Source organism: Orbicella franksi, chromosome 3 (assembly GCF_964199315.1).
Source record: "Orbicella franksi chromosome 3, jaOrbFran1.1, whole genome shotgun sequence".
NCBI lineage: Eukaryota > Metazoa > Cnidaria > Anthozoa > Scleractinia > Merulinidae > Orbicella > Orbicella franksi.
The window spans coordinates 6,327,460-6,384,649 of NC_138147.1; the positions used below are offsets into that span (position 1 = coordinate 6,327,460).

The window sequence follows — 57,190 nt, forward strand, 5'->3', positions numbered from 1 at the left end:
GAGACATAAATCCCCTTGTAAGGTAGACCACCTCAAAGAAAAAGAAAAAAAAAAACACTAAACAAAACAGGAAACACTCGAAGCCTGACGAACTGACAGTGGTAACACATCCCACTTGTCAACAATCCTATAAAAAAGCTAAACTTAAAAGTATTGGTCCTAAATTATAAATTGCGAATTAACATAAAAGACCGCAATTATTTTTGAATTTTCGGATTCCCGATCGACTGGAAATTCTGTTTAGAGTTATGATGCATTACTGATGAAGGTGCCAGTATCCCACGTATATAATGGCGCTTTCCATGCATCCATAAGGTACCTGATAATTCAGTGAACTCGTTCTTACTGTCCCCCGATCCAGAACTGAGTTGTAGAATCTGGACTGGAAGTACAACGAAAGTTTGGATTAAAATTACCATAATTACCAAAGTTATCTTCGTTGTCGACCACATCACCTTTGTTTCCATTGAATTGGCAAACATTTCTGCTACTGTCCGTGTGCAGGGAAGCTCTACTTTTCTTATTCCACAGTGGCACAGTGCATGAGACACATTCGTAACCCCGAATGTTTATAATCTCGAATTGATAGCACTTGGCTGAGATCGGTACTGGAATGTTCATGATGTCGAAATTTGCCAGCGAAGTTCTCATGTAATCTCGGTACGCAGCACCGTCTGTGTCGTAGCGGCAAGTTGCTCGCCAGTGGGTTGACTGTTTTGCAAGCCATTGAAGATAAGTTGGACGGATTAAGTACGCCTTCCAGTTGAGCATCTCACCACTGACAGCATTTGAATCAGTGTAGTCCGAAAAGACAATACCCTGGAACGGAAAAAACAATCGAAATCGTGAGTAGGGACTGATGATTTTAAGATATTATTTCGCCGCTTGGAAGATCCTGTGCTTTCTCTATTCAAGCTTTCCTTGTGTTTTGACGTTACCATCTTCTTTTCTCCCCTCTTCACTTGTTTTAGGGGTGTCGAATGGTCCCATTCAATTTAAAAGTGCTCGCAAAATTGGGCCTTTGCTCGAATTGCTCGCAAAAATTAGATGAGTGCTCGCTTGGTCATGCTCGCAAAATTTTTGCAACTGCTCACATGCTCGGATTCTGAAGTCTGGTAGCATTTAGCTTCCTCTCGCGGATAGAAACTGGCTTTAGATCGCCTTGAGCGTCCATCCACTGACTCACATGAAGCTAAGTGACGTAATTTGGCATCAAACAAGGCATACTGGCTGTTAGCGTATAGCGAAGTAAGCGGCTGAGATTGGTTGAGCGGCAATAAGATCCTAACATGTTGCTTCTAACTTTGTGCCTATCATGTCCTGTTTTGGAAGTGTCAGCCAGATTACTTGGCACAAAACAACTTTTCCATCTAATTGAAAAGAGAGATTCCAGCTAGCGGAAAATTTGCGAAGTGCTCGCTGCTCGCCATCTGCATTTTCTGAAGTTCTCGCTGCTCGCAAGACAAATTTGATCACTGCTCGTGTTTGCAAAAATATACGCACTGCTCGCATGCTCGCAAATGCTCGCATGCTTGCAAATGCTCTCAAAGACCATTCGATACCCCTTGTTTTCTTACTCAGAATCCCGGGGTGAGGAAACTCCCTTATAGAAAGGACGGGGCGCTCATCGGAAATTTTGAAAAGAATGCCTAAAAGCGGCCGGGCCAGAAGCAAGATCCTCTTTTTGGGCGTGGCTTGAATTTTTTTCACCCCTATTACCGTGACAGAGTTACCGGAGTAAATGAGACAAATTAACTCAAAAATCAGTTGACTGTCAAATATCTCCTGTCTTATTTTTTTTTGGCCGTGACAGGTACCGCAAAAGTTCCCGCCGTGGACCTTTTGAGGCTGAACACCCTAAGAGACACCAAAGCTGCTTAATTTACGTTAAGTTAATTTTAAAAGTAGCTTATAAGGCAGAAGTGAGGAAGGCTATGACAAAGTACAGCACCACACTACTACACCACACACTACCAATTTCGTTATTGCAAGTTACCTTCATTAGGTCCTTGTTGGAAAAGCTAAATGACTGGATCAAATTCCAGGCGAACCCAGGCTCTGAATCAAAATCACAGAATACTTGGAAAGTTTCATTGTCGTCATCGATAATTTTGTACAATCCAGACACGCTGACCCCAGCTGCTTTGTAGCCTTGGCAACTCTTTCTCAGCTGAATCTCGCAGTGTCTTCCAACAAACTGTACCGGACAAGAACAATTGTACCGAACGCTGGTGGGCTCACAGATTTCATTGCAGGTTCCTTCATTTAGACACGGATTGTTCCTGCAGCAACCATTGGTGCACGTGACTTTATCAAGACATGACGCTTCGCTTCTGTGAATCTGATGAAGAAGGTCATATTCATCAGCTTTTAATATTGCGATTATTTCAAGGCTCTCTAGAACGCCAATTAGAGCTTTAGGATTGCATAAATTTAACCAAAAACTTTGCCTTTTTTGAGAGGAAGTTATGGGATTTTTCAGAAATTCACGAAATTTTTGCCAACAATGTATAGCTTTACTGCTAAAGATAATTTTCAATCCGTATTGCGCAGTCCCAGCACCCTCATGTTTATAAACATAAAAAAATCTCACTCGATGGAAAGCGAATCGATGTTCATTATTCGTTACGAACCACATACCTTACTTTTGAGACCTTTCAAATTATTTTCCAGCTGCTTCAGCTGCGAAGTTGTTTTGTCAAGTGATATCACGAGAAAGAACGAAACATAAACTGTTCGCGTCCAAAATGGCGGTTGACATGAAATTTTGAATTCAGCTCATGTAAGTAGTTGCAAAATGTTCACATTTTGTGATGTCATACATGCAACAAAACGAAAAACGTAAACAAACTTTCGAGAGTGTGCAGTACGGACTGGAAATCAGCTTTAAGTTTAAAAAAAGGGAGCTTAAGCAACGACGACGACGACGCCGAGAACGACGCCGAGAACGACGCCTGGTAAAAAATGAATTTATATTTTACAAGCGAAGATCGCGATTGTCTAGATCTGTTCGGTACGCCGATGGCTCTAAAAACGTGTTTAAGCTAAATATGCAACGACGGCGTTCAATTCCAAATCGAGATACGAAAAATTAGCCGTCGTCGTCCACGTTCCGTAGACGACTCAGAGCTTGGTCATTTCACGTTGTTGTCTTCAAGACGACGGCAAAGAAATGTACAAAGATTTATAACGCACGTGCACAGCTATTGTTTTGCTCATTAAGCCTTTTGTTTGGTGACGTTCTCGTTGCCGTCGTCGTCGTGGTTTGCTTAAGCTCCCTAAAACCGTAACCAGAACTTAACACGATAGTGGTATCTGTCGTCGAGTTATTTGGGTTTAAAGTAGTCTTCAGTGAACAACACGTGTTTACTTCCAGACGCCATCTTTAATGACCAACATCCATCTCGCACTTCACTAACTTGAACACTATCCCATGCAAGCTAACACAACATCTCCCCTGTACTGTTCAAAAGTATAAAATGTAGGGAAACGAACAGAGTGTGAGAAGACTGACAAAAGATCTATGGATCGCACTTGCTCCGGGATCCCACTTAATTTTGTAGTCTTCTGCACAGCTGCTACTTACTTTGGCTACATCTCAGGTTGTTGCTTTCCGTGGCAAGAACTTTTAATTTGCTTGAATCCACTGAGTGTAACGTAAGATGTCCCTTGACTCAAGTTTCTAATAAACGAAAGTTTCTCGAACATATTCTTTGCCACATTGTGCAGAGCAGGAGAACACAGTTTGGCTTGACTTGATTGTATTAATGCCTGTCTTTAAATGAGTTCTTGGCCTAGGCCTTTCCACCATAGGCAAGTCTGTTATTCTGCTCCGAAAATATTAACCACTTACAACTTCAGACATTTCTCACGACAAGATTTTGCATGGTAATACACATAGATAGGTGGTTACCATATGGTTAGTGGCTTTCACAAACTACTTACTGTTGGGTTTCCCATGTTTACGAAGTGTCGGCAAATTCTCTCCACACAATATTCGGTTGTCAAGAGATGATGTTGCCCAATAAAAAATATCAAAAAACGTCGCCTTTCAGTAATTTTTATTCACAGCATCTTTCACTACCTTGGTGATCCTCGAGCTTTGTTCTCGAAGAACTGCTCGATCACTTCCCGAGCATATTTTTGCGCCAAATAGAGGCTATTATTTATTTCTCCTCATAATGGTGCATTGGAAAACATTGTGAAAATACACACTCAATGTCAGATGTGTTTGCACTAAAGGCTCATAAAGGCCTATTTACACCACAGAAAATTCTCTGCGTCGTTTCCGCCGTAACGAGCCACAACTTCACCCACTGTTTGAAAATTCTTTGAAATTGCACTCGCCTGAACGGTCCGTACAATTTTAAGACAACTTCCAAATTGCCAAAGCAAACACAGGTGAAATTTTGGCTCAGCACTGATGAGGAAATGTCATTCACACAACAAAATGTATCCACGCCGAGCTACTAGTATTATTTTTGCCTACGCGCACCATTCACGGCACCGAGCCAAAAATTTTTTGGCGTCAATTGGCTTTTTTGATCTGAAAGAAAAGTGACAAAAGCAGAAAAGTTAAACAACAGATTAGGATTTATCATTACCTTCCTCCGAAGGATGTAATAACTTGACCCGTGAGACTGTTTGAGAGAACTTTTGTTGGTAAAGTGACTTCCTTCATTCAGCTCGCAGTATTTTTGTTCGGTGTTTTCCTTGTAGTTCAGAGACAAACATCGACAGTCCTGTATGCATTTCATGTAGCACTGAATTGGATTTAACGTGACAGAATTGTGAAATACATGGCCAACAAACTCTGAGTCTTGCACGGCATCCTGGTACACGTCGAGGGAAATCGTTTGACAGCTTCCTGTCAGGCAGTCTCCTTTAACTTGCAGAAACGCAATGAAAAACGAAAACAACTTTGGAAAAATCATGTTTTGGGAGCTATCAGTTGGACGCTTTTGATGAAATTCGACAGGTGATAGGGTGCCGAAAAATAATGTATGCAAACTGGTTTGGTCACTGAAAATGAAAGCCGATCGAGGAGCCCTGGGGTGTTTGGTTGGAAGAGAGTTGCAATGGCAAGGAGAGATATCCTACACAACTCGTCCAATATCTCCTAAACCGAAAAAAAATCAATCAAAGAATCCCTGTCTTTTCTTTAAGACGCCCTGCTTTCTTACTTTTCGTACTTGTACATTGTAGTCGTCCCACTTTTTTACACCTGTCCTACTTAACTTTTTGCAATTTGTAAACAAAAGGTAAATAGCTGCCGCACTTTGTAATAAATTAAGCTGTTGCACTTTGTAAAAACTGGCGTCAGACTTTGTAATAAACTTCTCTAGAGTAATTTTTTGGATACGTTGTGGACAAACCACGGACGTACCTTCTTCTAAGACGGGGGAGGGGTGAAGATGGCACTCGATCGAGAGCGGGGAAATATATCCTATTTGAAATCTACATGGGGCTAATTAAAGATTTCATTTGGAACATTTGAAGGCATGCGTGCGAATGAATTTCTGTTGAACATAAAATCGCTGCAAAAGATTTTGTATTCATTATCTATTCAGCTTGACTGTATAGTCAAATCTTTAAGGTTGGCATGGCTAAAACTACTATTTAAGTTTTCAAATGCAACATGACCGGACGTATTTTATTATCTCACATGTTAGAGCCCGTAGGAGGTCTGTTCTTTCTAAATTGTAATTATGATGTTTCTAATTATGCCACAAACTGTTGTTATACAAGTGAATATATGAGAGCTCATATAACTGCGATGATAATGCAATCATGTCTTCAGAACTTTTGTTATGGTGGTCTGAGTTCCGTGAAATTTTTTCGCTACAGAAAGTGATGGTAAAAATATTATTTGGAATAATAAAGAAATTCCGAATAGACAAAATGCTCTCATAAATGCTGACGACGTCTGACTCTTGCGCTCGACCTCGTTATATTAAAGATCTCTGCCGCGCTGTTGATCCCGAAATGCAGCCTTTTGAAGCGTTTGAGCCCTCTATGCGTGTAAAATGCAGTGATTTTCCTGCTTTCCTCGGCCAGCTCTAGCTGCATGTAGCCGTCGTTTATGTCTTTAAGTGGGAGAAATACTTGGCCCCATTGATTCCTGTCTCCAGCTCTCTTAAAGCGGGAATGGCATGTCTGATTCTTTTTATGTGCTTGTTGGCATCTGTCATGAGGCTTACCCTGATGTTTTCTCTGTCTTTCTTTGGGATAAGTACAAGGTTGTTACACCACTCCGTTGGTTTTTCCCCTACACCTTCAATGTTTATCCATTTCCACCCATTTATCGAACATTTCATCAAATTTGTCTTTGAGCCCTAGAGATATTCTTCTCTGTTTCTGCACAACGTATTTTGTGTCTTGATCCAAGTGTAGTTTCACCTCGACTCCTTTCAACTTTCCTAAGCCTGAGAACACATCGTTGAACTCCTCAACTAAGTCGACTGTCACTTGCCGACCTTCCCCCATAACTGGCAGAGGCGCGCTTGAGGTCAGGTCCAGGTCCTACGAGACCCATCCGTTCGGCAGCCCCTCGGCTTAGTAGTGCGGTGTCACCTTGACCTTTAACTACATAAACAGGTTCTGCTATCTCCTCACTCCTCGAGTGAGTGTCACTGTGAATTTTTCCAGCAGGGGTAGCGCTAATCTCCTCCGCAGCCGTTTTTTGGGATGTTACGCAACGCTCCCCCCCAAAAAAACGGCTGCGGAGGAGACTACTAGGGTAGCGCCGGCCCCTTCTCTTCTCCGGAGCAGCTTCTGATCGCTATACTATTGGGCTATAGGGGACAGTTCCCGGCCTCAAGAGTCCTCATGGGCCTGATGAGGATAAGTGAGTGATAGGGGACAGTTCGCTTGAAGCTTCCCATAGTGCTTTTCAGTAACCACCGTGACGTCAGCCTGCGTGTCCAGGTGTAGGCTGATGGGAATGTAGTTGATGTGAACACAGGCGTCCCGAGCTCACGTCTCGAGAAGAGCGAAAAATAAATTACTCTCCGACACGTACGTATTTTTTCATGAAAGCGTCACGTGCGCTTTGTGTGAGTCGCGGGCGAAAAGACCCCTAGTGGGTCTGTACTGACGCGGTGTTAAGTTACGCGAGGAGCCGTCGAGAATTTGAACGATTTATAACAAATTGTATGGGGAACGAAATACGGTCAATTTAGAACGCTAAATATTCCGAAATATGAACATTTTTCATGTAAGATTAATAAAACTTACTCATTTCTTGTGTGTCAGTCTGTTGTGATTTTTGGCTATCTCTGCCGCTTCGGGCCTTCTCTGCCATCACTGATATTCCCTGAGCGGTATTTCGTTTTCAATTGTTGCAGCACAAACGTAAGCATTAGCGCAAGCACAAGAAAAAGAAAAAAATTGATCCTTGTGCTTATGCCTGCGTCAAGGCCGTTTTCACGGTGAAATAAAAATTGTGTTTGCGCTTGTGCTTGCACTTGTGCTTCCGTCGCTAGTGAAAACCAGGCTTTTACAAGATAGAATCGTCAATCAAGATCTTCCATCACGCATCGTAATCAAATATTTACTGTCAATAGGAGGCAACGCCTATTTGATCAACGAAACAGGTTAGTCTGAATTTCAGTCGTCTCTTCCCTTTACCCCTTTGGGGTAAAGGGAAGAGACGACTGAAATTCAGACTACGAAGCAGGTATGCGGATACCATACACTGCTCGTGCATTCAAGATGGGGTCTTACTAATGAGCCAGTAATGAGAGTTTTTCTTAAATGTGTTTAGGCAACGATGCAAGTTCCTTCTGATAAATCCGAGGATAAAAGAAAGTATAGTAAAACTTTATCTAGCTGCTTAGCCTTGGCTATAATGCTGGTAACAAGACGAGTATTCCACTTGAGGTCCTTAGAGAGTTCCACTCCTACTAAATATTTATGGTGTTTATTCATGGTGCATTTCTCCTTTGTGCGGGACCTCCCCCGATTTCTTTTCATTGCACTTTGCACTTTGGGCCCCGTCCACACGACGCCGGAGCAATTTAAAAACGCAACAATCACCGGTCATCTTGGATTTTTGTTTGAGGAAAGCTCGGTCAGGCAAATCACGTGGTTCTCCTCAGTGACGCCATCGTTTTCGAAAAGATCCATTTTAAAATGTTTTCCGTCCACACGAAAACGCAAGGCTGGCGTTTTCAAATCCCTCCGGTTGGAGGAGCGTTTTCGAAAAGCTCCGTTTTCGTGACGGATTACTCTGGACCGTAGGCCTAACCGTAGAAATATTATAAAGCTGTAGGCGTTTTTAAATTTCTTCGGCGTAGTGTGAACGGAGCCTGGAACAAACCGCGATGACAATGGGCACCACCAAACAAAAGGTTTAATGAGCAAAACAATAGCTGTACAAGTGTGTTCAGTAAACCTTTATATATTTCATAGCCGTCCTCTGCAAAAATAATAACGCAAAATGATCGCGTTCTGCGTAGGCCGGAGAACGCGAACGACGAATCGAACTGCTAATATTTCGTATTTCCAATCGGAACTGAACGCTGTCATTACATATTTAGCCAGAGAGAGGTTTCAAGCCATAGGCCACCAGGACAAATCCCAAAAAATTGCAAAAATCGTAGGTAATAAAAATTCAGCGTCGCCGTCGTCATTGTTAAGCTTCCTTTTTGCATGTCGGCTGCGAAGGTCGATAGACTTGTTTAACTTGAGGTCTCTTATATAAGAGGCTGCTTTGTGCTTTGCTCATGCTTTATCCCAAGACCAATCGATCGCCGGCACATCAGAGTATCGTGTAAACACCGTAAACAATCACATAAATTGCAGCTGTTTGTCAAGGTTCTAAGTCAACGATAAAGTCAATTGTCAAACGTTTCGGGAAAGATTTCCGTATAACCCCATACATTTATTATGCATGCAGAATTATTAATTATGTATGCGCTCTATTGTTTTTGAAGACAATAGGAATTCCCGAGGGTATTGAATATATACATTGATAATTACTACTTACTGTATGAATAAAAGAGGATTTCATTGCGCGCTTTTGCGCGCTGTCTTTTCGCTGATTCTCTTCTTCCCCTAGCTCCATTCTTCTCTCTTCTTCTTCTCCATATTCGCCAGGCTCCTTGCGCATTTTTTTTCCTTTTTTTACCTTGTACCCCTGCAGGTCTCGAACCACTTACCTTTCGCATACCTCTTGCTTACCAGTCTCTCTTCCACACCACTACACTACGAGGTTCAGTTGAGAATTTGCACTCGAAAAATCATTTTTATTTTACTTCACTCGTTCACATTGCCAAAAATTTACGTTACAATTGAATTATTCCTCTGTTTAAAGCATGTTTCACGCTGCACGAAAACACGCATCGCATGTTTTTATCACTAGCTCCCTGGTGAATATAAAGGGGATGATTTATTTCTTTCTCCCTGTTGCCTCTACTCTCTTGTCATTTACAGTTCACCGTTTTTATAAGAATGTCTACTCTAAACTTTTTTAAATTGTGCAAAATTTTGGCGGATCACGATCAGTGCATACAGTGGTGCAAGGAACACAACCTGCTCGCGTCGTCAGTTATGTGTCCACGGGAAAATTGTAGCAATACATTGACGTGGACACGACGAGCTTCATCGCGAGATGGGTTCGAATGGCGGTGTTCGAGAAGAAAATGCAATGGCATGGCATCAATGCGCCAGAACTCATGGTTTTCTGGAAGCAGGCTGTCCATTGAAAAAGTATTAGCCCTAACGTACGCTTGGGCGCACAAATTTACTATTACTCAAGCAGTGCACGAGACCTCACTAGATGACGAAACCACGTCAACAGAAACGGTGATAGATTGGTATAGCTATTGCCGAGAGGCTTGTGCCGACAGAATCATGAATCATCATGCGGGGCAAATAGGCGGACCAGGTAAGACTGTGGAGATTGACGAGTCCAAGTTTGGCAAAACGAAGTACAACCGCGGTCGCTACATCGAAGGACAGTGGGTCTTTGGCGGCATCTGCCGCGAGACCAAGGCTTGCTTTCTTGTTCCGGTAGCACAAAGGGATAAAGACACACTCTTACTCATCATACGCGCCCACATATTGCCGGGGACACGCGTGATGAGCGACATGTGGAAAGCTTACGATTGCCTAAAAGACGAGGGCTATAGTCATCTCACAGTTAACCACAGCCTAAACTTCGCAGACCCAGACACAGGTGCGCACACCCAGCGCATTGAAAATACATGGTGGGGAGTCAAACGAAGTATGCCTCGTACAGGAACATCCAAAGATCTCTTTGAAAGCTACCTACAGGAATGGATGTGGCGTAAGCACTATGGAGATGATCCTTTTGGAAACATTATCAAGCATATCGCCGACTTGTACGAAGTGCGCAAAGATGCGTAAATTGTTCCTTGTAACACTGTATGCACTGTTCGTGATCTGATCGCCACTTCATGGAGGAAAGAAACAAAATACACAGCTTCATCGCATGGGTCTGAACTTGAGGAAGGAAATCAAGGGGAAAAAAACGCCGAGAGACGCGACAGGTAAGCTATAATTTTTATTTCACTTTGTTTACATTTACAAAATTAGTATAATAGTGGCTAACCCGCTCAACAGATTATCGCTAACCGCAAGCAGCCGGTTTTGCTTAGGCCTAAAGCAGTATTTTTAAGCTTTTTTAAACTAGCGAACAGGTCTAAATCGCTATTATTTTAAGCAGTTTTAAGCCTGCGTTCAGTTTAAAAATACGGTAAATGCGGCCCAAATTATGATATTTCGCATCTGATGTCCGTAATTTAGACCTAAAACTCGAGAAATTATTCTAAGTCTCAAAGAAATCGTTCCATTTTTGCGTATTTTAGATAGAAAACTGGAAAAAAACATCCAAAAGTATGCGACACTTAGAAAAAAAATGGTAAAATTTAGAGTTATTCAAATCAAATAAGTCTCAAAGGAGCGCTATTGTTTACTCTATTGTTTAGTTAAACAAAGAACTGTATGCATAATAAATGTATGGGGTTATACGGAAATCTTGCCACGTTTCGTTAAATACGAAGTTTTTCCCTCTTGCTGCAGTACCTTTTTATCTTTATACCCATAACTACTCGCCAATTGTTTGCATCTTCTTCTTCTTCAGTATAGCTGAAGGCTTTGAACATTTAAAGGCCATCGTCATCAATAACGTCCTTGAACATGGCGAGTTGATACTCGGGGCTTTCAAGCTCCAAACCAAGTAATTATGACAGTATTTCTCTTTCCATAGCTTCCAGTTCTCGGGGATCTCGCTCGTAATTGACCTCAAATCCTAATGTTGCGGAGACAATGATATCTGGTGGAATAACACTGTAGATTGCGATGCTTTCGGCAGCGAGGCACTGGAAGTTTTTTTCGCTAGTAGGCATTCGTAGGCGGTATACGTTGACGACGAAGTTGAACTACCCTTTCGCTGCAGCATGTGATATTAGATGGCAGAGAGAACCTTTCAACGAACCTCATCAATCAAAGCTTGATCCGGTTACTGTAACTCAAGATACAAAAGGTGAACGCGCATATTATATTAGTATATAGCATAAATTACATAGCCGCTACAGAACATAAGCGTGCAGAGAAAGAATGTTTTGCAAATTAACATATTGTAAGTAACCTGTGTCCGCCATGTGTCCGGTTTCGCCATGACATCAGTGCTTTCTCATTGGCTCACAGACAAGCCTTTTGTTCTTTCGCTATATGAGTGGGACACCACCCGGATGGTTGGGCGGCTAGTTAATTCCACCGCAATGTACATATCTCAGTTAAACTTCCTGGATGTATAATAAAGTATATGTCTTTAACCCCCCTACATATACCTACAAAACCTACATTTGATCAATCCCCCACATATACCTACACAGCCTGCATCTCATTAATCCCCCACATATACCTACACAGCCTACATCTCATTACTCCCCTACATATACCTACACAACCTACATCTCATTAATCCCCAACATATACCTACAGAGCCTACATCTCATTAATTCCCAACATATACCTACAGAACGTACATCTCATTAATCCCCCACATACATATACAACCTACATCTCATTAATCCCCACATATACCTATACAACCTACATCTCATTAATCCCCTACTTATACCTACACAGCCTGCATCTCATTAATCACTCACATATACCTACACAGCCTACATGTCATTAATCCCCTATATATAGTTAATTCCACCGCAATGTACATATCTCAGTTAAACTTCCTGGATGTATAATAAAGTATCTATATTTTTTAACCCCCCTACATATATCTACAAAACCTACACCTCATTAATCCCCCACATATACCTACACAGCCTGCATCTCATTAATCCCCCACATATACCTACACAGCCTACATCTCATTACTCCCCTACATATACCTACACAACCTACATCTCATTAATCCCCAACATATACCTACAGAGCCTACATCTCATTAATTCCCAACATATACCTACAGAACGTACATCTCATTAATCCCCCACATACATATACAACCTACATCTCATTAATCCCCACATATACCTATACAACCTACATCTCATTAATCCCCTACTTATACCTACACAGCCTGCATCTCATTAATCACTCACATATACCTACACAGCCTACATGTCATTAATCCCCTATATATAGTTAATTCCACCGCAATGTACATATCTCAGTTAAACTTCCTGGATGTATAATAAAGTATCTATATTTTTTAACCCCCCTACATATATCTACAAAACCTACACCTCATTAATCCCCCACATATACCTACACAGCCTACATCTCATTAATCCCCTACATATACCTACACAACCTACATCTCATTAATCCCCCACATATACCCACAGAACGTACATCTCATTAATCCCCCACAAATACCTACACAGCTTACATCTCATTACTCCCCTACATATACCTACACAACCTACATCTCATTAATCACCCACATATACCTACACAGCCTACATGTCATTAATCCCCTCTATATACCTACGCAGCAGTACATCTCATTAATCCCCTACATATACTTACACAGCCTACATGTCATTAATCCCCTACATTTACTACACAGCAACACATCTCACTAATCACCTACATATACCTACACAGCCTACATGTCATTAATCCCCTATATATACCTACGCAGCAGTACATCTCATTAATCCCCTACATATACTTACACAGCCTACATGTCATTAATCCCCTACATTTACTACACAGCAACACATCTCACTAATCACCTACATATACCTACACAGCCTACATGTCATTAATCCCTTACATATACCTACACAGCAATACATCTCATTAATCCCCCACATATACCCACAGAACGTACATCTCATTAATCCCCCACAAATACCTACACAGCTTACATCTCATTACTCCCCTACATATACCTACACAACCTACATCTCATTAATCACCCACATATACCTACACAGCCTACATGTCATTAATCCCCTATATATACCTACGCAGCAGTACATCTCATTAATCCCCTACATATACTTACACAGCCTACATGTCATTAATCCCCTACATTTACTACACAGCAACACATCTCACTAATCACCTACATATACCTACACAGCCTACATGTCATTAATCCCTTACATATACCTACACAGCAATACATCTCATTAATCCCCTACATATACCTACACAGGCTACATGTCATTAATAGGCCCTTAACTTTGCACGATCCGGTCACACGGTATAAAATCACACATGCTGGTGAGCAAGTTGCGCAGTGGGACCTCCAAAACAAAGGTTTTGGAAGTCCCACTGTACAACTTGCGCCCCAGCATGTGTGATTTTGTGCCATGTGACCGGATCGTGCAAAGGGCCTATCCCCCACATAAACCTAGACAGCCGGATGCCGGTTTAAAATGGAAAATCTAGGCCGCAGTAAATATCTATTCCAGCCAAACAGATTCGTGAATGCGGTGGTTCCTAGTCCTTTTAAGTTAAAATAAAATAATAATTTCCCATCTGGATCTAGATCTGCAAAAATTTAAGCGGCCATATTTTTGTATTTGGTCTATGCGGCTCGTTCGCCGCACTAAACTGTACACACAAGCAGCTGACAACTGTGTCAGTAATGTTTAATGTAATTCAACAAGAATCTTTGTCCACCTGATGTGCGTCATTTTCTGTCCCTCAGTTTTAATTAAAACTGAATGTCATTTTTCTTGCATCGAATGATTGTGTCACTCGCTTGAAACAACACAACAAGGGGAAATAGTTTTTCCTTCCTCTAATTAAAACGATGTTTTTTCTTTCTCCCTCTGCATATGATACCTTTTTGCTTTCAGAAAAAACGTCTATTTCTCTATTTTGTTGGAATACCTATCCCTCGCCTAAACATGATTTTCCACTGGTTTTGCATCAAGAAAATCAAAACAAAACAAGAAAGAAAGGGAAGTTAAGATCATACTGAGAAGATAAGAACCTTTATTTAAGTGTCAAGGTATTTAGCCCTAGCGGACAGTAAACAAGAATGAACCTGCAGTACTAAAATACTAAAGATGAATATTTACAATACTAAAATAATTAAAATTAAAATACTAAAATTATAAGAATTATTTACAACGAATCTATTCAGTTCAAAGTTTACAGTAATAACTAACCTGTATACACGTACATTGTAATACATATTTACGCCCTTATCACCTACACGCAAAGTAAATGGTAGGAGTTAACTTTTCCATATTTAAACTATTCCGGTTATGCCTTTAAATTATTTATAACGGCATACATAAAGGAAAATAGACAGAAACATCAGTAGCGAGAGATGCCGTCGAGTGACCTTGAACTGCAAAAAACGCCTAATATACGGAAACACGAATAGTCATGCGATCTACCAAAACGAAAACAATACTAACTGTGAATACCGAATATGTGAAATAGAACTACAACAAGAGTGCATTTCAAAACGCGGGAAAATACATAAGTACTAAAAACCGAACTAAAAAAAAGGTTTTCGTACCCCAACAGAAATGGCCAAATACCGATTGGACGCTCCAGCCCGTGTAAACCAGGAGACCCCAGGTGAAATCGGTCGCCAACTCATTTGTTATTTATGCCCTGGCATAGCTGAAAAGAAGCTCAACAACGTAAAAATGATACTTGTTCAAATAATTTTTTAAAGTGGAATGGGTTATAAGACCCTCAGGGGCGAGATGGGACTAAAAAGCATGCTGCTTTAAGCCCCTGCCGCTGAAGGACCTTTATCCTTCGCTGAATCTCGCAATGGTTTCAACGTAATATCATGGCTGAAAGATTAATCCTAATTTATGCGCTAGATTTCATTTATAATTTTACGTGCTAAATTACAGAGCCACGTTTGCAATGGCAACGTTTGGCGCGACGTTTTTATAACTATCGGCGTATAAACAAACAATGACATAACGTGATGTATCAAGCTAGAGACGCGATAAATGAAGTTATAAAGCCCAGTGCCACTGTTGTGAGACAGGAGCCCGTGACTGTAAGAAATAATGCAAAACGCAACAGTAAGAGAATACTTAAGGAGATGTGACTGTTGAAAACATTCATGATGTCATCCTAGTCCGAAACTAACGCCAGGGAGACGTTACCACGTAGAAAGTACCGCTTCTATATGATCCCAAGGCTAACTTAGCTAATAAGTTAGTACTGGACACGTCATCTGTCTAACAAATGATAAAATCAGCTAAAATCCTTGTGAAACTTGTACTACTTGCGTAAAAACGGGACGTACAAGTTAATTATCAATTCGTACAAGTTAATTATTACTATCACACTTGTAACACAATTTGCGTCACTTACGCAGACTTCAAAAGATGAAATGCAAACATATATAATAAATTTCTGTTGTTCAGACGTTCTGTTCCTTAAAACTCAGAGAAATAATCAAATACAAGTTTTTCTTTTTCCGTTTCTCCTTTGCATAAGCCCTTTCTTACTATCCAGACGTATTTTAAGTTTAAGCTACTCACTCGGTGAAGAATTCGTTTCATCTCTACGCCGAACATGATAACTTGAACTTCGCTGCGACATGCGAAAACCTTATACATTGGTCAGCGGATTAAAAAAATGTCTAACAGCAAGGGAAGGAGCAAGGGAAGAATTGAGTGAATCTCCCATCCATACCCAAACTCGGATTTTCCAAGTTAAAAAACGACTACCTTGCAGGTTTCCAGTAACAAATTACCAAGTGTGCAAATTACGCTCATGCAAATAGCTTTCATTCAAGGTTATTATGACTCCGCCGGACAACTTGCAAAGAAAGTGAAAAGGGGAACGCGAGTTACGGCCGCGTAACATTCGACACGAAAAGGTATTTGACACCGTCATTCAATTAAACTGCGGCTTAACTTAATCATACCGTGTTCATTTATTGACGAATGAAGGAAAAAAAACTTCTCTACTCTGCGGTAGTGAAGTCAGTCATTTGCTCCCAAACCAAAACTGAGTGGTTGCCTCTGAGCTTGAAGTACAACGGAATTTCGAATTTACAACTTGGTAAAATCCAAAATTGTCTTCGTTTCCTACGACATCACCACTCTGATTTCCGTCGAAATCGCAACCATGGGGATATGAACTGTCGATATGCAGAGGATAATCACCTTTTAGATACCAGGTTGCTGCCGTACACTTCACACATTCATTACCCCGAATGTTGACAAGCTCGTACTTTTGGCAGCTGCTTGCCACCGTGGGCGTGACTCTGACGATGTCGAAGTCTTCAAATGAGGCTCGCGCGTAATCCGTATATACCGTGCCGTCTGTGTTGAATCGGCAAGTAGCTCGCCAATGAGTCGAGTGATCTCTGAGCCAAACAAGGTAATCCCTTCTTATCAGGTACGCCTGCCAGTTTGGGGAATCGCTGCTGACCGCACTTGAATCCAGGTAATTGTAAAAGACAACGTCACTCTGAAAGAAAAGAAAGACCACAAAATAGAAATTAAAATAATGGATTTTTCCAAATTTTCATAATGCGCATCGTTTTAAGACAGCTAACCCCTCTGCTAAAAAAAAAAATCCCGATCATTTTAATCACATTTTACTTAAATGTTCGTCTTTTTCAAGCTTCCTTTTGTCTTTTTTCTTTAAGCAAACTTGACGTGAGCTCGGCATGCAGTTATTATAATCACTCAAACGGCACGTTTCAGTCAACATCTCCAAATAAGTTCAAACTCAAAATTAAATAGTTGCTAACCCTGGAGAAAATGAAATAGCATAATATAATTGTCACTACGATAATTATCTCGAATAGAACACTTATTCGTACCAGTCCCTTACTAAGCGAGTACAAATAAGAGCGCTCTGCGTCTCATTTCAGCCCAGTTCGGGTAAGATTCCTTCGCTTCGTAATTAACCTCACGTGTTGTACCCTATGCCGGATTATAAAGTTCTCGTCCATGCTGCTTGCACAGGAGTTTCCTGATTCCCTCAACTGAACTAAACGCGTACAGCAGGTCCAGTTTATGAATACCCAAGTCCGGCACCCTTACTTGTACAGCAGAACTTTGTCTTGTGGTTTGTTTCTTTTAGTCTTACAAGCTTGTTTTTGCGCGGGTGGTGTCCTTATTCCGTTGCCTGGCTTTTACTCATGTTTTCCCAGCTTCCCGTACGCCCTTTTAGTATTTCACGGTTTTACTGTGAAGTTGCACGCAGAACTGTTTATTATTTTATGCGTGCTTTGCCTCGCAAAAGCCGGGTTTGTGCAGTGCCTTTCCCCGGCCTCGACTCCCTTCAAGTTTGCAGATTTTGTTATATTCAGGTATGTTTTTGTATGCATGCGTGCTTTGCCATACGAACAACGGGTTTGTGCAATGCTTTTCCCTTGACTTCCTTTAGTTTGCACGCTTTGTTATATTCAGTAATGTTCTTGTGTGCGTGCTTTGAGTCACAAACATTGGGTTTGTGCAGTGCCTTTATTTCCGTCGGTTCCCTTCAAGTTTGCACGTTTTGTTATATTTAGTCAGTGTTCTTGTATGCGTGCTTTGCCTCACAAACATCGGATTTGTGTAGTGCCTTTCCGTCGGTTCCCTTCAGTTTTGCACGCTTTGTTATATTCAGTAATGTTCTTGTACGCGTGCTTTGCCTCACAAACATCAGGTTTGTGTACTGCTTTTCCCTCGGCTCCCTTTAGTTTGCACGCCTTGTTATATTCAGCAAAGTTCTTGTATGTGTGATTTGCCTCAGAAACATCTGGTTATTGCAGTGCTATTCCCTCGGCTCTCTTCAGTTTGCACGCTTTGTTATATTCAGGGATGTGTTTGTAACGGTGCTTTTCATGTTTTGTGCTATTTGCGACAGTCCCTTTCACGCTCGCTCAATAAGGGATAGAGAAATGCGACCGCGCTTGGATGAGTTGGAAGTGTAAAAGGATAAGGAAAGGGAGGAGGGGGTAGAGAAGCGCGGTAGCGTGGAGAAGCATAGCGAGAAAGAGAGACAACATGTTGCGGCAGCTAACAGCCATAAGATTCTTATGCGAACTGGGCTGAAATGAAATGCACAGCTCTTATTTATACTCGCTTAGTAAGGAACTGGTACTAATAGTATTCTATCTCCGAGAAAGTCTATCGTTTGTCGTAATCAAAGACTGCTGTGAGCCAACTCGAAAATGATGCGTAACCCTTTAACGTCAGTACCAGACAAATTTCTTGTTCATTCATGTGCTACGAGCTAATGGGTGAAACATTTTTAAGATTTCTTTTAACGGAATTTCTCGGATGGTACCTGTGCCTACAGTAACGTTTTTTTTACACAGACACCCTCTAGTTTCAAGTTATAAGTCACGCGGAAGATTCTCTTCTAATTTATTTAGGATATTTACCTGAAAAAGGTGCTTGTTGGACAAACTAAACGACTCGATCAAATTCCACGAGAACCCACGCTCCGAATTAAAATCACAGAACACTTGAAGGGTTTGATTGGTATTGTCGATAATTTTGTATAATCCAGACTTGTCTACTCCAGCTGCTTTGTAGTCTTGACAGCTTCTCAGCTGAATCTCGCAGTGTTTTCCAATAAACGGTTCCGGACAAGAACAGTTGTACCGAACGCTGGTAGGCTCACAGATTTCATTGCAGGCTCCTCCATTCAGACACGGATTTTTCCTGCAGCAGCCATTGATGCAAGTTTCGCCCCCAACACAGGACGCGATGCCGTCGCGTTTCTAAAGAAGAAAAACGTCCATAAAATTTTGCTTCCTAACAAACTTTTAGACCAAACTACCTCCAATCGAGATCAATTTTAGATTTATACCTTTTTCATAAACATTGCTTCTTTTTTTATTATTTTTCTTATTGGTTTTGTGCTGTTGACTTGCATCTTGCTATTTTCGAGCGCAAAAGGATCGAGGATTTTAGAAAAATGATGAATGAAGCATTTTGCATGGGGACACTTAATTAAATTGTTAACACTCGGCTATAAATAATCCAGTCGAGTCACCATAGCTTTGATATTCAAGCTACACGCACGAATGATTACAAAAAATATTTAAAGACACATCTTTTTAGAACTGCTTATGAACTCTTAATTTTTTTTAGCTTTATTTCAATATTTAAAAATTTTCAATGGATCTTGGTCTAAGTTTTAGTTGACACATTTCCATGTCATAAATAAGTAACTACAGCGTCAGATTCTCACTCACACGCATTAAAGCCTAGGATTCTCTGTAGTGCTTTGTCCTCTGTAGTGCTTCATTCTCACAAAATATTTAAAATAATACATTTTAACGCATATCTTTTTAAAACTGCTCATGAAATCTTATATTTCGAGGAATCTTAGCTTTATCACCTTGGTGCTTCGTTTTAGTTACTGAATAAGTCCCATGTCAAAAATACAGCATTCGATTTTAGCGCACACGCCGATTATAGCCAAAAATTCTCTGCAGCGCTTCACAAATTACACGAATGATGAAAAAGAATAGATTTTAAGACATATCTTTATAGAGTTACTCATGAAATCTTATTTTTTTCGATCACGGATCTTAGCTTTATTTGCCCACTTTAATATTTTATAATTTTTAATGAATCTTTGTTTAGGTTTTAGTCAATACAGTTCCATCTCAGAAATAACTTAATTAAATACAGCGTCAGATTGTAGTTCAATGATCTCCAGTCAAACTGTATTTGGTCATTTCACGCATTTGTTGATTTTTCTTGCAGATAGACAACCACTTCATCAGATAGACAACCACTTCATCAGACGCAAGTTTTTTTTCATGCCTTATATTCTCTAGCTTCTCATTGTTTACCCGACTTCTTTTGCACACGCAGCTGGGGAATCCGGCCGAGAAACCCACGATGGTTGATATGGAAGTCATGTATGAGATCATGGGTAGCATTTCATTTTAAAGAACTTCAGTGTACGGGAAGTCGCTTTTTCCATGCTTATTATACTGTTCAGAAATACTAATTATTACCTCAGAAATAAGGCTCATGTGAGGAATTAACTGAAAAAAGCATTCCAGTAAGTATGCTCAATAATTGAAAATCGTAAGATTGGCGTTAACCGCAAAGGTTTCAAACAACCGATATAAACTACCAGTAAAAACGGAGGGCATTCACTCAGGGATCTAAAACGTTGGTTGCATGATTAATTGTTTGCATTTCTAGACTTTTAAATAGAAAGACCGTTTTAAAAAATGTCATATACGTTATTGGAAATTGTTATAACAAAGAAAATTCATTAGCCGTGACATAGGCGCCCCACACTAAGCTTACAGTTTGAAACTGTTAAAATTAATTGATCCAATATCGATAACTCATCTTTAGAAAGATTACCTTTTGAAGTTCTTGCAGTTGGAAACAACACCCACCCAAAAAAATTGTCCAATTTTCTAGTTGATAGCAAATGATAATGAACTTATCCGAGATACTTGTTTTACCTCCACACTACCCTGAACGTGTAGGCACAATATGTATATATATATATCTAAATAACATTCGTGTATCTCTTAATCGGTTCAGATTTGAAAATATCAAATAGCGAGGGAATAAGATGTTTTTAGTTTGATACATGTACACAGCAAGGACCTTTACATTACCTCCGAGCCGTAATCCCTCCGTAGGATGTAATAACGGGATCCAGGAGAGTGTTTGAGGGAGCTCTTGTTGGTTAAGTGACTTCCTTCATTCAACTCGCAGTATTTTTGGTCGTTGTTTTCCTTGTAGTTCAGAGACAAACAGCGACAGCCCTGCATGCACTTCATGTAGCACTGAATTGGGTTTAACGTGACAGAATTGTGAAATACATGGCCAACTAACTCTGAGTCTTGTACGGCATCTTGGTACACGTCGAGGGAAATCTTTTGACAATTACCTCCTGAACAGTCTCCCTTGACCTCCAAAATTGTAGCGAGAAATAAAAACACAATCGCACAAATCATGTTTCGTTTTGCTCGATGGATCAGGCCTGGCGTTATCGCTTAAGATTTAACGACATTCCTAGTTAGAGAACGGATTTTAAAGATCGCTTATGATATAAATCAGCGACGAAAAAAAACTGATCTGTTTCTGATGCCGAACACCAGAATACGATTGACATTAAGATTAAATAAATATGCTTTTTCCTTACCAAATTAAACCCACCTGTCGCTGGTTGGGTGTCAGCACGAATGAAATGGTGCCTCTGCAGACACATGACTTATTGACCTTCAGAAAGTTTATAACTGACTGGAGGGGGGAATTTTAATCGAAATATTTGTCAACAACAAACCAGACATCAATACAACTTGCAGCGAGAGTTTTATTTCGTTTCAAACTTCCTTCGTGAAACTTTGTTATGATCTGTAGATGCTTTAATCGAACGGTTTTATTTAGAAATTACGTGGCGGCTATTTTACAAGAACTATAAAATTTCTCACTCGCTCGGCTCGATGGCTAATTAACATTTGAATTAAGAGTACGTGCGTACAGACGCATAGATGGCACCATCGCGTGCAGAGCTCGAAAATGTCGCCAAACTTTTTACAGCGTGTCAGTAGTGTTGTCAGTTTCCTCAGTAGCGTTGTCAGTTTTCTCCAGCGAGCGAAAGATCTAAATTAAAGAGAACTTCATCAAAATCCTTCAAGATATCTCTAAATTCACACTGGATTCAACTGTGAGGTTCAAAACAGGTGTTACTCAAAGGTTATCGTGAAACTCGATAAATGGAAACTGATTAATTTGCCGTCTTCAAAGAAAGCTTACTCAGTGATTTAATGCAAGTGGTCGGAGATCGACAATACTTCAGCATGTTTGAGGAATGTTCGAATAGAATGAATATTAAGAAGTTCTGTTTCTGCATTTTAGTTTTGAGTTATTGCACGTAGTTTGAAGTTTGTGACGGCGCGAGTTTCGGAATCAGTTTAGCTAAAAAAACTCCAGTTTCTTTCGCACCTTTACCAAGCATTTCCTTTTGTCAGAAGTCTAAGCTTGATCGTTTGGGTCTTCTGTTGTCATAAGCAAACTTTGGGTCGTATTATTGTTTGTTCTATACTAAAACAACCATAACCTTAGTGTCTGTGTTAAGTGTCAGATATCCTAATATGCAATATCTCCTGACGCAAACACATAAGCCTAGGTTTGGGTGTCAAGTTTGATTCGTGATAAAAATAGAAGTCCCGTCCAAATCCGGCTTGTATAATGATCTCAGAGGAACAACTATGCAACTGTTATGTCATTTTACGACTGTTAAACTGAGGACCATATTAATGTTTGGTTTCTAAATTACATTTCAGGCGAGCAATTCATGCTTAAGGCCGAACAGCAATGTTTTAATTGGTCTCTATGATCCTATTTACTAATTCGTTCACTAGTGTAGAGTCTAAATGATTGTTAAAAGTGGAATATAGCATCTGTACCTATGGGAGAATCTTTGTTTACAATATTTGCCTCATTAGCATGAGCGATACAGTTTCAGATACAAATTAGCTCTGAATATTAAAAGGACACAACACGATTAACTGTCCCAAGGAATTTGAGCTTGATGTATTGAATACCTTTTGTACAACGCGGATTTGAAAACTCAAAATTTTACAGGACTGATGTCCATTAGCGCTTTTGTCATCACCACTCTGATTTCCATCGAAATCGCAACCAAGGCTTATTGAACTATCGATGTGTAGAGCGAGAGAGCCTTTTAGATACGAAGTCGCTGCCGTGCAATTAGCACATTCATTTCCCCGGATGTTGACAAGCTCGTACTTTTGGCAGTTACTTACCAACGTGGGTGTGACTCTGACGAGGTCGAAGTCTTCAAATGAGGCTCGCGCGTAATCCGTATATACCGTGCCGTCTGTGTTGCTTTTTTTTAAGTTTCCTCAAATCTTTCTTGCAATTGTTATAATCGCTTACTGCCTTCAGCCGACATCACCAAAAATTAGTCCAAAAATCGAAATTGACATAGTTGCTAAACCATGTGTAAGCTAAACATAGTTTTTTAACCTGATGTTTTGTGTGATTTATGACCGACTTATGATATTCATCGTTTGTCGACTGACTGACTTAGCATTTCTTTTGGAAAACTTTCTCGGATGTTACCCCTGCTCACAATGATGTTTTTGCAGAGAGGCCTCTTAGTGTTAAGTTATAAGTCAGGCAGAAGATTCTCTTCTAATTTATTTAGGATATTTACCTGAAAAAGGTGCTTGTTGGACAAACTAAGCGACTCGATCAAATTCCAGGTGAATCCAGGCTCCGAATTAAAATCACAGAACACTTAAAGGGTTTGATTGGTATTGTCGATAATTTTGTGCAATCCAGACTTGTCCACTCCAGCTGCTTTGTAGTCTTGACAGCTTCTCAGCTGAATCTCGCAGTGTTTTCCAACAAACGGGTTCGCACAAGAACACTTGTATCGAACGCTGGTGGGTTCACAGATTTCATCAGTGCAGGCTCCTCCATTCAGACACGGATTGTTCCTACAGCGACCATTTTTGCACGTGATGTCACCAACACAGTGGATGCCGTCGTGCTTCTGGTGACGTAAAAAGGTTCATCAAAATTTACTTTTTAACAAACTTTGGGACCAAACTACCGCCAAGCCAGAACAATTTTACACCGATGCCTTTTTCACAAACATCATTTCTTTTTTGTATTTCCCTTATTGGGTTTGCGCTGTTAACTTGCATCTTACGATTTTCGGGAACAAAAGGATCGAGGATGTAAGAAAAATGACAATGAAACATGCATAGAGACACTTAATTAAATTGTTAAATACTCGGCTATAAATAATCCAATCGAAAAACAAATCGTCATTTTAAATTAAGGCAATCATCCATAGCTTTAATATTCAAGCTACAAGAATATTTAGACATATCTTTTTGGAATTGCTTATGAAATCTTATTATTTAATTTTTTTAGCTTTATTTGCCCCTTTTAATATTTTATAATTTTTAATAAATTTTGTGCTTAGTTAGTTTTAGTTAATAAGTTCCTGCCTTAAAGTAAAAAATTCTGTAACGCTTCGTTTCACTCAGTTGTTTTTTGTTTTGTTTCGTTTTTTTTTCGCAGTTAGAGGTACCCAATAATAAACGACACCTACTATCACTTTATTAGACGCAGTTTTGTTTTCATGTTTTATTTCCTTTAGCTTTTCTTTGGTTACCCGACTTCTTTTGCACGCGCAGCAGATGTATCCGGCCGAGAAACCCGCGATGATTGAGTTGCAAGTCGTGCATGGCATCATGGGTAGAATTTATCAAGAACGTACGGGAAGTCGCTTTTCCCATGGTTATTATTCTGTTCAGAAATGATAATTTTTTTCCTCAGAAATCAGCCCCATATGAGGAATTAACTCTCTTACTTCCTCTTTTGTTGTGTGAAAGAAGCATACCCAAAAATTTATTAACTTGTCGATTGAATAAAGCATACGAAAATCCTCGATCTGAATTTTAAAATCGTAAGATTGGCGTTAAACACAAAGGTTTCAGACAACCCATATAGACTACCGGCAAAATCGAAGGCCTTGCACATGCGGATCTAAAACGTTGGTTAACTGATTAATTGTTTTGCATTTCTAGACTTTTAAGAACAGAAGACCGTTTACAAAAACGGCATATAGGTTATTGGAAATTATTATAACAAAGAAAATTCATTAGCAGTAACATGGGCACCCCACATAAAGTTAACAGTTTGAAACTCTCAAGATTAATTAATCCAATGTGGTTAAGTGAAAATAATTTTATGTCATCTTTAGAAATATTACTTTTTTAAATTTTCCCAGTTCAAAACAAAATTCACCAAAAAAATTGTCTAACTTTCCACTAGATGGTAAATGATAATGAATTTTTCCGAGATACTTGTTTCATCTAAACACTAACCTGAACGTGTAGGCACAATATATATATCTAAATAACATTCGGGTATCTTTTAATCGGTTAAGATTTGAAAATATCAAATAGCAAGGGAATAAGATGTTTTTACTTTAACAAGTGGACACAGCAAAGACCTTTACATTACCTCCGAGCCGGAATCCCTCCGTAGGATGTAATAACGTGATCCAGGAGAGTGTTTGAGAGAGCTTTTGTTGGTAAAGTGATTTCCTTCGTTCCACTCGCAGTATGTTTGGTCTTTGGTTTCCTTGTAGTTCAGAGACAAACACCGACAGTCCTGCATGCACTTCATGTAGCACTGAATTGGGTTTAACGTGACAGAATTGTGAAATACATGTCCAACAAACTCTGAGTCTTGTACGACATCTTGGTACACGTCGAGGGAAATCATTTGACAGTTACTTGCTAAACAGTCTCCCCTGACCTCCAAAATTGTAACGAGAAATAAAAACATCTCCGTACAAATCATGTTTGGTTTGCCTGATAGATCAGGCCTAACGTTATCGCTTATATAGATTTAGCGATATACTCAGTGAGAGAACTGATTTTAAATATTACGTGACAATTTTGAGCTGTTCCCGATTACGAATAACGGAATGCAAAAATGATTGTGTGCGAAGATGCGAAAATGTGTATTCTCGTCCCCGGAACCCCCTGTCCATCTTAGACTGCGGGGCGTACCCACTGATTTAATAGCGAAGCCAAGCGGAGCCCAATACTCATATGGGAAAGAAAATGAAACTCATGATTTTATTTTCTCATGGTTATCATGGCTAGCGGTATTGCTCGTGAGCGCATACGCGCGACGACGGCGGCGACGAGTTGCCCTAGTTAGCGACCATACTCCAGCTAATAGGTTGAAAGACACATACGTGACATGCTTGGTTTATAGCGTCCTTCTTTGATACAGGACATTCCTGTTATGGTCAGTTGACACCTGCAGGAGCCCATCACTTGGAGCGTGCAACTCCCATACTAAGTCTATGTCACGGCATTTTTATAGACCGGTCTATTTTTAGGCTTCTTTTCCCGCGAAATAGGTCACTTCCGGTCTACGTCAGCGCGCATCGGTAAACGCAAAATGGCGGCGCCAGGTGGACATGTCGACATAATAAAATACGCCGAATGCGCCAATTCTCTCTCCATTTTCCTGTTCCATTCCTCACTTTCTTCACGTTCAGTCTCCCACAATCCTTTGCCATATGTATCACACTTTCAACTTGCAGAGGAAAAAATTATCGATCGCAGTGACTCATCATCAGCGAAAGTCGGGAAGAGTCGAAGTGTCTATTTCGTAGTTTTCTTATTGATCAAACTTTATCCCTTTTCGGACGTTGTTCCTGTGTTTTATAATGCCGTAAAAAGTGGTTGATGATGATGAAGCGGCACAATTCAAGCGACGATCATGATCGAGAATGTCAAAACGAGGAGCCACGCAAGTAAGATGTGATCGACTCTTCATCCTCGACCACCTCGACCTCCGTAAAGGACATTTTACCCTGTAGGATTGCACAGAAACAAGCCCAACAAAACAAGGAGCTTGCTTCGAAGGCTCAAGATAATTCCACACTTACCTCCTGGGCTTCCACCCCTTCGAGTGCAGGTTATTTTTGTGAAGTGCGGTCGATATAATATAGTGGATAGTGATTTATTCCCGTTGTCGGCGGAATCAATGGCTCTCTGTCATTCTGTGACTGGTTTTTTGACAATGTTGCTCTCAATGGCAAATATTTTATCAGTCCACTCCGCATAAATGGAAGTGTTATTGAATCAATTTACAGCATCCTCAAGTTTTCCAGTGGAGGGAATTTGTCTGCCCCATCCTATGGTCCTTCTCTTGGGAAACTGATCGATAGAAAGGACATGATACAGAATAAAAATTCTGAAAAGGGTTATAGGGATGTGGTTTTGAATCTTAGTGGCAATGGTGCTGCTTATGTTGCATGTTCCACAAGCAACTTGGTGATACCCTGTCAAATTGCCTCCGCATTTTCACTTTCCCAACAAGCATTTCCCAATCCCCAGTTGGAGGTAGGTTTGGCAACAATGCATGTACCCTAATTGCAGTGAAATTTGGGACTTATTGCTTCCAGAATAAATTAGATTTGTCACTTCTCTGGAATCAAATTCCAGATATGTAGTTTAATTCCTTTGTTAATGTCATCTGCGATGGAAATGAGGTTCATGATGAGCTGTATAGTAATAATGCTGTTTATTTTGATGTAAACTGGAAAGGATTCAGCGAAGAGCCTCCGAGTTTATTCTAAAAACTGGTGAGGACTGACACTCACAAAGCAAATCTAAACTTGTTATCTCTAGGGGACAGACGTTTCTTGTTTGATGTATTGTTTTTTTTATAGAGTCCTCAATGGGTATATTAATATAGACATATCCTCTTTTATCAAATTTTATTCACGTTTTGAAAGATACCCCTTGAGGGGTAGGGATGATCTTACAATGAAGACGAATTATGTTAGGACTGATACTTCTAAGTATAGCTTTTTTCATATGATTTTTGACAAGTGGAATGTGTTACCACTGTCAGTTCGTCAGGCTTCAAGCATTTCTGGTTTTAAAAAGGGAGCAAGGGACTACTTAACTTCAAGAAATGTTTAATTTAGTTGCCTTTATAGAAGCTTTTGTTTTGTAACTTTTTGGTGTTTTTTCTTTCTTTCTTTCTTTCTTTCTTTCTTCTCTCTCCTATTCCTTTTCTTTATCAGGTGGTCTGCCTAGCATGGGGATTGATGTCTCTTTTGCTGACAATCCTTATGGCACTTTTCTCTTTTTTTTTTTTCTTTTTTTTTATTGTATCTATCTTTTTTAGTATATCTGTGTTACCGCTGGCCATTAAATTGCAATAAATAAATAAATAAATAATGTAGAAGATGTTCTCAATCCAGTAGGGGATTCATTTAGTGTAGAATCAGCTGATCAAATTTTTGCATTCACAAATGCTAATGAATCTCAGGATTTAGCTGACCACATCAATGGAGTGATTTAGGTATCACATACAGATTACTATGGTGTGATGATCTCACAAAATATGACTGTAGGGGCTTTGGTCAAGAGCAATGGCCTTTGTGCCATTATTGATAGCCATCAGTATGTGAGAATCCAAAGTTGTATCAGACATTTTCCGACCCTGAATATGCCAATGGACACAGGTATAAACCAATTCACGAACAAGGCTAATAACTGCATGGACCACTTCGATGTTGAACTGTTGGCCGACTAAAAATCTTTCAACAATTAACCGCTCCTGGGAAGACTTTCCAGTTCAAAAACTTGACAGTAATTTCATCCATGCTGCTGAGAATGCAGCTTTCCTATTCTGCTTATCTCGTAGTTTAGAGCAGTCACTCACAAGTGTTGCCGGCAAACTTGCGACAAAATCCAGCGATGAGAAGTCGAAAATTCGCTTTTGTTCTTCGCTAAGCATGTGCTTTGTTAAGCGTTCCCTTTCTGAAAATACTTTCACGCGTGGACTGTCAGCAACTTGCGGGCGAATTTCAGCTTCCACTTGAGCGACCTCTTGGGCTGAAAATATCCAGGAGGTCAATTCTTCCATTTCGTCGTCATTTAAACTAAAATTTTGCTTCTTGTTCTTCTTTTGTTGTTGTTTCTCTGTTGCTTCTCCCGTCGATCGAGGCTGGCTATCGTTCTTCTTCCTTTTTGAACCTGACGGACGCGAAATCGACCTCGTGTCAGGTTCATCTTCATTCGCGCTTTCTTCTGAACTGCTACTTGGCGAGGAGTCTACACGGACCTCCCAGCCGGCCAATAACATATATATTGTTATCTTTCACACTGTGAAGATATCATTTCTTTTTGATAACATTTTTCCTTTGTCCTTTTAACTACACTTAAATTTGTTGATGTATGATTGAAATATCTTCGGATCTTCTTCAGTCGTCTTCGTCAATCTCGGGTAATCTTTGGAAAATTTTCGGAAATGTTCGGAAAATGTTCGGAAGCGTTGGTCTGGCCTTCGGAACAATTTTGTAAAATCTTCGGAAATCTTCGGAAAATCGTCAAAAGCGCCGTCATTAGTATGTTTATATAGTAAACAGAATATTACATGCCCACTTGTGGATACGAATTTTATCTCCTCATGTTCAACTCAATATCTCATATCGAGTTGAACACTCGAAGATAAAATTCGTATCCACGCGCAGGCATGTAATATCCTCTTTATAAGATTTTAAAACGGACCTTTTCGAACACGATAGGATCACGATAGGATCAGGAGAACAACGAGATTTCCCTGGATTTCCGTGGATTTCTTCAAACAAAAATATAAAACGACCGGTGATTGTTGCGTTTTAAATTGCTCTGGTGTAGTGTGGAGGGCCGGGCCTAAGCTTCGAGATCCTAGGCTCCTAATGAAGTCAATAATCAGACGGCGTTCTTCAATGAGTCCAAAGAGAGAAAAATCGGAGGAGGTCCCGCGCAAAGCACCATAAATAAACACCGTAAACAAAATAAATATTTAGGAGTGGAACTCTTTAAGGACCTTTATCAAGTTTTTAAACTTGATCTTTTTATTTTACTAGAATTATCACGAAGGCTAACCCGGCGGCTAAATATATAGTTTTACTTTACTTACTTTTACTGTCGGATTTATCAGAAAGAACCTGCATCGTTGCCCCGAACACATTTAAAAGAAAACTCGTGTTATCTATGAGTAAGAGACCATCTGTGTGGGATTCACATACCCAATAGGAAATTCATGACATCCAGATCTTGCATTGGGTCAGTTCAATTTATTATCGAATACCAGGGTATGTGATTCGCATACCTAAAAAGGAAATTCATGACATCCAGATTTAAGGTGTACAACGACAAGCCGCTCGTTTTGTTAAACCTTTTTATCATCGAATACCAGGGTATGTGGCTCTTGAATGAGCTAATAATGATAACACATCTCATTAAATCGGTTCTGCAACCATTTCTCATTAAATCAGTCGTTATCAGTTCATGTGGAACCAAGCCGGCTATTCACCTGATACATACTACTTCCGCGACGGTCGCTACATGTAACATGCAATATTCGTTAGATTTAGAACAATTAAGATTACAGAAAATGGATATCGGAGGACGTGCTCTAGTGACGGTTATAACTTATTTCTTCTGTAATTAATCTTTGGAGATCAGGTGGTTCCCCCCCCCCCCCAGAAAAATTGGGTGGGGCTGTCGCTTCCCAAAACCCTTACCCTTTTAATGACCAAAATCTGCGTTATTCCCCACCCTATTTATGACCTGACCAAAAATTCGAAACCCCATTTATGACCTGACCCTCAAATCAAAACCCTGTTTTAGACCTGCGTTATAATTAGTTCCTTAGTTCAGACCAATGTTAAATTACCGTAAACATAATTCGTGAAGGGCTTTTGTTGATTTTCTTTTCGATAATGATGAAAAAGCGACTTCTTAAAAACATACCCATTTTAAGGCTATAGCGCAAAAACCATACCCTATTTATGATCAAAATCAGCTAAAATCGATACCCTATTTTTGACAAAAATGGCTGAAAAACCATACCCTTTGAGGCCGCACATATCTATATAGCCCATATAAGGGAGTACCCCCAACCCCTGGGTGCTTTTCCCTCGTCTACTCTCGGACTGAACTCTCTGAACCCTCTGCTGAACCCTTTGCCACCCTCATCGAAATATGAAAACGTCAGTCGGGATAATAGGTTACTCACAAGATATCGATGTTTCTGCAAGTTCTCTCGGCATGGGCACATATGCCACAGTTACCTAGCATAAAGATTCAATGGTTTCATCCTACAATTCTTGCCAATAATTTGCATTGATTCAGGCCGCTGTACTGACTGAGAATGAAAAACCAATCCACTCCTTCGTGTTCTTCGACTTTTATTAACATTCATGCTACATTTGTATTTGATTCCCTGATTTCCTGTAATCCCCAAACTCGATGCCTCAGTATATCTCATTGTGTCTGCTCAGGTTTCAAAATTCTGCAGCAAATCCCGAACCGTTTGAACCTGAAACTGGGAAAACAGAACTTAGTGTTAGCGGATCTATAGGACCCTAGAGGATAACTATATATGCGTGAGAATTTTGCTAGGCGAGTTGATCGACACCGGAAAACTACAGGATTGAGTCCAAGAACAGGGTCAGGAATTGTAGGAGTTGGCGAGATGACTGAGGGAGGACGAAGCTGTGTGAGTGGAATAATAACATTATTGAACACAACCACGTCAACTCATTTATTTAGCTTGCTAGTCTCTGCAGTCGTCTTTTAAGTACAGAGTTTAGTTACTGCCATAATCCGGCTTCAAATCGAGTTGAACAAAAGGAAACACGCGGCCTGGTTGTGACAGTGACGGTATTTTGAGTTATTTTGGCCACATTCAAAATTACCTTTAAATGGTAGGAAACCTGAAAATAACAGTTTAATAAGATAGAAAAACATCAAAGAGATAATGATAAACCATAAAGGAACAAGGATGGCTAAGGATGGAGAAGATTAACACGGATTGCAAACGACGAATTTGAAAAATTGAGGCTAAACTTTTCAATATGCGCAAATCGTGACTGAGCTCCTTTAGTTTTCTTAACAATTCGGTTTTCGCCCGGCGTCCCGTTCTTTTGTTTATCACCCAGATACTGTAGAAAAGAATGTCCTAAACTTGTTTTATTTCAGTCTATTTTGGTAATAAGTGTGTGTTATGAAGTTATAGTGTTACCTTCACAAACGTCAAGCAGAACATCTGCTAAGACATTGAAGAGGTAGTGAAAGTCTTGAACATGGAACACTCTCTCTTTCTTTCCAGACACAACGCTAAGGAGTTTATTTTCTCTGATATTCAGCCCAACTGCAACTGTAAAAATCTCCACGTCCTTTTCTGCAAAACGAATGAAACGAGATTATCGCTTGTGCTACTAAGAGTACTAAAGATTTCCGCTTTGTCGATAACTGCGATAACCGCCGGCAATGCAGATATGTTGCAGATTGTTTTTGTAAATTGCCTACTTTGGACCTTGATCAATCATAAGCATTATGGACCATTTTACCACCGTTTTTGCACCAAAACTGATAATGTTGTTTTTCGATTTGCGACGTCGGAATGTCGTCGATATCTAAAGCTGACCATTGTGCGGAAAGGCCTATCCGAGCTCTACCATCTGCTTATCAATAATATCTGGTGAAATATAAATTGATGACGCCACAAGTGGTACAATTAGCACGGCCATTAAGTGGCCGTATATGGCCACTTGGGCGTCAAAGGGTTAAGCCCCATTACAAAGCCGACTATACTTGCATGATTTCGTCGCCAACCAATCGACTGCAAAAGCGAACAGAAAAACCACCAGTGGGTACACAGCAGCTCTCATTTTGGACCTTTGGTAGAGAGAAAAGAAATATAAAAAACAAATTAATGCCTCATACCGGATGTGGTTGATTAAACTACCAACCATGAGTCATGATATGTTACATGTAAGCCTGCGTGCCCTTTCTTACAGATCACTCAAACTGAATACATGCAGTAAGAGAAAACGAAATCAATCTAAAGCTGACTCAATCTTGAAATCTGAAATAAGCGCTCCGGGGCGTTGTATCGAGCAAATGTATTTCTTTACGCTTATCTAACGGTATAGTAACAATTGACACACTTGCAGAAGAACTTGAGCACAACACTTGAAAGTGAACCTTGATAAAACAATTGGTAAACTCAAATTCAGATATTTCCCCTCCCCAGTTGATTTTCTTGAAATTAAAGCACTGAAAAAGCGATAAAACTACAGGAAGAGGCGATATATACAAAGATGCAAATTTTCATTGAAACGCATGACATGTAACTTAAAGCATGGTAAAATTCTGAAATGTGATGGAAATATCTAAAAATAAAGTAGAAACATATGTAATTTAACAACTCCGGATGTGCGGCCTCTAGCGGATTCGATCATGATCAGCTCTCTGTTGTGATTTAAGCAGTTTTATCAACCTCACGCTGATCCCGAAGCATCCCGTGAACCCGCGGGAAGACTCCCTGGTGTCCATTTTACCATTCAACAAATAAAAATAAAAGCCACACCTCTCGTATCAATAGAAAGCTGATTACAAAACTGATAGTAAGTCTGACGATAAAGTTGATCAGTGAAATCCAAACATAATTCAAATATTTTACATAATCATGTGTAGACGATTAAATCCTGTGAGGAAACTCTTTCAAATTTCAATTACTTCCGTGGGAATAGAACAGACATCACCAATTAAGACGCGCAGGCACATGCGTGAATCACACTTCATGCGCATGCGCCGGCGCAGGCTAGATAAAAATTTTCTGAAGATTACATTCAAGTGACACTTACGCTTTTTTGTCTGGGAAACTAGGGAATGATAATACAAAAAAAACAAAAAAACATTAGGGAACTTGAAAGAACGTCTCAGTACAATGCAAGAAAGTACTAGGAATATTGCACATAATTTGGAAATATTCCGGAGGCTCAACAAAGGCTTTTTTAAAGAAAAGGACAATTTATTTTAAAACTTGCTTTTTTGTGTGTTTAAATCTGACTAAATGAAATGAGAAATATTTGGTGTGATAAGCGATCTTAGGTATTCTTGGGTAAATTTGTTTCCTCGTATTAGTCCGTTCTCACAAACACAAACAGTTTTCTAGATATTCAAAAGAATCTTTTTGTTTTCTAAAAAAAAAAACCCGGAATAAGTACCATTGAAACATAAAAACTAGATTTACGAAGTTCAGAAAAATACGTTCTTATTTGCCTAAGTCAATGATTTGACTTAAAAACTGCGATCGATTCTTTCTTAAACTTGGCTTGAACCGAACAGATTTAAAGGCTTCGTAAAATCAATGAAGATGTCCACAATTCATACATTTGTCACTCTTAAGACAAATAAATAGCACACAAGCGCTTTCAGGCTCGCACGGTATATGAATGCTGAACCATCCGCTTCCATTGGCTGAACAACCGTATAGATTACACTGTTATTACGCAACAAAGTTGAAAATTTAAAATATATTCCTAGAGATATTAGACATGTTCGTTTACCTTTTTTCCCGCGTTTGGGAACTTCAGATTTTTGGGTCAGAAACAAAGCTACTGATTTTGTAAAGAGTTCTCGCCCTAATATATACACATTTATTTACTTTGAAATCACGTGACTTGCCGCGGAAAAATTATCACACAGTATCTAACTGTGAACCCAAAAAAGTCAAAAAATAAATGAAATCTTTCAATTAGAGCATAAAAAGAATAGCACAATCTCAGAACACTGTGGCAGCGATTCGTAGAATTCTACTTGAACGCCAATGCAAATGCTGTAATCTTATTGGTCGACTGATCGTACACTATCGGCCGTAAGCGTGCAGTAGCTGGAGGTCGTCTACGAAATGGCGACGTTTTTCTTCGTTTTTCCAGAGTTTTGAAGGAATATTTTGGTGCATTACGAAGGACATTTACGGTTTCTTAACTTTCAAAAACTTGAAATTATTGAAAAATTGATGTGCGCGTACACACAACTGCAATTTCAAATGACAACTCAATACGAGCGATCTTTCAAAGGTGCGAATTAATTAAATGCGTCGGAAATAATTGGAAACCTTCTTTGAAGCAAATTTCATTTGGAATTCTACTGAAACAATAAGACTATTCGCTCTCGATTGTTGAGGTGATAGTTGATTCGGCCTTCGCCCTCATCAACTATCGCCTCATAGAAATCTCTAGTTCATAATCCAATTATTAATTAGTATAGGTAATCATACGGTTTCAATTTCAATTTGGAATTAATTTGCACGAGTGATTTTTTCAAAAAGCTAAAATTGCACGAGCCGCTTCGGCTTATTAATAATATAAACATGAAAAAATTCGCGTGGAGGAAGTGCCGTAAGATCTTTCTTGAGGCCATTTTTATTCTTATTCCAGAAAACTTTTTTCAAAGTTTCTGCACAAAATTTTCGCCATCATTTTACATGATATCATTGGCGTAGAAAATTTCCTATTGTCTTTCAGTCAATCATAATCCAGAATTACGATGTGTAATTTGCACTGGTGTTACACTTTTTGCACCGGTGTTACACTTTTTGCAATGGTGTTACACTTGAACTGCACTGCTCTCAGCCAATCAGAATCGAGTAATTTTTTCATGTATATCATTATAAACTAAATCAAATTATGTAGGAATGTAACGCGTTTCACCAGCCGATAGTTCTTCGCAAACAAAGAGACCATTCTCTTGCGCAAAGTTAACTGGAAATCGACTGCTTTTCTTTTTTTCAAAGTCTAAAATTAGTGAAAAATGACAGCTGACGGTGGGCCAAAAAAGATTAAATACAATAGAACACCGCTATCTCGAGCTCTTAAGAGAAATAAAAATTAGGAAAGGTTAATCAATGGTAACGAGTGAAGTTAGGAAATAATTTTACGAGTATACTAGTTGATGATCTTGTAATATCCTGGATGACAAATTACACTTACAATCCTGGCAAATGATTGCTGCGACTTGTTTATTGTATCGTTGCCATGGCGACTTTGTAATTTCATATGTGAAATTACAAATTAGCGCTGAAATGTCTGATTTAGGAAAGAAAAACTGATTTAGGAGTAATTTGTCAACTATGATATTATTCAAGATATTGGGGTCAGAGGAAGTCGATAGCTTGGAGTTCGAAATAACCAATTTCGAGAGAAAGCGTGGCTTTTATGTTTTATTATTTATTTTCCGATTTGAGCCTCAAAATATTCTTAACATGCTCTTACGTCCTACAATATTTGGAAACTTGCTTGCTAATTTTAACAATGTAAATATATTGAAATTGAAGTTCTGTGTGGTTACTATTATCAAATATGCATTTAAACAATTGGGGCTCAGCTGACCTGGGTATATATCTACTTTTGTGTAAATGTTAACTTTTGCTTTACATATTTTTCGAAAGGAAAAAAATTGATGTATTTTTTAATAGCTCTTGGTTGTCTTAACTTGGATGATTTCTTAGCATGTTCTTGAAAACTTTGATCATAGTTCAGTGACAGAGGGGATTGGTTTTATGACGAAACCAGAAAAAGTTCTTTGTTGTATGTTTTTGTTCGCTTCTTCTGGCCATGACCGTGCACAAAACATAATGGACAATGCATGCCCGTGAGAGCCACTAACCGATAGAAAGGTTTCGGTTACGTTTGTCATGCATATTACGTCAGCCCAAAACAAAAGTTTGCGCACGCGCGGTTGTGGATCTCCCAGCATACATCTTGTCATCTTTGTTACTTGGTTTGAAGTTTGCCGGGCTTCATATAGCTATTCTTCTTTATTTATTATACTTAATCAGCATTTTGGCAGAATAAATTTTTACAAAGAGAGTTTTTATAAAAACAAGGGTACCGGTGTAACTCCAACCCCCGCCCAATGAATCCCTCCCCCCAATGAATCCTTTTTTTAACAAAAATAAGTCAAGTCAAACGTGCAATATGCGCTTTCTTTATGGTGCAAATTCCGTATAAATATCAGAAAACAACACAACACGCCATTAACTTTTCTCTCAGTTCTTACAATTGCATTATTATCTTGCAGGAACAGCTGTTTGCCAAGGCTTAAAAATTTATTTCACATCGTGACTGATTTTGAACGAACTAACTATTAACACTTTCTCGACTCTCGATACTTTATAAACAACTATTTAGAAAAAAATCTAATTACGTCCGGAAAACCGCTGAATCTGCGTAAGCTCTACTCAAAATATGTTTTACACGTAGCACTTATTTCAGTCTTTTCTCTACGAGTTCAAAGATTGCATTTAAAATAAGATTCTAATCCATTCTTGAAACCAAGTGACCATCATGCGCTTGTTCTACCAATGCGAGCTTCGTTCTATCAAAACGACAAACTAAGCTGAAAATGCAGCAGTTTTTTCAGTTCAGCGTCGAAAGTAATCAGGCAATTACTTTGGTTTTGGTTTTGGTTTTACTAAGGTTTGAGATTTTGCCGAGTAGTTTAACTGAAAAGAAATTGGTTTGGTTTTGGTTTTACGACATTCAATTGAAAACCGCTCTAACAAACAGATCGATGAATTCAATCGGAACCAAGAGCCAAAATCGTTAAAATTACTTTTTGTTTTTTCTGATATGAAGACTTCACTTAAAGACTTATTACACACTGTTACATTGATATATTACTGCCCACCCAATGTTACTAAGAGTCGATGATCACGAATTCAATTTTAGTCTCAAGAGGACTTAACAGCATGCGTAATGACTAGTATCATGCTAATTAACAAAGTATAATAAGTCTTTCGATTCGTCTGTTTAAGTCAATTAGCAACTGTAATCCAGGTTATATTCGCATAATAAGCAACACCTGTTAACAGCTGATAACAATGTTAAACTTTATCTATATGTACTATCCTCATAGCAATCTTCCACAGACAAGTTCCCAGGGCCCTGTGATAATTTTCTGAAATTTATTATTACTTTAGTAACATGTGGTATATGCTATATATATCACGTATTCGTGACCTTGTAGCCCATGGCAACATCCAGACTTTTTTCTTATCGCTGTTCTGCGACTTCACAGTAAAATATCAAGCAAAAGACAAGATTCTGGCATTGTCTGACGTAATGCGTGAAGTTGTTTAACGAGTCAAGCATCTTTCTAAAAATAGCCGCACAAAGATCATAAGAAGAGACTCAACGAAGCACCCAGTTACATTATCCTTTCTTGCAAAAATAAAATGCAATGGTAATGAGTTTTCTTTGGGAAATACGCGAATCTGCTTGGTAACTTGTAAGTAAGTTATTCCACTGTTGTCCATTTTCCCTTCAAAGGGAACATCTTTCTCGAGTTAACGGTTTAGCTTAGAAATACATAAAATACGGAGGTTTTTAACTGAAATTCCTTAGTGTGTCAACTGAAACAATGGCACTGCTGGCCCTCGTTTTCTATGAACGTCAGTCAGCTCGCTGCTTCTTGTGGACTACTAGTTTTTACAAATTCAGGCTCGTATAACATGTAGTCTGAAGTAATATACTTCACTTAAAATAACCAAGGAGCCTTTACAAGGGCTGCTGTTCGGTTCGCGAGTGGAGCTTCCACGAGTGACGTTTTTTATTTATTTATTTATTTATTTATTATTTATTCGTTTAGGACAATTTAATGGCCCAAAGTAATACGAACACTAGAAAACATGCTATACAATAAGAAAAAAGTGTCGTAAGGATGGTTAGCAAAAGAGACATAAATCCCCATGTAAGGTAGACCACCTTAAAGAAAAAGAAAAAGAAAAAACACTAAACAAAACAGCAAACACTTGAAGCCTGACGAACTGACAGTGGTAACACATTCCACTTGTCAACAATCCCATAAAAAAGCTAAACTTAAAAGTATTAGTCCTAAATTATAAATTGCGAATTAACATAAAAGACCGCAATTATTTTCGAATTTTCGGATTCCCGATCGACTGAAGATTCTGTTTAGAGTTATGATGCATTAGTGATGAAGGTGCCAGTATCCCACGTACATAATGGCACTTTCCATGCATCCATAGGTACCTCGTAATTCTATGAACTCGTCCTTACTGTCCTCCGATCCAGAACTGAGTTGTAGAATCTGGACTGGAAGTACAACGAAAGTTTGGATTAAAATTACCATAATTACCAAAGTTATCTTCGTTGTCGACCACATCACCTTTGTTTCCATTGAATTGGCAAACATTTCTGCTACTGTCCGTGTGCAGGGAAGCTCTACTTTTCTTATTCCACAGTGGCACAGTGCATGAGACACATTCGTAACCCCGAATGTTTATAATCTCGAATTGATAGCACTTGGCTGAGATCGGTACTGGAATGTTCATGATGTCGAAATTTGCCAGCGAAGTTCTCATGTAATCTCGGTACACAACACCGTCTGTGTCGTAGCGGCAAGTTGCTCGCCAGTGGGTTGACTGTTTTGCAAGCCATTGAAGATAAGTTGGACGGATTAAGGACGCCTTCCAGTTGAGCATCTCACCACTGACAGCATTTGAATCAGTGTAGTCCGAAAAGACAATACCCTAGAACGGAAAAAACAATCGAAATCGTGATTTTAAGATATTATTTCGCCGCTTGGAAGATCCTGTGCTTTCTCTACTCAAGCTTTCCTTGTGATTTGACGTTACCATCTTCTTTTCTCCCCTCTTCATTTGTTTTAGGGGTATCGAATGGTCCCATTCAAGTGCTCGCAAAATTGAGCCTTTGCTCGAATTGCTGGCAAAAATTAGATGAGTGCTCGCTTGGTCGTGCTCGCAAAATTTTTGCAACTGCTCACATGCTCGGATTCTGAAGTCTGGTAGCATTAGCTTCTTCTCGCGGATAGAAACTGGCTTTAGATCGCCTTGAGCGTCCATCCACTGACTCACATGAAGCTAAGTGACGTAATTTGGCATCAAACAAGGCATACTGGCTGTTAGCGAAGTAAGCGGCTGAGATTGGTTGAGCCGCAATAAGATCCTAGCATGTTGCTTCTAACTTTGTGCCTATCATGTCCTGTTTTGGAAGTGTCAGCCAGATTACTTGGCACAAAACAACTTTTCCATCTAATTAAAAAGAGAGATTCCAGCTAGCGGAAAATTTGCGAAGTGCTCGCTGCTCGCCATCTGCATTTTCTGAAGTTCTCGCTGCTCGCAAGACAAATTTGATCACTGCTCGTGTTTGCAATCCCGAGGTGAGGGAACTCTCATATAGAAAGGACGGGGCGCTCATCGGAAATTTTGAAAAGAATGCCTAAGAGCGGGCCAGAAGCAAGATCCTCTTTTTGGGCGTGGCTTGAATTTTTTTCACCCCTATTACCGTGACAGAGTTACCGGAGTAAATTAGACAAATTAGCTTAAAAATCAGTTGACTGTCAAATATCTCCTGTCTTATTTTTTTTTGGCCCTGACAGGTAAAGCAAAAGTTCCCGCCGTGGACCTTTTGAGGCTGAACACCCTAAAAGGTACCAAAACTGCTTAATTTACGTTAACTTAATTTTAAAAGTAGCTTATAAGGCAGAACTGGTGAGGAAGGCTATGACAAAGTACAGCACCACACTACTACACCACACGCTACCAATTTCGTTATTGCAAGTTACCTTCATTAGGTCCTTGTTGGAAAAACTAAATGACTGGATCAAATTCCAGGCGAACCCAGGCTCTGAATCAAAATCACAGAATACTTGGAAAGTTTCATTGTCGTCATCGATAATTTTGTACAATCCAGACACGCTGACCCCAGCTGCTTTGTAGCCTTGGCAACTCTTTCTCAGCTGAATCTCGCAGTATCTTCCAACAAACTGTACCGGACAAGAACAATTGTACCGAACGCTGGTGGGCTCACAGATTTCATTGCAGGTTCCTTCATTTAGACACGGATTGTTCCTGCAGCAACCATTGGTGCACGTGACTTTATCAGGACATGACGCTTCGCTTCTGTGAATCTGATGAAGAAGGTCATATTCATCAGCTTTTAATATTGCTATTATTTTAAGGCTCTCTAGAACGCCAATTAGAGCTTTAGGATTGCATAAATTTAACCAAAAACGTTGCCTTTTTGAGAGGAAGTTATGGGATTTTTCAGAAATTCACGAAACTTTTGCCAACAATGTATAGCTTTACTGCTAAAGATAATTTTCAATCCGTATTGCGCAGTCCCAGCACCCTCATGTTTATAAACATAAAAAAATTTCACTCGATGGAAAGCGAATCGATGTTCATTATTCGTTACGAACCACATACCTTACCTTTGAGACCTTTCAAATTATTTTCCAGCTGCTTCAGCTGCGAAGTTGTTTTGTCAAGTGATATCACGAGAAAGAACGAAACATAAACTGTTCGCGTCCAAAACGGCGGTTGACATGAAATTTTGAATTCAGCTCATGTAAGTAGTTGCAAAATGTTCACATTTTGTGATGTCATACATGCAACAAAACGAAAAACGTAAACAAACTTTCGAGAGTGTGCAGTACGGACTGGAAATCAGCTTTAAGTTTAAAAAAAGGGAGCTTAAGCAACGACGACGACGACGCCGAGAGCGACGCCGAGAACGACGCCTGGTAAAAAATCAATTTATATTTTACAAGCGAAGATCGCGATTGTCTAGATCTGTTCGGTACGCCGATGGCTCTAAAAACGTGTTTAAGCTAAATATGCAACGACGGCGTTCAATTCCAAATCGAGATACGAAAAATTAGCCGTCGTCGTCCACGTTCCGTAGACGACTCAGAGCTTGGTCATTTCACGTTGTTGTCTTCAAGACGACGGCAAAGAAATGTACAAAGATTTATAACGCACGTGCACAGCTATTGTTTTGCTCATTAAGCCTTTTGTTTGGTGACGTTCTCGTTGCCGTCGTCGTCGTGGTTTGCTTAAGCTCCCTAAAACCGTAACCAAAACCTAACACGATAGTGGTATCTGTCGTCGAGTTATTTGGGTTTAAAGTAGTCTTCAGTGAACAACACGTGTTTACTTCCAGACGCCATCTTCAATGACCAACATCCATCTCGCACTTCACTAACTTGAACACTATCCCATGCAAGCTAACACAACATCTCCCCTGTACTGTTCAAAAGTATAAAATGTAGGGAAACGAACAGAGTGTGAGAAGACTGACAAAAGATCTATGGATCGCACTTGCTCCGGGATCCCACTTAATTTTGTAGTCTTCTGCACAGCTGCTACTTACTTTGGCTACATCTCAGGTTGTTGCTTTCCGTGGCAAGAACTTTTAATTTGCTTGAATCCACTGAGTGTAACGTAAGATGTCCCTTGACTCAAGTTTCTAATAAACGAAAGTTTCTCGAACATATTCTTTGCCACATTGTGCAGAGCAGGAGAACACAGTTTGGCTTGACTTGATTGTATTAATGCCTGTCTTTAAATGAGTTCTTGGCCTAGGCCTTTCCACCATAGGCAAGTCTGTTATTCGGCTCCGAAAATATTAACCACTTACAACTTCAGACATTTCTCACTACAAGAGTTTGCATGGTAATACACATAGATAGGTGGTTACCATATGGTTAGTGGCTTTCACAAACTACTTACTGTTGGGTTTCCCATGTTTACGAAGTGTCGGCAAATTCTCTCCACACAATATTCGGTTGTCAAGAGATGATGTTGCCCAATAAAAAATATCAAAAAACGTCGCTTTTCAGTAATTTTTATTCACAGCATCTTTCACTACCTTGGTGATCCTCGAGCTTTGTTCTCGAAGAACTGCTCGATCACTTCCCGAGCATATTTTTGCGCCAAATAGAGGCTATTATTTATTTCTCCTCATAATGGTGCATTGAAAAACATTGTGAAAATACACACTCAGTGTCAGATGTGTTTGCACTAAAGGCTCATAAAGGCCTATTTACACCACAGAAAATTCTCTGCGTCGTTTCCGCCGTAACGGGCCACAGTTTCACCCACTGTTTGAAAATTCTTTGAAATTGCACTCGCCTGAACGGTCCGTACAATTTTAAGACAATTTCCAAATTGACAAAGCAAACACAGGTGAAATTTTGGCTCAGTACTGATGAGGAAATGTCATTCACACAACAAAATGTATCCACGCCGAGCTACTAGTATTATTACCATTCACGAAACCGAGCCAAAAATTTGTTGTCATAAAGTGTGTATACGGCCAACAGGGTTTTCGTATTTTCGTATTTCTAAAATGTGTAAAATGCATTCTAACCTATGACTTAGGTAATACAGTATGGCCTAGGAATTTTACGAATTATACTTTAACAGTGAGACTGATAACTTTTTTAATGAAGTCAATTGGCTTTTTTGATCTTAAAGAAAAGTGACAAAAGCAGAAAAGTTAAACAACAGATTAGGATTTATCATTACCTTCCTCCGAAGGATGTAATAACTTGACCCGTGAGACTGTTTGAGAGAACTTTTGTTGGTAAAGTGACTTCCTTCATTCAGCTCGCAGTATTTTTGGTCGGTGTTTTCCTTGTAGTTCAGCGACAAACATCGACAGTCCTGTATGCACTTCATGTAGCACTGAATTGGGTTTAACGTGACAGAATTGTGAAATACATGTCCAACAAACTCTGAGTCTTGCACGGCATCTTGGTACACGTCGAGGGAAATTGTTTGACAGCTTCCTGTCAGGCAGTCTCCTTTAACTTGCAGAAACGCAATGAAAAACGAAAAAAACTTTGGAAAAATCATGTTTTGGGAGCTATCAGTTGGACGTTTTTGATGAAATTCGACAGGTGATAGGGTGCCGAAAAATAATGTATGCAAACTGGTTTGGTCACTGAAAATGAAAGCCGATCGAGGAGCCCTGGGGGTGTTTGGTTGGAAGAGAGTTACAATGGCAAGGAGAGATATCCTACACAACTCGTCCAGTATCTCCTAAACCAAAAAAATCAATCAAAGAATCCCTGTCTTTTCTTTAAGACGCCCTGCTTTCTTACTTTTCGTACTTGTACATTGTAGTCGTCCCACTTTTTTACACCTGTCGTACTTAACTTTTTGCAATTTGTAAACAAAAGGTAAATAGCTGCCGCACTTTGTAATACATTAAGCTGTTGCACTTTGTAAACTGAAAACTGGCGTCAGACTTTGTAATAAACTTCTCTAGAGTAATTTTTTGGATACGTTGTGGACAAACCACGGACGTACCTTCCTCTAAGACTGGGGAGGGGTGAACATGGCACTCGAGAGCGGGGAAATATACCCTATTTGAAATCTACATGGGGTTAATTAAAGATTTCATTTGGAACATTTGAAGGCATGCGTGCGAATGAATTTCTGTTGAACATAAAATCGCTGCAAAAGATTTTGTATTTATTATCTATTCAGCTTGACTGTATAGTCAAATCTTTAAGGTTGGCATGGCTAAAACTACTATTTAAGTTTTCAAATGCAACATGACCGGACGTATTTTATTATCTCACATCTTAGAGCCCGTAGGAGGTCTGTTCTTTCTAAATTGTAATTATGATGTTCCTAATTATGCCACAAACTGTTGTTATACAAGTGAATATATGAGAGCTCATATAACTGCGATGATCATGCAATCATGTCTTCAGAACTTTTGTTATGGTGGTCTGAGTTCCGTGAAATTTTTTCGCTACAGAAAGTGATGGTAAAAATATTATTTGGAATAATAAAGAAATTCCGAATAGACAAAATGCTCTCATAAATGCTGACGACGTCTGACTCTTGCGCTCGACCTCGTTATATTAAAGATCTCTGCCGCGCTGTTGATCCCGAAATGCAGCCTTTTGAAGCGTTTGAGCCCTCTATGCGTGTAAAATGCAGTGATTTTCCTGCTTTCCTCGGCCAGCTCTAGCTGCATGTAGCCGTCGTTTATGTCTTTAAGTGGGAGAAATACTTGGCCCCATTGATTCTTGTCTCCAGCTCTCTTAAAGCGGGAATGGCATGTCTGATTCTTTTTATGTGCTTGTTGGCATCTGTCATGAGGCTTACCCTGATGTTTTCTCTGTCTTTCTTTGGGATAAGTACAAGGTTGTTACACCACTCCGTTGGTTTTTCCCCTACACCTTCAATGATTATCCATTTCCACCCATTTATCGAACATTTCATCAAATTTGTCTTTGAGCCCTAGAGATATTCCTCTCTGTTTCTGCACAACGTATTTTGCGTCTTGATCCAAGTGTAGTTTCACCTCGACTCCTTTCAACTTTCCTAAGCCTGAGAACACATCGTTGAACTCCTCAACTAAGTCGACTGTCACTTGCCGACCTTCCCCCATAACTGGCAGAGGCGCGCTTGAGGTCAGGTCCAGGTCCTACGAGACCCATCCGTTCGGCAGCCCCTCGGCTTAGTAGTGCGGTGTCACCTTGACCTTTAACTACATAAACAGGTTCTGCTATCTCCTCACTCCTCGAGTGAGTGTCACTGTGAATTTTTCCAGCAGGGGTAGCGCTAATCTCCTCCGCAGCCTTTTTTTGGGATGTTACGCAACGCTCCCCCTAAAAAAACGGCTGCGAAGGAGACTACTAGGGTAGCGCCGGCCCCTTCTCTTCTCCGGAGCAGCTTCTGATCGCTATACTATTGGGCTATAGGGGACAGTTCCCGGCCTCAAGAGTCCTCATGGGCCTGATAAGGATAAGTGAGTGATAGGGGACAGTTCGCTTGAAGCTTCCCATAGTGCTTTTCAGTAACCACCGTGACGTCAGCCTGCGTGTCCAGGTGTAGGCTGATAGGAATGTAGTTGATGTGAACACAGGCGTCCCGAGCTCACGTCTCGAGAAGAGCGAAAAATAAATTACTCTCTGACACGTACGTATTTTTTCATGAAAGCGTCACGTGCGCTTTGTGTGAGTCGCGGGCGAAAAGACCCCTGGTGGGTCTGTACTGACGCGGTGTTAAGTTACGCGAGGAGCCGTCGAGAATTTGAACGAATTGTATGGGGAACGAAATACAGTCAATTTAGAACGCTAAATATTCCTAAATATGAACATTTTTCATGTAAGATTAATAAAACTTACTCATTTCTTGTGTGTCAGTCTGTTGTGATTTTTGGCTATCTCTGCCGCTTCGGGCCTTCTTTGCCATCACTGATATTCCCTGAGCGGTATTTCGTTTTCACTTGTTGCAGCGCAAACGTAAGCATTAGCGCAAGCACAAGAAAAAGAAAAAAATTGATCCTTGTGCTTATGCCTGCGTCAAGGCCGTTTTCACGGTGAAATAAAAATTATTGTGTTTGCGCTTGTGCTTGCACAAGATAGAATCGTCAATCAAGATCTTCTATCACGCATCGTAATCAAATATTTACTGTCAATAGGAGGCAACGCCTATTTGATCAACGAAACAGGTTAGTCTGAATTTCAGTCGTCTCTTCCCTTTACCCCGAAGGGGTAAAGGGAAGAGACGACTGAAATTCAGACTACGAAACAGGTATGCGGATCCCATACACTGCTCGTGCATTCAAGATGGGGTCTTACTAATGAGCCAGTAATGAGAGTTTTTCTTAAATGTGTTTAGACAACGATGCAAGTTCCTTCTGATAAATCCGAGGGTAAAAGAAAGTATAGTAAAACTTTATCTAGCTGCTTAGCCTTGGCGATAATGCTGGTAACAAGACGAGTATTCCACTTGAGGTCCTTAGAGAGTTCCACTCCTACTAAATATTTACGGTGTTTATTCATGGTGCATTTCTCCTTTGTGCGGGACCCCCCCCCCCCCGATTTCTTTTCATTGCACTTTGCACTTTGAGCCCCGTCCACACGGCGCCGGAGCAATTTAAAAACGCAGGGAAATCACGTGGTTCTCCTCAGTGACGCCATCGTTTTCGAAAAGATCCGTTTTAAAATGCTTTCCGTCCACACGAAAACGCAAGGCTGGCGTTTTCAAATCCCTCCGGTTGGAGGAGCGTTTTCGAAAAGCTCCGTTTTCGTGACGGATTACTCTGGACCGTAGGCCTAACCGTAGATATATTATAAAGCTGTAGGCGTTTTTAAATTTCTTCGGCGTAGTGTGAACGGAGCCTGGAGCAAACCGCGATGACAATGGGCACCACCAAACAAAAGGTTTAATGAGCAAAACAATAGCTGTACAAGTGTGTTCAGTAAACCTTTATATATTTCATAGCTGTCCTCTGCAAAAATAATAACGCAAAATGACCGCGTTCTGCGTAGGCCGGAGAACGCGAACGACGAATCGAACTGCTAATATTTCGTATTTCCAATCGGAACTGAACGCTGTCATTACATATTTAGCCAGAGACAGGTTTCAAGCCATAGGCAACCAGGACAAATCCCAAAAAATTGCAAAAATCGTAGGTAATAAAAATTCAGCGTCGTCGTCGTCATTGTTAAGCTTCCTTTTTGCATGTCGGCTGCGAAGGTCGATAGACTTGTTTAACTTGAGGTCTCTTATATAAGAGGCTGCTTTGTGCTTTGCTCATGCTTTATCCCAAGACCAATCGATCACCGGCACATCAGAGTATCGTGTAAACACCGTAAACAATCACATAAATTGCAGCTGTTTGTCAAGGTTCTAAGTCAACGATAAAGTCAATTGTCAAACGTTTCGTTAAATAGGAAGTTTTTCCCTCTTGCTGCAGTACCTTTTTATCTTTATACCCATAACTACTCGCCAATTGTTTGTATCTTCTTCTTCTTCAGTATAGCTGAAGGCTTTGAACATTTAAAGGCCATCGTCATCAATAACGTCCTTGAACATGGCGAGTTGATACTCGGGGCTTTCAAGCTCCAAACCAAGTAATTATGACAGTATTTCTCTTTCCATAGCTTCCAGTTCTCGGGGATCTCGCTCGTAATTGACCTCAAATCCTAATGTTGCGGAGACAATGATATCTGGTGGAATAACACTGTAGATTGCGATGCTTTCGGCGGCGAGGCACTGGAAGTTTTTTTCGCTAGTAGGCATTCGTAGGCGGTATACGTTGACGACGAAGTTGAACTACCCTTTCGCTGCAGCATGTGATATTAGATGGCAGAGAGAACCTTTCAACGAACCTCATCAATCAAAGCTTGATCCGGTTACTGTAACTCAAGATACAAAAGGTGAACGCGCATATTATATTAGTATATAGCATAAATTACATAGCCGCTACAGAACATAAGCGTGCAGAGAAAGAATGTTTTGCAAATTAACATATTGTAAGTAACCTGTGTCCGCCATGTGTCCGGTTTCGCCATGACATCAGTGCTTTCTCATTGGCTCACAGACAAGCCTTTTGTTCTTTCGCTATATAAGTCGGACACCACCCGGATGGTTGGGCGGCTAGTTAATTCCACCGCAATGTACATATCTCAGTTAAACTTCCTGGATGTATAATAAAGTATATGTCTTTAACCCCCCTACATATACCTACAAAACCTACATTTGATCAATCCCCCACATATACCTACACAGCCTGCATCTCATTAATCCCCCACATATACCTACACAGCTTACATCTCATTACTCCCCTACATATACCTACACAACCTACATCTCATTAATCCCCAACATATACCTACAGAGCCTACATGTCATTAATCCCCTACATATACCTACACAACCTACATCTCATTAATCACCCACATTTACCTACACAGCCTACATGTCATTAATACCCACAGAACGTACATCTCATTAATCCCCCACATATACCTACACAGCTTACATCTCATTACTCCCCTACATATACCTACACAACCTACATCTCATTAATCACCCACATTTACCTACACAGCCTACATGTCATTAATCCCCTATATATACCTACGCAGCAGTACATCTCATTAATCCCCTACATATACTTACACAGCCTACATGTCATTAATCCCCTACATTTACTACACAGCAACACATCTCACTAATCACCTACATATACCTACACAGCCTACATGTCATTAATCCCCTACATATACTTACACAGCAATACATCTCATTAATCCCCTACATATACCTACACAGGCTACATGTCATTAATAGGCCCTTAACTTTGCACGATCCGGTCACACGGTATAAAATCACACATGCTGGTGAGCAAGTTGCGCAGTGGGACTTCCAAAACAAAGGTCTTGGAAGTCCCACTGTGCAACTTGCGCCCCAGCATGTGTGATTTTGTGCCATGTGACCGGATCGTGCAAAGGGCCTATCCCCCACATAAACCTACACAGCCGGATGCCAGTTTAAAATGGAAAATCTAGGCCGCAGTAAATATCTATTCCAGCCAAACAGATTCGTGAATGCGGTGGTTCCTAGTCCTTTTAAGTTAAAATAAAATAATAATTTCCCATCTGGATCTAGATCTGCAAAAATTTAAGCGGCCATATTTTTGTATTTGGTCTATGCGGCTCGTTCGCCGCACTAAACTGTACACACAAGCAGCTGACAGCTATGTCAGTAATGTTTAATGTAATTCAACAAGAATCTTTGTCCACCTGATGTGCGTCATTTTCTGTCCCTCAGTTTTAATTAAAACTGAATGTCATTTTTCTTGCGTCGAATGATTGTGTCACTCGCTTGAAACAACACAACAAGGGGAAATAGTTTTTCCTTCCTCTAATTAAAACGATGTTTTTTCTTTCTCCCTCCGCATATGACACCTTTTTGCTTTCAGAAAAAACGTCTATTTCTCTATTTTGTTGGAATACCTATCCCTCGCCTAAACATGATTTTCCACTGGTTTTGCATCAAGAAAATCAAAACAAAACAAGAAAGAAAGGGAAGTTAAGATCATACTGAGAAGATAAGAACCTTTATTTAAGTATGAACCTGCAGTACTAAAATACTAAAGATGAATATTTACAATGCTAAAATAATTAAAATTAAAATACTAAAATTATAAGAATTATTTACAACGTAATCTATTCAGTTCAAAGTTTACAGTAATAACTAACCTGTATACACGTACATTGTAATATATATTTACGCCCTTATCACCTACACGCAAAGTAAATGGTAGGAGTTAACTTTTCCATATTTAAACTATTCCGGTTATGCCTTTAAATTATTTATAACGCCATACATAAAGGAAAATAGACAGAAACATCAGTAGCGAGAGATGCCGTCGAGTGACCTTGAACTGGAAAAAACGCCTAATATAAGGCGGAAACACGAATAGTCGTGCGATCTACCAAAACGAAAACAATACTAACTGTGAATACCGAATATGTGAAATAGAACTACAACAAGAGTGCATTTCAAAACGCGGGAAAATACATAAGTACTAAAAACCGAACTAAAAAAAAGGTTTTCGTACCCCAACAGAAATGGCCAAATACCGATTGGACGTTCCAGCCCGTGTAAACCAGGAGACCCCAGGTGAAATCGGTCGCCAACTCATTTGTTATTTATGCCCTGGCATAGCTGAAAAGAAGCTCAACAACGTAAAAATGATACTTGTTCAAATAATTTTTTAAAGTGGAATGGGTTATAAGACCCTCAGGGGCGAGATGGGACTAAAAAGTATGCTGCTTTAAGCCCCTGCCGCTGAAGGACCTTTATCCTTCGCTGAATCTCGCAATGGTTTTAACGTAATATCATGGCTGAAAGATTAATCCTAATTTATGCGCTAGATTTCATTTATAATTTTACGTGCTAAATTACAGAGCCACGTTTGCAATGGCAACGTTTGGCGCGACGTTTTTATAACTATCGGCGTATAAACAAACAATGACATAACGTGATGTATCAAGCTAGAGACGCGATAAATGAAGTTATAAAGCCCAGTGCCACTGTTGTGAGACAGGAGCCCGTGACTGTAAGAAATAATGCAAAACGCAACAGTAAGAGAATACTTAAGGAGATGTGACTGTTGAAAACATTCATGATGTCATCCTAGTCCGAAACTAGCGCCAGCGAGACGTTACCACGTAGAAAGTACCGCTTCTATATGATCCCAAGGCTAACTTAGCTAATAAGTTAGTACTGGACACGTCATCTATCTAACAAATGATAAAATCAGCTAAAATCCTTGTGAAACTTGTACTACTTGCGTAAAAACGGGACGTACAAGTTAATTATCAATTCGTACAAGTTAATTATTACTATCACACTTGTAACACAATTTGCGTCACTTACGCAGACTTCAAAAGATGGAATGCAAACATATATAATAAATTTCTGTTGTTCAGACGTTCTGTTCCTTAAAACTCAGAGAAATAATCAAATACAAGTTTTTCTTTTTCCGTTTCTCCTTTGCATAAGCCCTTTCTTACTATCCAGACGTATTTTAAGTTTAAGCTACTCACTCGGTGAAGAATTCGTTTCATCGATCTCTACGCCGAACATGATAACTTGAACTTCGCTGCGACATGCGAAAACCTTATACATTGGTCAGCGGATTAAAAAAATGTCTAACAGCAAGAGAAGGAGCAAGGGAAGAATTGAGTGAATCTCCCATCCATACCCAAACTCGGATTTTCCAAGTTAAAAAACGACTACCTTGCAGGTTTCCAGTAACAAATTACCAAGTGTGCAAATTACGCTCATGCAAATAGCTTTCATTCAAGGTTATTATGACTCCGCCGGACAACTTGCAAAGAAAGTGAAACGGGGAACGCGAGTTACGGCCGCGTAACATTCGACACGAAAAGGTATTTGACACCGTCATTCAATTAAACTGCGGCTTAACTTAATCATACCGTGTTCATTTATTGACGAATGAAGGAAAAAAAACTTCTCTACTCTGCGGTAGTGAAGTCAGTCATTTGCTCCCAAACCAAAACTGAGTGGTTGCTTCTGAGCTTGAAGTACAACGGAATTTCGAGTTTACAACTTGGTAAAATCCAAAATTGTCTTCGTTTCCTACGACATCACCACTCTGATTTCCGTCGAAATCGCAACCATGGGGATATGAACTGTCGATATGCAGAGGATAATCACCTTTTAGATACCAGGTTGCTGCCGTACACTTCACACATTCATTACCCCGAATGTTGACAAGCTCGTACTTTTGGCAGCTGCTTGCCACCGTGGGCGTGACTCTGACGATGTCGAAGTCTTCAAATGAGGCTCGCGCGTAATCCGTATATACCGTGCCGTCTGTGTTGAATCGGCAAGTAGCTCGCCAATGAGTCGAGTGATCTCTGAGCCAAACAAGGTAATCCCTTCTTATCAGGTACGCCTGCCAGTTTGGGGAATCGCTGCTGACCGCACTTGAATCCAGGTAATTGTAAAAGACAACGTCACTCTGAAAGAAAAGAAAGACCACGAAATATAAATTAAAATAATGGATTTTTCCAAATTTTCATAATACGCATCGTTTTAAGACAGCTTAACCCCTCTGCTAAAAAAAAATCCCGATCATTTTAATCACATTTTACTTAAATGTTCGTCTTTTTCAAGCTTCCTTTTGTCTTTTTTCTTTAAGCAAACTTGACGTGAGCTCGGCATGCAATTATTATAATCACTCAAACGGCACGTTTCATTCAACATCTCCAAATAAGTTCAAACTCAAAATTAAATAGTTGCTAACCCTGGAGAAAATGAAATAGCATAATATAATTGTCACTACGATAATTATCTCGAATAGAACACTTATTCGTACCAGTCCCTTACTAAGCGAGTACAAATAAGAGCGCTCTGCGTCTCATTTCAGCCCAGTTCGGGTAAGATTCCTCCGCTTCGTAATTAACCTCACGTGTTGTACCCTATGCCGGATTATAAAGTTCTCGTCCATGCTGCTTGCACAGGAGTTTCCTGATTCCCTCAACTGAACTAAACGCGTACAGCAGGTCCAGTTTATGAATACCCAAGTCCGGCACCCTTACTTTTACAGCAGAACTTTGTCTTGTGGTTTGTTTCTTTTAGTCTTACAAGCTTGTTTTTGCGCGCGTGGTGTCCTTATTCCGTTGCCTGGCTTTTACTCATGTTTTCCCAGCTTCCCGTACGCCCTTTTAGTATTTCACGGTTTTACTGTGAAGTTGCACGCAGAACTGTTTATTATTTTATGCGTGCTTTGCCTCGCAAAAGCCGGGTTTGTGCAATGCCTTTCCCCGGCCTCGACTCCCTTCAAGTTTGCAGATTTTGTTATATTCAGGTATGTTTTGTATGCATGCGTGCTTTGCCATACGAACAACGGGTTTGTGCAATGCTTTTCCCTTGACTTCCTTTAGTTTGCACGCTTTGTTATATTCAGTAATGTTCTTGTGTGCGTGCTTTGAGTCACAAACATCGGGTTTGTGCAGTGCCTTTATTTCCGTCGGTTCCCTTCAAGTTTGCACGTTTTGTTATATTTAGTCAGTGTTCTTGTATGCGTGCTTTGCCTCACAAACATCGGATTTGTGTAGTGCCTTTCCGTCGGTTCCCTTCAGTTTTGCACGCTTTGTTATATTCAGTAATGTTCTTGTACGCGTGTTTTGCCTCACAAACATCAGGTTTGTGTACTGCTTTTCCCTCGGCTCCCTTTAGTTTGCACGCCTTGTTATATTCAGCAAAGTTCTTGTATGTGTGATTTGCCTCAGAAACATCTGGTTTTTGCAGTGTTATTCCTTCGGCTCTCATCAGTTTGCACATTTGATACTGGTTCAGTAACGTTCTTATGCGTGCTTTGCCTCAAAAACATCTGGTTATTGCAGTGCTATTCCCTCGGCTCTCTTCAGTTTGCACGCTTTGTTATATTCAGGGATGTGTTTGTAACGGTGCTTTTCATGTTTTGTGCTATTCGCGACAGTCCCTTTTACGCTCGCTCAATAAGGGATAGAGAAATGCGACCGCGCTTGGATGAGTTGGAAGTGTAAAAGGATAAGGAAAGGGAGGAGGGGGTAGAGAAGCGCGGTAGCGTGGAGAGGCAAGTGAGAAAGAGAGACAACATGTTGTGGCTGCTAACAGCCATAAGATTCTTATGCGAACTGGGATGAAATGATATGTACAGCTCTTATTTGTACTCGCTTAGTAAGGAACTGGTACTAATAGTATTCTATCTCCGAGAAAGTCTATCGTTTGTCGTAATCAAAGACTGCTGTGAGCCAACTCGAAAATGATGCGTAACCCTTTAACGTCAGTACCAGACAAATTTCTTGTTCATTCATGTGCTACGAGCTAATGGGTGAAACATTTTTAAGATTTCTTTTAACGGAATTTCTCGGATGGTACCTGTGCCTACAGTAACGTTTTTTTTAGACAGACACCCTCTAGTTTCAAGTTATAAGTCACGCGGAAGATTCTCTTCTAATTTATTTAGGATATTTACCTGAAAAAGGTGCTTGTTGGACAAACTAAACGACTCGATCAAATTCCACGAGAACCCACGCTCCGAATTAAAATCACAGAACACTTGCAGGGTTTGATTGGTATTGTCGATAATTTTGTATAATCCAGACTTGTCTACTCCAGCTGCTTTGTAGTCTTGACAGCTTCTTGGCTGAATCTCGCAGTGTTTTCCAATAAACGGTTCCGGACAAGAACAGTTGTACCGAACGCTGGTAGGCTCACAGATTTCATTGCAGGCTCCTCCATTCAGACACGGATTTTTCCTGCAGCAGCCATTGATGCAAGTTTCGCCCCCAACACAGGACGCGATGCCGTCGCGTTTCTAAAGAAGAAAAACGTCCATAAAATTTTGCTTTCTAACAAACTTTTAGACCAAACTACCTCCAATCGAGATCAATTTTAGATTTATGCCTTTTTCATAAACATTGCTTCTTTTTTTATTATTTTTCTTATTGGTTTTGTGCTGTTGACTTGCATCTTGCTATTTTCGAGCGCAAAAGGATCGAGGATTTTAGAAAAATGGTGAATGAAGCATTTTGCATGGGGACACTTAATTAAATTGTTAACACTCGGCTATAAATAATCCAGTCGAGTCACCATAGCTTTGATATTCAAGCTACACGCACGAATGATTACAAAAAATATTTAAAGACACATCTTTTTAGAACTACTTATGAAATCTTAATATTTTTAGCTTTATTTCAATATTTAAAAATTTTCAATGGATCTTGGTCTAAGTTTTAGTTGACACATTTCCATGTCATAAATAAGTAACTACAGCGTCAGATTCTCACTCACACGCATTAAAGCCTAGGATTCTCTGTAGTGCTTTGTCCTCTGTAGTGCTTCATTCTCACAAAATATTTAAAATAATACATTTTAACGCATATCTTTTTAAAATTGCTCATGAAATCTTATATTTCGAGGAATCTTAGCTTTATCACCTTGGTGCTTCGTTTTAGTTACTGAATAAGTCCCATGTCAAAAATACAGCATTCGATTTTAGCGCACACGCCGATTATAGCCAAAAATTCTCTGCAGCGCTTCACAAATTACACGAATGATGAAAAAGAATAGATTTTAAGACATATCTTTATAGAGTTACTCATGAAATCTTATTTTTTTCGATCACGGATCTTAGCTTTATTTGCCCACTTTAATATTTTATAATTTTTAATGAATCTTTGTTTAGGTTTTAGTCAATACAGTTCCATCTCAGAAATAACTTAATTAAATGCAGCGTCAGATTGTAGTTCAATGATCTCCAGTCAAACTGTATTTGGTCATTTCACGCATTTGTTGATTTTTCTTGCAGATAGAGGTACCCAATATGCCAAATACAGCTTTAATAAACGTCATGTACAAGACCGTACAACCACTTCATCAGACGCAAGTTTTTTTTCATGCCTTATATTCTCTAGCTTCTCATTGTTTACCCGACTTCTTTTGCACACGCAGCTGGGGAATCCGGCCGAGAAACCCACGATGGTTGATATGGAAGTCATGTATGAGATCATGGGTAGCATTTCATTTTAAAGAACTTCAGTGTACGGGAAGTCGCTTTTTCCATGCTTATTATACTGTTCAGAAATACTAATTATTACCTCAGAAATAAGGCTCATGTGAGGAATTAACTGAAAAAAGCATTCCAGTAAGTATGCTCAATAATTGAAAATCGTAAGATTGGCGTTAACCGCAAAGGTTTCAAACAACCGATATAAACTACCAGTAAAAACGGAGGCCATTCACTCAGGGATCTAAAACGTTGGTTGCATGATTAATTGTTTGCATTTCTAGACTTTTAAATAGAAAGACCGTTTTAAAAAATGTCATATACGTTATTGGAAATTGTTATAACAAAGAAAATTCATTAGCCGTGACATAGGCGCCCCACACTAAGCTTACAGTTTGAAACTGTTAAAATTAATTGATCCAATATCGATAACTCATCTTTAGAAAGATTACCTTTTGAAGTTCTTGCAGTTGGAAACAACACCCACCCAAAAAAATTGTCCAATTTTCTAGTTGATAGCAAATGATAATGAACTTATCCGAGATACTTGTTTTACCTCCACACTACCCTGAACGTGTAGGCACAATATGTATATATATATATCTAAATAACATTCGTGTATCTCTTAATCGGTTCAGATTTGAAAATATCAAATAGCGAGGGAATAAGATGTTTTTAGTTTGATACATGTACACAGCAAGGACCTTTACATTACCTCCGAGCCGTAATCCCTCCGTAGGATGTAATAACGGGATCCAGGAGAGTGTTTGAGGGAGCTCTTGTTGGTTAAGTGACTTCCTTCATTCAACTCGCAGTATTTTTGGTCGTTGTTTTCCTTGTAGTTCAGAGACAAACAGCGACAGCCCTGCATGCACTTCATGTAGCACTGAATTGGGTTTAACGTGACAGAATTGTGAAATACATGGCCAACTAACTCTGAGTCTTGTACGGCATCTTGGTACACGTCGAGGGAAATCTTTTGACAATTACCTCCTGAACAGTCTCCCTTGACCTCCAAAATTGTAGCGAGAAATAAAAACACAATCGCACAAATCATGTTTCGTTTTGCTCGATGGATCAGGCCTGGCGTTATCGCTTAAGATTTAACGACATTCCTAGTTAGAGAAGGGATTTTAAAGATCGCTTAGGATATAAATCAGCGACGAAAAAAACTGATCTGTTTCTGATGCCGAACACCAGAATACGATTGACATTAAGATTAAATAAATATGCTTTTTCCTTACCAAATTAAACCCACCTGTCGCTGGTTGGGTGTCAGCACGAATGGAATGGTGCCTCTGCAGACACATGACTTATTGACCTTCAGAAAGTTTATAACTGACTGGAGGGGGGAATTTTAATCGAAATATTTGTCAACAACAAACCAGACATCAATACAACTTGCAGCGAGAGTTTTATTTCGTTTCAAACTTCCTTCGTGAAACTTTGTTATGATCTGTAGATGCTTTAATCGAACGGTTTTATTTAGAAATTACGTGGCGGCTATTTTACAAGAACTATAAAATTTCTCACTCGCTCGGCTCGATGGCTAATTAACATTTTAATTAAGAGTACGTGCGTACAGACGCATAGATGGCACCATCGCGTGCAGAGCTCGAAAATGTCGCCAAACTTTTTACAGCGTGTCAGTAGTGTTGTCAGTTTCCTCAGAAGCGTTGTCAGTTTTCTCCAGCGAGCGAAAGATCTAAATTAAAGAGAACTTCATCAAAAT

At 39.7% G+C, this 57,190-nt stretch overlaps 4 protein-coding genes and 1 pseudogene across 4 annotated transcripts; all 5 read right to left on the reverse strand.

Moving 5' to 3' along the window:
* Positions 1-342: 342 nt before the first annotated feature.
* On the reverse strand, positions 343-5,049 carry LOC145482982 (uncharacterized). The gene is made up of 3 exons (XM_081461608.1): positions 4,605-5,049; positions 1,997-2,341; positions 343-819 (listed from the first exon to the last, which is right to left on the reverse strand). The coding sequence occupies exons 1-3, from the start codon at positions 4,932-4,934 to the stop codon at positions 343-345; spliced, it is 1,152 nt and encodes a 383-aa protein (XP_081317734.1). The 5' UTR covers positions 4,935-5,049.
* An 11,124-nt stretch (positions 5,050-16,173) lies between these two features.
* LOC145480929 (uncharacterized) lies at positions 16,174-21,721 on the reverse strand. Its single transcript, XM_081459272.1, has 3 exons — positions 21,038-21,721; positions 18,821-19,162; positions 16,174-16,911 (listed from the first exon to the last, which is right to left on the reverse strand). Exons 1-3 carry the CDS (start codon positions 21,377-21,379, stop codon positions 16,426-16,428), a joined length of 1,170 nt encoding a protein of 389 aa, XP_081315398.1. The 5' UTR covers positions 21,380-21,721; the 3' UTR covers positions 16,174-16,425.
* Positions 21,722-23,559: 1,838 nt separating this feature from the next.
* Positions 23,560-25,775, reverse strand: LOC145480529 (uncharacterized; annotated as a pseudogene).
* Positions 25,776-38,801: 13,026 nt separating this feature from the next.
* Positions 38,802-43,472, reverse strand: LOC145482983 (uncharacterized). Its single transcript, XM_081461609.1, has 3 exons — positions 43,143-43,472; positions 40,397-40,741; positions 38,802-39,341 (listed from the first exon to the last, which is right to left on the reverse strand). Exons 1-3 carry the CDS (start codon positions 43,470-43,472, stop codon positions 38,865-38,867), a joined length of 1,152 nt encoding a protein of 383 aa, XP_081317735.1. The 3' UTR covers positions 38,802-38,864.
* A 7,826-nt stretch (positions 43,473-51,298) lies between these two features.
* On the reverse strand, positions 51,299-56,711 carry LOC145480933 (uncharacterized). Its single transcript, XM_081459276.1, has 3 exons — positions 56,174-56,711; positions 53,926-54,267; positions 51,299-51,924 (listed from the first exon to the last, which is right to left on the reverse strand). Exons 1-3 carry the CDS (start codon positions 56,513-56,515, stop codon positions 51,439-51,441), a joined length of 1,170 nt encoding a protein of 389 aa, XP_081315402.1. The 5' UTR covers positions 56,516-56,711; the 3' UTR covers positions 51,299-51,438.
* Between the last annotated feature and the right edge of the window lie 479 nt (positions 56,712-57,190).

Excerpts from the sequence above, each read along its gene's own strand:
- LOC145482982 (XM_081461608.1), bottom strand. The coding sequence starts at position 4,934 with ATGATTTTTCCAAAGTTGTTTTCGTTTTTCATTGCGTTTCTGCAAGTT. Across the intron at positions 2,342-4,604 it reads ATTACATCCTTCGGAGGAAG|ATTCACAGAAGCGAAGCGTC; the intron begins GTAATGATAAAT and ends CTTCTTCATCAG. Across the intron at positions 820-1,996 it reads CCAACAAGGACCTAATGAAG|GGTATTGTCTTTTCGGACTA; the intron begins GTAACTTGCAAT and ends TTTCCGTTCCAG.
- LOC145480929 (XM_081459272.1), bottom strand. The coding sequence starts at position 21,379 with ATGATTTGTGCGATTGTGTTTTTATTTCTCGCTACAATTTTGGAGGTC. Across the intron at positions 19,163-21,037 it reads GGAGGGATTACGGCTCGGAG|AAACGCGACGGCATCGCGTC; the intron begins GTAATGTAAAGG and ends TTTCTTCTTTAG. Across the intron at positions 16,912-18,820 it reads CCAACAAGCACCTTTTTCAG|AGTGACGTTGTCTTTTACAA; the intron begins GTAAATATCCTA and ends CTTTTCTTTCAG.
- LOC145482983 (XM_081461609.1), bottom strand. The coding sequence starts at position 43,472 with ATGATTTTTCCAAAGTTTTTTTCGTTTTTCATTGCGTTTCTGCAAGTT. Across the intron at positions 40,742-43,142 it reads ATTACATCCTTCGGAGGAAG|ATTCACAGAAGCGAAGCGTC; the intron begins GTAATGATAAAT and ends CTTCTTCATCAG. Across the intron at positions 39,342-40,396 it reads CCAACAAGGACCTAATGAAG|GGTATTGTCTTTTCGGACTA; the intron begins GTAACTTGCAAT and ends TTTCCGTTCTAG.
- LOC145480933 (XM_081459276.1), bottom strand. The coding sequence starts at position 56,515 with ATGATTTGTGCGATTGTGTTTTTATTTCTCGCTACAATTTTGGAGGTC. Across the intron at positions 54,268-56,173 it reads GGAGGGATTACGGCTCGGAG|AAACGCGACGGCATCGCGTC; the intron begins GTAATGTAAAGG and ends TTTCTTCTTTAG. Across the intron at positions 51,925-53,925 it reads CCAACAAGCACCTTTTTCAG|AGTGACGTTGTCTTTTACAA; the intron begins GTAAATATCCTA and ends CTTTTCTTTCAG.